Source organism: Choristoneura fumiferana, chromosome 17, assembly GCF_025370935.1.
Source record: "Choristoneura fumiferana chromosome 17, NRCan_CFum_1, whole genome shotgun sequence".
Lineage (NCBI taxonomy): Eukaryota > Metazoa > Arthropoda > Insecta > Lepidoptera > Tortricidae > Choristoneura > Choristoneura fumiferana.
Window position 1 is genome coordinate 13,042,683 of NC_133488.1, and position 72,089 is coordinate 13,114,771.

A 72,089-nucleotide genomic window follows, 5' to 3' on the forward strand; every position below is an offset into this window, starting at 1 on the left:
TGAGGTTATTTCCACGCCCTAAAATTGTCTATAGACAATCACTGAAAATTACGATAATCCTCCGTTATTGGTTTTTCAGGGTTTCTTGATAAATAAAAAAAACTTTAATCCCTAGAGATGAATGAGGAGCTTTAGTCCCAAAATGCAGAGACTAAAGTAACATTTTATGAGCATTAGAAGTTAAAAAGACAAACGAGAAGGGCAATCTAGTTCCTAGTAGAAGAACTAATACTACTGGACTTGCGTTTTCTTAAAAATACCTAGTAATCGTTTAATTATGGCTTAAAGCGGCGTTTAGATTTTTTATTTGACACGTTTACATCGCAGCGAATGATCCATGAAAGAGCGGATCTTTAGTCTCGGTAATTTTATCGCCTATTGTAAGATTTTAACTACTTGATCTAATTTAGATACATTTCGATCTCTAATTTCGATTACTCAATCATTTTTCTTTTCTTTAACGCACACTTAAGTACACGCTACGTTGACTATTGCTGTATTATTCTGAATTTCCTCCAAATTATTGTAATATGGTTTTTACACACTGTTATATAACCGCAGAACGTTTCTCAAATTTAGTACAGACAAATATCAGCAAGGCTAGGTATGTTGTGTTTTATATTGCGCCCTTGAAGTACTTCTTTCTTACTTTTATAACTGCACAAGTTACGCTATCTATTACGTAATATTTGCAACACTTCCAGTCAAGCTAGTACAGTTAATCTAAGAACGCTGCAGTTCGCGTCGTTAACCAGTCTAACTGTCTGACGAGTCCAGAACTGGATAAACTTCTAAATGCGTCCAATCTTTGACAAATATTTATAAGCGCCTAGCCAAGAATGGATTCCGTGGTCAAGTTCAGAGAACAGGAAACTAATGTAGTCAGCACTTCTGCAGTGATACTTTAATTGAAATGTATTACTTACGTTCTTTTGCCTATAAATACCACAAAAAAAAATAGTGCAAGTATAACTAATGGGTCTATATTGACTGGTAGAAAATTGTTACTCATAATGTATTGTTAGTCATAATTTAATGTTTGACATAACTCTTTTTTTCTCTGAAACCATTTATTTTTCTGAATTGTTATAAAACAAACCTAACCTAACTTATAGAGTTCTACAAGATGATCAGTTAAAAATTTTTGAAAAATGTACGGTTTCAGCGGGAAAAAAATTATGACTAACAATAATTATGACAAACATTACATTATGACTTATAAGATTATGGCAGTCGAAAGGATCCCATAACGAATACCTACTTTATTTAAACTTATTGTAATGCCTTTTGGAATCTTGTCTTGTTGAATGCAGGTATGAAAAGAACATAACTAACAATGGTAACTAAAAGCTTTATTAGTCACATTAAATCAGGCATGCATTGTAAGCATTAACAACTCGCTTCTTATGGTTTATGCCCATGCCCATGCCCAGTCTGTCTGTCGAGGATAAAAAGGATCCACATTAAAATCGTTCTTAATAGAACAAGCCGGTTACAAGTACAATGAGATTTGAAATGGCAATGGCAGAGCAAAGCCTTTAAAATAAATTGCCAAGAGCGTGTTAGATCGTCCGATGAAGGGGGCTCATTTCGCCGGGCGGTCTCGAGCCGGGCTTAATTGAAATAAGAGTAAAGTGATTATTACGGCAAGGCCGGATGTGCTTCGTGCAGGCGTCAAATTCTCTGAAGAAAGCACTGGTCTAGTCCGGCTTCTCAAATATTTATTTTAAGAACCAATAAAATAATTTGCATTAGCCCACTTTTTAGACCATACATAGTCCCTGTGACTGTTCTTAACCTTTCGCTTTAAAATATTTAATTGATCATTATAGGCTATTATTATGTAAAACTAATTAGTAATTTTGTAAATAAAGTGCTTATTGTAATTTAGTGTTACTTACATTTACCTACTTTATTCCGGTCGCATTATCAAATATCACTTTGTTACTATAATAGCTATACTTATAAGAAATTAAACTAGAAAACTTTGACTCCATCTTGTTTCAAGATAGAGTCACTACTTTTGACTTGGTAAGAATAGTAATGTCTTGATAATACCTATTAATATTTTGGATACTTACATACTTTTTTATAAAGGGTAAAACTAAGGGCTTTCTTACTGCAGCTGCTTTCTCAGACATTTCTTCTAATGCTTTTTTAGACCATTCATCAGATATCGGGCGGTGTCGGCATTGGTTTGTGATTCAGTAGGTAGAGTCCGGAATTACTGTCATTATACCTAGTTCGGTTCATTATGCCCTTGCATTGTGAAATATCGTAACGGGGCATTATCCATTACCGCATAATGTGGGTTTAAATGTGATGATTCTACTTTAACGTATGTGATAGGGTACATACCTAATGAATAATGTTTGTGAAAGGGTGTAAGTCGGTACTTAGGTACATACGATATAAATAAATAGTTTACTAGTGTACGTACTTACCTGCTGAGAAAAAGACGCTCTACAGAATGCATTCTAAAGCCCACCATTAATAAGTTACTTATCTTTCAGAGATCCGTAGAATTATGGTAAATAAAATATGCAAGCTTGGTAGATAGGTCTATTTGTTCCCATAACGGTAGGTACCGCAAAGGTTACAGTGTACTAATGCAAGTACATTACAACATAATACTCTCCATAATCGCATTTACATTACAATAGAGGACCCAGTTGATGTTTAGCATAATATATCTACCGACGTGGCATCCGGGTTCGAAGGAGCTGTGTGTACTTTTAGCCATAGTGAGCTAGGCTGGGTCTGTCCCGTAGGTCATCGACCGGCACAGCCTGGGAGGCGGCAGATTTGCGGGATACGATAAATTTCAATAGTGCATTGACTGCATGCACTCCAGTCCTGTATCGTTAGACGGCGGGAAGTCCTTCAAAAAGTAAACTGCATTAATTGCAGTGATTTTTCATTACGATTCCTTTCGATTACGGTTGATATCCCTAAAGTGGCTTTAACGCTTTAACTAACATCTTATGCCTTCAAGCAACTGTAGCTGGTTATAAAAGTGTACCTACGCATTGTTGGTAACTAAATACAATTTACTGTACTGCTACTTACATTCATTGTTACTAAAGGAAAATACAACTAAACAAAGACACAGTATCTACATATATACTTACTGTGCAATTAAAATTGTATACAATGAAGATCACTTTATCAACCTTTTTTTTAAACCTGATGTGATAAAATAAAAATAGGAAAGTGAAGTACAGTTTATTGAACATTGTTTTTTTCGGGTTTGATGTAATAGTAGGTAGTAAGAAGTAAGATTAAAAACTCTCTTTGACTTTTACTCTTATTGGATAAAATATAAGTCACTATTTAGCGCGATATTTTACTTAGCAATGACAGCGGGCTCTGTCACAGTATAAGAAGTTGAAAACAAAGCTTCATTTTAGCAAGGCAATATTTTTTATTTTTACTATAACATAAGTATCTAGTTTTTATTTTTGGGTTCGGAATAGTTGAAAAACTTTTATACTTTTGATACATTTGTATGGGAAACAATAATGTACAACTCGTAATGTACGCGCAATAATGTACGCCATGATAATCCGAAGCATTATTGCTTCCGATTATCATGCCGTACATTATCATAGTCGCGCATTATCAGGGCGTACAAAATATTGCGCGCGCTGTAATGTACCTACGTAGTACGTAGTGATAATGTACGACGTGATAATCTGAATCCCATCGATTCGAAAGAATAGACATTTTGCACCGCGGATCGAGCAAGCGCTGCGAGCGAGATCGATATAGTCGGAGCAGAACCGATTCGGCCGGGTTAGGTTGAAGGGCGAGGGCGTGCGAACGAGGCGGCGGCCCTTCGTTAGGTTTTTTTTTATTTCAATCACGGAAATCGTAAGGCATGATAATCGGAAGACAAAATACTTCGGATTATCACGTCGTACATTATTGCGCGTACATTATTGGTTCCCTGCTACTTCGGTACGGGGTGATAATGAACGACATGATAATTCGTGCACGTAAGCACGGATTATCAGGCCGTGCATTATTTAAGCGTGCATTAACAAGTCGTACATTAACCACACCCCATTTGTATCACAAGGATTAAATGACATGAGGATAAGTTCGCCTTTGTACATATATCTCATTGTTTGTCAATTGTGTTTGTTTTCTTATTTTGTACAATAAAGAGTTTACATACATACATACATGAAATTGGCGCCTACACTATTCATGTAGCAATTATTTTCCATATTGTTTTGGACATTGGACGGCATTTCCTGTGGGTGTTTATACCCTCTTATAGCTACACTATATCTACTCAGTAAATACAAAGTAAACGACACTTACGCCATCAGCAGAGCATCCCGGGAGGTCGCGAGATGACTTGGTGCATTCTGAAGTGTCAGGACGCAGCGCACGTACACTAAGCAGGTACGCGAGAATTATTTGAATAAGGACAATGTGGACCTTTCATACATGCCAATTACCTTTATTTATAGAACATGAACTGAATGACTCTTTTAGACATACAATTTTTTGGTTGTCACCTCATCCTGTTTACGTTCCATAGTTGGACGCCGAGTCACCGATCCCGTCTCAGGATGGAATGGATATGTCTAGTATTAATATTAATATCCATTAGATGTTGTGAGATACACGCATAACTTCATCTGCACTTTTCATCATGTGAGAGGGGTCAATCACATGTAAAATCATTATCTAAGAAAACAAAAACTCGAGAATTTCAATGCCTTCAAGTACAAGAATGTACTAGGTGCATTTTAAAGGTTTTTCTAGGTGCTTATTGCTGACTCATGTGTAGTATATGTTTTTCAGAACCGAGGCAGCACTAACCACTAACTTGTAGTGCAGTAGCTCAATCACAATCGGTTATGCAAGATAAGAATTACACAGAGATTTATTTTCACTCTCTACTGCAATCCTACTAATCCTCCTAGGTATTCCCAATTTACCTATTTCCTACTTTTTTACTTTTCCTATCCTACTTCCTACTTTTCATATTTCCTACTATATTATAAATGCAAATGTTTGTAAGTCTGTTTGTTTGTTACTTCATCACGTCTAAACCGTTGAACCGATTTAGATGAAATTCGGTGTGCAGATAGTTTGAGTCCCGACGATGGACATAGGATAGTTTTTATCCCGGATAATTGCATAGGTAGTTCCTGTGGGATAGCGATAACCGAATTCTATGCGGACGGAGTCGCGGGTAACGGCTGCGCGGTTTACAATAAAGGTGTATTACTCGTAACAGAGACAAATCAAACATAGTATTCCACAGTGTTCTAATTTTTATGAAAATTACTTTCTGTTACCTACCAATCACCAAAGAAGTTTTGTAATTGGTAATTATTGTAAATCGGAGTCGACGACGGAAAGTACGAACTTTTTGAAAAATGCTAATGTTAGCATGCTAATGCTAATGTTGAATGGAAAACTCTCAGTACGGTAATTTAAATCGCATACGATAAACGGGATTTATTTTTATTTGCTACAACAATCTTTTTTTTTCTGTGTGTATTCAGACAGACCATTTGAACTGGCGGTGATGTCCGTGGTCACAGGCAGTTTAGAAATAGTTATTTGTGCAACAAGAGAGCAAAGTTGTTTTTTGTTGTGAGTGTTCATATTGAATCCCGAGTAAGCGAAGGATTCTATAATTGAATTACGAGCCTTAGCGAGTGATTCTAGGTTAGAATCCGGAGAGCAGCAAGGGTTTCTAACACATGAGATGCAAAAAAACTTTAGTCTCGTGTGACACATACAATTTTTCACCTCAGCAGAGAGAACATAATTTAAATGTAACATAAGAATAATGAAAGGTAAGTACAATTTTTTAAATAAAATCCGATTATTAAGAAACAAATATAATTGTTAAATATGTCATACTTATTTTTTAATACTTTAAAAAGCCTCATCTTTGGGTCATTAAAAAGGTTGAACAATAAACGTATTATTTATTATAAATGTTATTAAACCTTTAAATAAGTTTTTTTTAAAAGATTTCTATTACATAAACATAAATAGATTTGTTACAAATTCATTCAGTTTGACAAATATTTATAAAAAAAACAAGAGAAGCGGCTTTCGTGCAACGAGGTTGCATACTTTATTAAAAGAGCGGGAAAATTTACATGTTGGAAATATTTCGTTGTCATGTAATTTATGAGGTATCGATATATTTTTAATACCATAAATTTAATTTAAATAAGATTGTAATCAACACATTTGATTCTATCTCTCGCTTTTTTCGTGTTGAAGTGAAAGTGACAGTTAAAGTGAAGTTGAATATTTGGAATTCAGTGAGTAGACCCTCTGTCACTGTCTTCAGCATTTAAAAAAAAAAAGATACTTTGTCTCACGGAGTGAGCAAAATGCGATTTTGCTTACTGATTTCTCATAGCAAAACCTGCCTGTTTGAGGTGCTGAGGTGAAAAATAAATTAGGGAAAGTTTTACGGGTATAGCGTACAGCTGTGGATTTATGGTGTGCTGTTCGCGGGCCAGCGCGAGCTTTACCATCCCATTAGTATCATTACCTACCATTGATTGTTACTGGCCGGTTATAAATGGATTACTTTATTCTACCTTTCAACTGTTTCCTAACGACAGTATACAACTCAGTCGGTACGCCGTAAAACCAGGCTTAACGCGTGTTCATGTATTTATAGCTTAATAGCACCTTATTGCGAAATTTACACATTGACTACAAGATTTTTTTTTACGAATCCGGTTATTTTTATCAACATAAGTATCATAGTAAGTATCGGTCGTTTTGTTCTTCGTCATACTGAGATGTTGGTTCGGTGAAATCCCTACTTCCCTACTATCCCTACTTCCCTACTAATATTATAAATGCGAAAGTAACTCTGTCTGTCTGTCTGTCTGTCTGTCTGTTACGCTTTCACGTCGAAACCACTGAACCGATTTTGATGAAATTTGGTATATAGATATTTTGAACCCCAAGGATCAACATAGGATACCTTTTATTCCGGTAGAGGGCGCCACCGCGCGATAACCTAGATCCGCGCAGACGAAGTCGCGGGCTTAAGCTAGTCCTTTTTATATTATTGTACTCACCAGTTTTTTAGGTACGTTTTAGATACATTTGCATAAACCTTATTTTTATGCCTATCAATCAGATTATCTAAATTATTCTGTTATTTATTCAAAGCCGAAGTTTGGTTTACGGTGGGACACGCTACAGCCACCACAAACGAATGTTTATACCTTACGTTGACAACCAGACCACCAAAAAAAATTAAAATGTTGACGATCAGATGGCCTAGTGGTTATAGAACCTGACTACGAAGCTTGAGGTCCCGGGTTCGATTCCCGGTCGGGTAGATATTTGTATGAATAATACGAATGTTTGTTCTCGGGTTTTGAATGTATCTATCGTATTATCTATAAAAGTATGTTTATCCGTTGCCTAGTATCCATTTGCTTACTTTGGGACTAGGTCAATTGGTGTCAAGTGTCCCATGATATATATTTTTTTTATTAATGAATACATCTACCTAAATATCTTTTTAGGTACAAGTACTCGTATATTGAAATTTGTCTGAGCTAGACTAAAAAAAAGAAGGTACTCATATAAAAAAGCGGCTTAACCAGAATTTCAAATTAATGCCTAAAATACTTTCAATTTTTTGTTCGCAACGCAACACATTTGAAGACAGACTACGGTACAGTTTACACACACACACACACACACACACACATTTTTTTATTATATAATTTATTCGTGAAGAGTAACAGACAGTAGGTATCTACTTTTAAATTAAAATTTTAAATATTAATTAACAACGCAATATCCGCAACAGGCTTCGTCAACAAAACAAATTGTAGATCCACAACATGCTTCGTTACTAGTCTAAGTAACCTAACTTAACCTAAACTCCAAAGCAATCCCCGCGATTATTAAATTACTAGCTTTTGCCTCTCCCTATATTAAAATAAGAAACTGACTGACTGACTGACTGACTTATAGATCAACGCACAGCCCAAACCACTGGGCCTAGAAACTTGAAATTTGGAATATATGTTCCTTATTAGGTGTAGACGCGCACTAAGAAAGGATTTTTCGGAATTCCCACGGGATAGGGAATAAATGGGATTTATATTTTCACTTCAAAGTGGCCCTATTTCCGTAACTATAATTATTAGAAACTTCAAATTTGGCATGCATGTAGGTAATACTAACAGCTAAAAATAATTTTCAGGATTTTCCGAAATTCCCACGGGATAATAAATAAATAGAATTTATATTTTCGCTTCAAAGTGCCCCTAACTCAGATTTTTAGAACACTCAACTTTGTTTGTTTCTTTGTCTTTTGGGTTCTCTGAAACTACTAAGCTGATTTAAATAATTACTTTACCAATAAAAAGCTACACTATCCCTGATTGACATACTCTTTTTTTTTAATAAGTGAATTCAATTCGGGCAGATTTTAAAAATTCTTTCAGTAATAGAATACAATGTGTCTCTCATCCACAAAAAAAAACGCGTAGTACTTTAACGTTTTCTAAAATTCCACCCCTGGATCAGCGAGACAGGGTTTTAAAGTTGGTACGAATTATGATTAATTACGTAGGTATGTAGGCTGATTTTTGAATTCCAAAATTTTGCACCATCTGTCTAAAACAACGTCTGTATGTATTTGTATTTCCATATAATCCTCCGAAAAATCAATCAAAACACGAAAAAAGGATCGCAGAAAACAAATGTATGTTACCCCAAATTTAACGCGAGCGACGCCGCGGGCAAAAGCTAGTTTATAATATTAGTATGGATTATATTTCTTCAAACATCCATCAAACAGATAATAAATCTAGGCAATTATTGTTCATGACATTCACCCTGCTCTAAATTGAATTGCGTACTCTTCAAAAGTATGTAAATTATGTGAAATTGCAGAAAATTATGGCATTATTACGAACGAACGCTTAACTAATTGACTGCAGAATTAGTGAATATCTGAATAATGCCACCGGCGCGGGCGCAGCGTGGGCTGTCAACCGCGCGGCCGCCCTGCGCCAATCACGCGTGTTTTTGCAGTTTCTTATAAATGCTCGTGTAGTACTTTGACCTTAAAGTGTTTTATCAGTGCAATCTGCATAACACTCTGACGTAATTTGCACAGGCATTAAGTTTACGCCGCTAAAATGTTGTATTTATTTTACTTTGCATATTCAAAAGGCTACGTGCACTACGATATTTTTTTGTAATTGAAAAAGATGCTTATTTTGCGAAATATTACTTGATAAAGAAATTAAAATTTATATTGCTTTGTTCGGTAAAATACTTCAAAGAAAAATTGCTTGTGTTATAACTTAAATTGTACGTAACCAAGGTCAAGCATATTCTTACACTTTAGTACCTGTCGCCTGGTACTTATATGACGACGTGAACACTTTATCGTATGAATTTTTTGGAGTACTCCTTATTATTTCCTGCCTAAATAAATAGATACTTCTACCTAATATTATCTGGTATATGTAGATACTTTAGTTGAGGTAATTTAAAAAAATATATTGCGGCCCTATTTTTCGTCCTGTTTGTTTTTCACTCATAGTTATAGATACTGCCAAAACATGCGTAAGTACAAATGACAGTCGCGGATTTATGCATCTTACATTACAGGTACTTACAAATAATTTTACTAAAAAAATATTGTTGCTAAATTAATGCTAGAATAAGGATTATTTTATAGAAATCAAATAAAAATTGGTTGTATGTTTTGAATTCAACATGAAGAACGCTCTCAACGATTTAAATTTTATATTTATAAAAGAGAACGTTGTAAGTTCAGAAGACTGATTGTCCCATTGTGCTCCTGAGTATGATTTATGGCTGACGTGACTTGGACTAGCTTAGACCGATACAAAATGTTCCTTTTATCATACATTTATCTTTGCGCGGGATTACGCGAAGTCGGCCCGTGCCGCGTTTTGTCTCGCAGATGTCTTTTACTTATAATTTACATCTTGACTACTTGAAATGACTCATGCCGTACAGGTCTGCACGCAGCTTCGCAACAAATCTCAGCGAGTTAAATTATAATCGGGAAGTCGTAGTCGTTTTGAAAATAGAGTAATGCATTGTGTTATTTTCAAACACTACGAATGCGTTAACAATGCAAGATGAATTTAAATTAATCTGGAATATGTCAGCTTAAGTTGGATTAGGTTGATTCACTTCTGTGAAGATTTATCATCTGAATCGTTTGATTCAAAATGTAAAGTCGAACAAATTGAATCAATGCCCAGGGTGGAACCTTTGTGCTACTAATATCATGTTGACATCGTATACTTTTGTCAAGGAAATCGTAGTGAAATTGAGTATTAAAAGGTTCCATCATTCAATTTGTTCGACTGTACTCTATACTTTATGAACAGCGAGCAATGTAGGTAGGAATGGGAATTATTTAACAAGAATAAAAATTAAAAATAAGTCATTTATTTATTTATTATAGCCCATTCAGGATAACATTGGACTCTAGAAGGTTACAGAAGAAGGGGTTCTAAACATTTTTTATTAAGTCTTAATAATGATGATGATGAATAAAAGAAGTAATAAGATGAAGTCGTCATTTTGTTTAGTTTGTAAGTAGATTAATTAATACGTAATGTACTTACAAAATAACAGTATTAATACGTAATTTGCTACATAATATTAATTCGATTTATATTTATACCTACATAATTTGAATAACTGTGTTTCGCGGACTCATCCGGTCTTCCCTGTTTAAAACTATTCTACTCGTAGTTACTGCTATGAAGTTCAGGCTTTTTTCAATTCTAAATTTCATCCAATTTGGTGCAGTGCTTTTTAACTATTCGTATATGATTAAAGGTCATCACATTTTGATCCAAACTGGCGATTAAAAGCTATAAATAATTTAAAAACTTTTATTTCATGAGGAAACAATATGATAAGCGTTCCGTTTCTTGCAGAATGTTCTTTTCCTCTGCCTCTTTAGGTATTTTATAGGAAGACTTTTCTGTTTTTAACGAAATAGGAAAAGCTTTTTTTATTGATTTTAAATTATGATATGAAAAATAAATAGCAAAGTTAATCTCACTAATATTAATTATAATTGCGAAAGTTTGTAAGTCTGTATGTTTTTTTGCAACCTGCTTCACGTCTTAAGCGCTGAACCAATTTAGGTCATATTGGGTAGGTATACAGATAGTACAAGTCCTGGGGAAGGACATAGAATAGTTTTTATCCCGAAAAATTGCATAGTTCCCACGGGATAGCAATAAACGGATTCTACGTGAACGAAGTCGCGGGCAACAGTTAGTTAATGAATAATTGAAAGTAATATTGACGTCTTCGATATTTTAATTAGAATTAAGCTTAGACCGTATACTAAAAAAACATTTTTTTAAATGACTTCCTAAAGCGTGCATTATAAAGAACCTATTTTCCTATATAATAACCTATTCTATTTTTGTAGTTGGATACAATGAGGGCTATCGTTTTTTGTCTCACTAGATGGCGCACTGTTGCGTGAGGTTTTTAAGTATGGCTTTCAAAGTCTGTTATTACGGGCGTGAAAACAAAGTTTAGATTAAAATCATATTTAATACACCTTAAAACCGTACAATAAAAATATCGAGCATGCCACAGTGTTGCATAGTCCCCGTTTTGTTCGGAAAAAAGGGAGGACAAAGGTTTCCGAAAGACAAAACTTTCTCAAAACACAGACATTCATTGCCCCGGAACGCATATTTCCCATAATTAATTTCAGATATTGCAAAAATATTCACAAAATGATTCTAATTATAAATAAACCCGCGTAGCTCACCCAAAAACTATGAGATTTGACATTTCGGAGACCTCACGCTACACTAGCGCCTCTAGCGGCGAATTCATACGCGATAGCCCTCATTCCATATTGTAAACAACAGCACAACTTAAATCTTACAAGAATAACAATGACACTGCGTTGTAGATATTATTTAGAAATTGTCATGTATATTTAAAAATGGGAGTAAATACCGTATACAATATATATTGTGATTGAGGTTGTTTACTTAATTTTACTAAAAATATCGTGTATATTATTTTGGTGAGTTTTTGGGTACATAATTTTGAACGTTATTCATGTGTAAAAAAAAAGTGTAAATATATACTTTTGCAAATGGAGAATCGTTTACATACTAATGCACGTGACTGTACAAAACAGGCATGACTTTGCGTTTCGTTGAAGCAGGCGTAGGCTGACGTGCTTCACAAAAATTAATTATTATTTTGCTGGAATCTCGCCGAGTTGGCCCTTGTTGCGAATGCAGAATGAAGATAAAAATGAATGATAATGAAAATTGTGAAGATTAGACCATTCACTGTCAAACAAACATTTTAGATTTATCTACATAATTCTACATACTCTAATATGGTTTGTAATTCAAGAGCTTGAAATACTAGTTTTTTCAATAGACTTTCAGATAAGTTATGGAAAGGATGATTAATTGTGACTTATACATATTTAATTACGCCGAGGCCTGTATACTGCTTTTTTCCAAATATGCGAGGAAAGAAAACAAAAACGTTATATTAATTCGACACATCTACCTACAACCTAACAAAATTAACACTTTAATAGTAGGTAATTAAAAAAACCATACTGATAAAAGATGCTGCGCTACGAGTTAGAAGTTTGTGGTGTGCCAATTAGGATATTTTCATCACTACTTGTAGAACTTATTTTATTTTCGTAAATATAATACGGCAGAAAATATTTGACATAAAGAAAATTTTTAACGAAAAAGTAAAACCAACTCCAAAAAAATAAAAAAAAAACAAAAAATGGAACCGACTACAAAACCCTTGAAAATATTTTTCTACGTACGAAGTCGGTGACTCAGCACGACCCAGCAGGAGTGGAACAATAGTCGACAGTCGTCTACCTCACCTACATACTATGGGTTTCAATCCCTCCTGCTGGGTCGTGCTGAGTCACCGACTTCGAGCTAGTACGTACCTAGAAATATTTTCAAGGGTTTTGTAGTCGGTTCCATTTTTTGTTATTTTTTGGAGTCGGTTTTACTTTTTGTTAATTTTTTTCTTTATTTCTCACTTTTTAGTGATTCGTAGCCAAAGTACATCTTACAACGATTTCATTAAGCCCAAACACGACTTAGTTACGTTGTTTTATAACAGAGATCCGTTGCCTACCTTCTGGCTTCAGCATCAGATCAGTTCGAAAGAATCATTAACTTAAAGCTTCTTCTTAGTCGCTTATCCAGGTATATTTATTAATAATGACCGTTTATAGACGAGCGAGCATTACTTAGCTTTGATGAGTTCCATTGGTCATCTACGATCTTCTTCATCAGGTCCAGGTTACCAAATGATACTTTCTGAATGTAAATGCTCATCTTAATGTTAAAAATGCCGAAATCGCCATAGGTGTGCCTATACAATTTGAGGTTTGCCCTTGATTTCCCTAGGATCCCATCATCTGATCTTGACTTAGTGACAATGGGACCACCTCAGAAGAATACTCTTTCGAATAAAAAAATAATTTTGAAAATCGTTCCACAATGAGGGCTATCGTTTTTTTGTCTCACTAGATGGCGCACTGTTGCGTGAGGTTTTTAAGTATGGCTTTCAAAGTCTGTTATTACGGGCGTGAAAACAAAGTTAAGATTGAAATCATATTTAATACACCTTAAAACCCTAGCATAAAAATATCGAGCATGCCACAGTGTTGCAAAGTCCCCGTTTTGTTCGGAAAAAAGGGAGGACAAAGGTTTCCGAAAGACAAAACTGTCTCAAAACACAGACATTCATTGCCCCGGAACGCATATTTGCCATAATTAATTTCAGATATTGCAAAATATTCACAAAATTATTCTAATTATAAATAAACCCGCGTAGCTCACCCAAAAACTATGAGATTTGACATTTCGGAGACCTCACGCTACACTAGCGCCTCTAGCGGCGAATTCATTCGCGATAGCCCTCATTGACTGAGTAATCGGTGAACATACATAAAAAAATAATAATAATACAAACATTGGAACATAGCACCTCCTCCTTTTTTGATGTCGATTAAAAATGAAATTATGTTCCCGGGTCAATTTCGATATTAAAGATTTGGGTCCGAATCGTATATTTGGTTCCACATAAAATATAGTAGGTAATCAAAATAAATAAAAAGAACACTTATAGGATTAGTAAATATAAATATTATACATTTTTACTTTTTGTTACAGCGGCAATTCCTAACGCACAACATTAAAAAAACATACCTTTGTTACAAAATATTTAGCAGTCCGAGAAGATAATTACGAGTACGTCTAAATACACCTTATTAAGATTTGGACACAATCATTATTGGCATTAACTAAACGCAGAAAATAAAGTTTTTTTTAACCTCGGTTTTTGTACGTATTATTGGACCTGTTTGGTGAATTTTCGGTCTTGGATGAAAATTAAAAGTAAAAAACGTGCACAATAATGAACAGTTCCCGGACATGTCCGGGAAGTAATGCCACTTTAGTTTTTATTATCGCATCAACGCATATAACGATGGACTTCCCGGTCGAATTTTCCAGCATTAATGACAACATTTCCGAGCAAGTTGGAGAAAAACTATTTTTTAACTAAATAAAATTAATTAATTAAAACTAATAAGCCCATAGGGCTTAGTTAAATAATTAATTAATGAACATTACGGAATTATGAAGCATCGTTACCTGATGATCTAGCGAAACAAATCAACGACACTGAACGAATAAGAAACGCAACTGACTAATTAGAAAAAGTGTTAGGTCTTGCGGACAAATCGGTTCAACTTTTTATAATATGTGCGTCTAATTACCGTACCTAGAGTATTGTACCTTAATTATTTATTTAAAAAAAAACAAGCCGGCATCTATCTAAGTAATACCCCGTTCCCGAGCCTAATCATGCGTAGCGAACTAAATCGGCGCCTAATCTCGCCGTCATGAGCCATCCTCACGTCTACCCACACTTGGATTGGAACTGCCCGTAATACTTACTGAACATGTGTATACATAAGTAGTATGAAATTATACTCCCACACATTAGAACTCGACAGTCTCGCGAACTGCAAGTCCAATTCTGAATGGTTATGAACAGCTTCAAATTACGATAAACGATACAAAATGACAAAGTCGGTTTGATTGGCTTATTAGACGAGCATAGGCCAGTTCAGCGTAGTTTATTACGACGTTGTAGCTCACTATATCAACTGAATTACTTTTACGTAAATTGTTTTATTTTTTTGTTCTATCGTATGCGTGCTTATTCTTCATTTAGTTCTTGTTTTTTATGTTTACAAGGTACATTTACCAACGCAGACGTGGAAGTCATTTGACAGATTTGCGATCACAGAAATAATTTTATTTTACTTGCAAAGTTGATATATTTGTTTGTAGGTAAGTCGTGGTTTCAGAATTTGCAAACCATTTTTCGACCACGTCTTGGTATTCGATTGAGCTGTGCCATACTTATGTAAATCAATTTTTTCACACCACATCTAAATCGATACCTCCGTTTGAACGCTACGATCACAGACACAGAGTACATTGAATATGCCACAGACAGACAGAAATTAGCGTCAAACAATATATTGACCCTATTCATTGGCCTCATCTGCACTTTTACATTAATCAGGGGGGATAGGGGTCAACAAAGGTCAGTTTTATGTGCAAAAAAACTTATAACACCTCTTTTTTGCGTTGGGGGTTAAAAACATTGTTGTTTGTTCTTCTTGTTACTAGTTCTGTGGTCGCGATCATTTCTGACCGTTACTCCTTGCAATCCTGGACATCCACGTCGCTAACGACAAATAATGCGTCCATATCTGTCTCGCGGAGTACTTTTTACGTACCCCCGAGGACGTTACCGCCACTTGCTCGGCAAATTGCCCACTACGACGTTAATACTTGTAGGTACCATGTTTATTCCGTCCAGCAACTCTCTGACTGTCGTACATTGAGAAGAAAGCGGTCGTTGTTTAATAAGTTGTGTATAGGAAATAATATTTTATTTGAAGTTGTAACATTGTCTTGAGTAATGTTGTCATTGTAGTTCCTAATAAGTCAGTAGGTAGCTTTAAAAAACTGGTCCCTGAGGGTTCCGTACAAATTGGAGGTACCTATCTGTGAATATTCAGTGTTGCCCTGCATGTACGCAGTGTAGGGTAATTTTAGATTAGTGACTGACGTACCTAGACGGAAAGACAAAAAAAAAATAGGATTTCGAGACTTCTTATTAGTTGTGCGTGCTAAAAGAGCTACTTTCATATCAATTTCAAGTTTTCATGTCAACTGATACCTAGTACCCTACAGGTTTTGATTCAGCAATTTTTATAAAGACACCTTTTTGATGTGATGATTGTAGGTATCTTTCGATTGTATTGGCTGGATTGTTTTTCATATTAATTTCAGCTTTGGATTGATTTGATATTATATTAATTTCAGCTTGATAACTCCACGCCTTCCTGAGAAAAAGGGTATGTGCGCTTTTGCCTACTGAGGTACGGAACAATAATAACAGGCCTTATGTGCTTTATTACTGAAAAAAAAAACAATCTTTAATTTCTCATCTCAATCACAGTTATTACCTAATGGACAAATATCTTATGGTTAAATTTAAATTGATGAAATGAAATCAGATGTTTTTCTTATGTTATGTTCTTAAATTTATGTTATGACATGACACTATTAAGTATATGGGCATCGTAATGGAGTCTAAGTAGATACCCATTTATGCAAATGCAGGGATTATATAAATATCGAGATATCTTAAATGGTCCAGAGATCCGGGTCATCCGTGTCCTTGTTGTCACTCAAGCTTCGTTAACGAACATTTACGCACAAATTTGTTAAGCGATGCAAATATTAACCTCCAATCTGTGCATTAGAAGTTTACAACCGTAGTTAAGTGAAAATATAACTATTTTGACTTAGATAGGGTACATCCATCCATATCCATGTCCACACACAAACACAACGCAGGCGGCATATACCCCAGAAGTTTAAGTAATAATTATAATGTCACATTCTCGCTCTAGCAGTGAAAATTTCACCTAAATATGTATAATTAAAGCCGTGGTGGCCCAGTGGTTTGACTTATCGCCTCTCAAGCAGAGGGTCGTGGGTTCAAACCCCGGCGCGCACCTCTGAGTTTTTCGAAATTCAAGTGCGGAATTACATTTGAAATTTACCACTAGTTTTGCGGTGAAGGAAAACATCGTGAGGAAACCTGTACAAACCTGCGAAGCAATTCAATGGTGGGTGTAAAGTTCCCAATCCGCACGGGGCCCTCGTGGGAACTATGGCCCAAGGCCTCTTGCTCTGAGAGGAGGCCTGTGCCCAGCAGTGGGACGTACATAGGCTGGGATGGGGATGTATAATAGAGTGAGGTCCTCTTCAGTTGTTGCCGAGTTTAATTTCTCCAAATGCTCAATGCATTACATTCAATTAAGTGTTTCGTTACCAAGATCAATCCCATATGGTTCTAAGTATTGGGTAAATTCCCTTGATGTTAAGATGTTGTTTTAAGGCAAAGTACCTCGGCGACCGAGCTTTGCTCGCCCTAAAACTCGTTAATAAAGAAAGAAAGAAAGAAAGATTTTTTTTTATTAACGGTCCCAAAAGTACCTACCACCACCAAACACAAAAACAATAATATATTACTATACAAGCATAATTTATAATAAATTGTATGGTGATGACACCAATTGTCACCGAAAAAGGGTCTCCACTCAGCATGTGTTGCTACACAGTGGGTGCAGCAACGCTGATTTTTTGCAGAGCCCAAATTTGAGCTAAACGACAGCTCCACTTGTTACATTATAATATTATAATATAATTAAACAAATTGAAATATTCCCTACACAATAAGCATTTTTCCAGAAATAAGACCAAGCTAGATCGTTTTGTCATCCCCGAAAACCCCTACATACCAAATTTCATCGAAATCGTTGGAGCCGTTTCCGAGATCCCCGAAATATATATACAAGAATTGCTCGTTTAAAGGCATTAGATTTTACTAATTATTAAGTTTGTAGGTAACTTTCTTATCATACATCCTACCTGCCTAGTACCCAATTATACCCAAAAACATTTATAAATGTCTCGAGTTTTAATCCAGTTCTGTCAAGAAAATTTTGCAGCTGAAATAAATTTGTGTAAAACTTTTATGAAAAAAATGTACGTTTTGTTATTATTATTAATAATAATTCATTTATTTTCAAGAACAACATAGGTCCAAATTTAAATACATACAATTCTAAAATTCTAAGTTAATAAGCAAAATGCAAAATTATATTAATGTCACAAATTAGGTAATTAATTAAATTTAGGCTATTAATAAAAAGAAAATATGATATCGGTGCACTTTAAACACCATTTCTTTTTACGTGAACCAACATGCAACATGGTAAGGACAGTCAAATCTATCAGCAATCATGGACAAAATAGTGTTGTGGGTTATTGTAGCTTGTTCGCATTTTTCTCATTCAAGCTAGGAAATATAAAATAAATTCCGGCCTCTAGCTAAACCGAACAGGACATATAATAACGAACGTAGGTAAGTATATGTTTGTTTGCATATAAAATGGATTCGAGAACTGTATCTCGCGTGTAGGGTTTCGTTTGGACGCAGCCTGCTCTGATTCATTTACAAGGACAGATAACATCGCCTAGTTTATTGGACATTGTGCGTACGTTCCGATCGAAGATAACCCTTATCGATGTTCGCAACAGCAATCAATTATTGCTACCTACCCGCAGCCTCCCCGGCTCATTCAATGCCACTATTTTATTGCACTTAACAAGATTTATTACTTTGAAAGTGTTGAGACAGAGCAACAATTAATCTGATATTGACATTGTTTACTTTAATTTTATCAATTGATTTCATTCAATTTATAATTACCGACACAGCCAAGCGAATTAGCTCGCTGAAGTGGCAATGGCAGGCCATATAGCACGGAGAACAGATGGTCGCTGGGGTAGAAAGATTCTCGAGTGGAGACTGCGGATCGGCAAGCGCAGCGTAGGACGTCCAGGAGTGATTGAAGCCCCATTTTATATTTTATATATGTAGGTGAGGCAGACGACTATTGTTCCACTCCTGCTGGCTCGTGCTGAGGCACCGACTTCAAGCTAGTACGCACCTAGAAAATTATTTTCAAGGTTTTTGTAGTCGGTTTTTGTAGTGCAATAAATAAATTGATTTAGTAAAAAAAAACTTACTTATATTGACTTTATGAAACTCTCCAATAATTAGCTCCATCAGAACTTACGTACATAAGTATAGGTATGCGCCATGTCACCATGATCTATTTAAAAATCAATGAACGATATAGTCTCAATAAAATTATCTTCTAAGCTAACTTTATTCATCAGCGTTTGTAGGAAGAATCTCTGAGTTCAAGACATTTTATAACTAACTACATAATAGTAGAGCAACAACAAACAATAATAATAATGATAATAAATGCATTAATTTTAGGCAACTTGGCCCATACCATAAATACCTTACAAACTAACATACATGTTTATAGTCAAAAATATTTAAAACCCAGCTGTTCTTTCTTTCTGATAAGGAACACGGTTAGCATTTATTTCAATAATAAATAATCGATATGAATCTTCCACGTGAATTTTCAATAGAGCCAATCCATTTATAATGAAAGTAACCGGTAGTCAGGGATAGCTCATTGTCCTAAAGGGCGATAGCATCGGGCACTTTGCGCGATGCGGAGATACGGCGGCGTCAGCGGCGACGGACCCATTACAATTACGATACTTGCATATATAAGTGGCTCATTTCATGCATTAAGTACCTAACAATATTTTTTCATAATGTTAACGCCTGCGCTTTAAGGTTGACTAATGAGTCTGTTCGCCAAAGTTGAGAGCTCAGGCTCAGCTACCCTATTGATTATCTTTTCTTAACATAGCTTCCGTGCTAGTAGCACATTTTATTCTTTAGCCTGCTCGAATGAAAAGAAATGAATGATACATGACTGCATTCACTATACCTATAGTCTAGTATATCAATCAACATGGTTACTTATAAAGAAGTATCTATGGATCTATCACGTACGAATTAACATACGCGTGCGATCTGTGATAGATAATGTAGATAGGCGTGTAGGTATTGGAACAGTTACTTTGCGTTTTATATGAACACATCCCAAAATAGCGTTTAAAAAGACTAGATTAAAAGAAAAGTAATAAGTAGAGCTCGAATATACTAACATGAGTACGTAGGCATACGAGTACCTACTTGATACCTACTAAAAATCCTGTAATTTTCAAACGCAAAACTTTATTGTAACAAATGGAAAACAAAAACTTGTTTCATGTCATAAGATGCGAGACGACTTTACGATTGCGGGGTTTCTATCAGAAGTAAAATTTATAAGGCAATTTATGTATAAGCAAGGTACAAAGTACACTTAATTTTAATTAGAATATGTCAGGAACCCATTACCTTGACGTGGAACATGAAATCCTGTGGCACTTGGCGTGCTGACCGCTGACCCCTTCCATCTTGTTTATGATAAATAATATAAGTCTTTATTGCCATTTTGCACTTCGAAAACTAGGCAGATGAGTGCCTTATTACTGCTTGATGGATGGTTTTTAAGACAAAGCTGTCCTTAACGCAACAGAAACTAGTAGGTAAGTAGGTACACCATAAAGTTGTTTTTAATAAATTGTAGTACGAAACTACGAATATGCCCTTTTAATTTCAGCCACAGGATTACCTAATCGCCGATTTAAATTCATCGCCTAGGTATTTATTAGTAACGTTACCAATAAAAAACTATGCCAGTAATGGCAGGAATGTCATTTCGTGGATCCGTATACTTTTCCCGCCCTCTGCAGTAATATACTATTGCTTACCTGCATGTAGCCAAGTAGTAGATTATATTGCATTTGTTTCGTATGTTTTGCTAGTGTTTTTGGACAAAATATTTTTGTTTTGCTCAATTGAGCAACTCACTGCAGAAATACCGTCTCACCACCCTGCAAACATCTATAAAATCTCGTTTCTGTACTTCTCAAATGCTTCTCTACAGGACCCGGCCATAAAGATTGCACATCGGTCTTTGGAAAGAGATTCGGCTAATTTCGGCTTCGTAGAGCGTTGTGCACACTACTTAGGTATGTGATTTTTGTCAGTCGTTTTACAGGTGCAATAGAGTACGGACGCATTTAGATAAAAATATATGTATAATAAAGAGTTGATGAAACCCTCCAAAACTATAAATTGTACGATGACATCTTTAGGAAAAAGAGGGAACTATCCTTTTTCCAGTAGTTGCAACAGCTCTCTATATAGACATCCGAAGTTTACATGTCATTAATTTGACGTCAACTAATTAAGTCCATAAAGGTGCAGTATTTTTTTGATATAAAACGTCACTTAATAAATGCGATGATTTATGGACGGTCGCCAGTGTTCGGAAATCGTCGTGAACAGCCAAATGTCTTTTTTCGAAGATCGATGTGCAATTTTTATCGCCGGGTACTGTACAAGTTTACTAAAACATGTACTTAACCCATATGCAGGTCCAAGTGTATTACCGAAGTATGTAAACAGGACTCTACTACTTGTACTATTACTTATTCTGTGTCTCTACGTAACCGTTTATAAGGTAGTGGATGATTTCCGATCGCTCTCGTGAATGCTGTGCTCCGTTATTTATTCCATCTTTGAACTTTCAACGAGATTTAAAGCAGCATGCCGGCTAAATGTCAGACCCCGTAACTCTATCAGATCAAATTTTACAAAAAGCACAAAAGACTTCACCACAAAAATTTTGTATACGTACGTATGTTTTGGTTTTATATATTGATAAAATTATTAAAATTATTAGGCATAATGTTCCGAAAAAAAAAAAGTTGTCACAGAAATTGTGAAAAAATAGAGTTACGACGAGGTCTGACACTTTAACGACGATATCGAATAGTGTGGTACATAATTTAACGAGATTGGTTTGTGTTAGGACCTAGTCTAGACAATAATTTACCCGACCGTAAAATTTTGTCTTTGTTTTGGCTTTGACCATCGCCATATCAGTATCTACTTATTCAACACATACGGCTTGGCAACTGGTAGCAAAAACTGTCATTATTATCATTAAATGGGATAGGTACCTACAAACTTATAGATTGCATGGTACAGTAGCCATCAGATAATCTCGGAGCAGCCAAGGTGATCAAAAATATCGGAGCATGAACTCTAATGCCTTGAGAATAGAGGAATGCTCCGATATTTTTGACTTCCTTGGCCAATCCGAAATATCTGATGGCGACTGTACCTACTTCAGAATTAAAAATTGTGTATTTTAAAGATGAACATGTTCCATCTCACGGTGGCAATAAATGTTTGATTATCTTAATATAAGGAACTCAGAAGGCAGGTATTCGATGAGAGATGGTAGGTAACAAGCCTTCTTCTATATGCCGAAATATGGACAGGACATGACCATATTGAGCATGGAGAACAATTAGATGTGTGTGTATATTTCACATGTTTGAGAAGGTTTTGTTTTGGTATGGGTTTGTAAGAATATCGTGTGTATAAGTGTATGCTATACCTTTACTTGCCAGGATTTCATATGCCCGAATTTCATTTGCCATACTCATGTTTACCATATTAATCAAATTACAGAATCTTTGTTTCCGATAATATTAATTTCAATAATTTTATTTTTCATAATCATTGTAATCCAAACTTATCACATAAACTAAATGGTGATTATCGACGCTATATATGTATATTGATTAATCCCATACGTCAAACAAGCCTTTGAATTAGGTAAATTTTCTAATAATTTCTAATATAGGTTAGGTTAGAATTGAGACAAGGCGCGAAGCGCTTCCACTACGCGGAATAATTACAGTCGTTCAGGCCCCTATCAGACTTAGGTTAGGTTTAATACAGGTACATAATTAAGGTATAATATTATTATTCGATGTTCAGAGGAATTCAGAAAGAAACAATATTTATTATGGCGTTTAAATATTCTATTACATATTATTATTGCACTTATTAATATGGAAAACCGATGCGTATGGCATTCGTATCATTATGGCATCTAATTTTCAGGATAACAAGTGGATGTCAAATAACTTTTCTAGTAAACGAAACATTCGGGCATATGAAATTCGGGCAAATGAAATTATAGCATATGAATTTCGGGCAAACAATAGATAACCTCAAACAGTGTATATCTAGCTAACCCTTCATAACTCAAAAAAACGTTAGGTACCATCAGCTAAATATGTGGTCTACCACCCTAAAGTTGATAATCGTTTGCATGTCATAACAAAATAATGCCAATAGACGTATCTGTCAACTTGAAAGTTCGACTTTAGCGACATATTCATCTGATAGGAACTTGTTTAAAAATTGATAGACCACTTATTTGGCTGATGGTACCTATATATAAGTGCTTTCAATCTTCTCTATCATGGTTAAAAATTCCATTGACGTCTTCCCTCGAAATTTAGGCAGGCTTTTTTTGTAAGGTTTACATATACTTAATATAACTTTCTAAACCATTCTAGCCATTTATCTGAACTTACAATGGTTCCTGGATTGCCTTACGTATTAAGTATGCACCTTTATACCTTTCATAATTTTAGAACGCAGCTTACCCCAGCAGTAATTATTATAGTCTTTACTCTGTGCCGCCGCGGCATAGACTTAATTACGTTTTACAGAGGTTAAACTTACCTAATAATTTTGTTTATGATGTGTAGGGACTGTTCTTCTTTTTTATCTCTTTATTTAAAAGTCTCTCACTAGGACGAGCAGCGGTTTTGAATATGTATAGACAAAAGACGTCTCGCCACAGAAAACTTTTTAAATTTTAAATTGCAAAAGGACTGACTTGTTTTTCACGACAGCGCAACGAATAGGGAGAATTTTAAATCCTCTCCATAGTTTTGTTCTTGTTTTCATATTCTCATTTAAGTTGCCGTATAGCCTTTGGTCAGTTTCATCAATCATTATAGGTACTCAATATTGATGGGCGTAGACGTCAGTCTTACTATACGTCATATTAAAATTTAATGCAGTGTACAGGGTAAGCACGAGCCTTCTTATTCATGATATTATGGAAATATGCGAAAAAACACAGGGCTTGATATGTAAGTCAGCAATAAAATAGAGGAATAAGGCAATATACATCAGGGCATATAGTCAGAAAACATTGTGGAAGACGACCGCAGGACAAAAATAATAATTGAAAAAATGTGAATTTAGACTAGTTAACAAAAAAGGAACAAAATGCAAATTCCAAGGACCTAATAATATTTTAAGGGGCGCTAAGTGTTACCTAGGTAACTTATTTCATGTGTGCAGGTAATAAACTCATAAAGTACTTTGTTAGAAAACTGTATTTAGTCTACGTCAATTACGACACGTTTATGACTTAGGCAATTTTTAAAAAGTAGGTCTTTAATTTTCATAGGAGGTCCTTAGTAATTAAGGCTACGACGCAATAAGTACCTACCTATTGGAACGACTCTATTTTACGACCACGATTAGTTTGAGCACCGTGTTAATAATGTTGGTTAGTTTATAGCCCTGTCATGATTACTTAAGTTATTAAAATTGTGGGACTTTCTGAATTCGTTTTATTATAGACTTTATATTTTTGAATTGCATGAAACGATGAGAAACAAGTACGCGACGGCAAAATAAATATTTTTATACGGCTCTTTTTTTTAGTTTAGGTTTAAGTTTCGTTAACTGCAAAGTACAGTCGAGGAAACTGAATCACGTTACCAGGGTGGAACCTTTGTGCTACTAATGTCATGTTGAAACCCATACGAAAACTAATATGTTTTGTTAAATTTAATTTTAAATACCTACAGTTAACGTTGTCATTTAAACACACATACCAAATTCTAAGTAATGTTTGAAAACTTTAAGTACTTAGTACTTTTTTTTTAGCTGAAGTTAAAATATTAATAGGCATTCAAATTGAAAATTGGAAAACGAATCAATGTGAAACAAGTGTTGGTAAAAAAAAAACATTTTGAATGCAAGCGTTTTTGCTGACATCGCTTTTTACTAACTGTACTTGCATTGTCATCTTATCTGCTTAAGACAATACGGAGACTTCAATTAAGCCAAATAAAGACTTGTGACTAGTAAAAAGGTCTGTAATTAAATAAAAGTCATCATTCAGTCAGGTATGGTTTATTCCAGCGCAGGCGGCGACGGCGGCGAGGGCCCGCGTGAGCCGGCGGCGCAGGCGCAGCGCCGCGGTGTCGACCCGCGCGCGGCGCCCGTAGCGCTCGCACTCCCCCATCAGCACCGTCGTGTTGCACGACTCCTGCACAACGTGGTCACGACCGCTTTATTTAAGCTGCGTACAGACATTGCGAGGCATGCGAAGCGAATAGTTCGCTACACAACGCCAAATTCTTAAATGCTACCCGAATCTACTTTCTTTATTTTTGTGCAATCAAATATTTACACATTTGCACACTGCTACAACACCGTGGAAAGATGGTTAATGGAATTGACAGTTATTCCAAATACGTCACAAATCAAAACGTCAACATTACAATAAATGACAGATTTTTAAACCCCATTCCAATCGCAGTCTAATAACAATTGACCGGCCCCAGTGGTGCCCAGGCTTAGAGCGCAGACCCAGGGCAGGCGTAGATATGGCCAAAGCGCGCCAAGTTTTGTGTTTTAGAACCTGGCACTAGATGCTTTAAATGCTAATCTCGGCACTGTTCCGGCCCTGTGGATGAGGATGCCTCTGTGAGCATTCTCTGCACACACAAGCACCTACGTCTAAACAGCCCGAGACATCTCATCCGAAAGCATGCCTGAAGAGACGACCCATTGCCGGTGCATGCCTAGCAATGTCTGTAGGCATAAGTACTTGGTTTTGACTGGACCACAATTAGAGGCAAAGTTAGGTACGCCACATTGTCTTCTGTTAAGTAAGATGTTGTCATTAAATCAGCCATTACAACTCTTTCTGTTAAGCGCACATTTTTAGTGCGACCGCAGCCTTAGAGAAACGTGGGACATAGAATCAATTCAACTAGGATGCTGGTTTTGGTGAGAGTTTTATGATAAAAGTAAGTTAACGGCTTTCAGTTGAATCCTAGTTTGAGATACAAATAGAAGTAACTGTTTGAGGGGTACCCGTATTGTTGTACAAAAGTCGAGTAAAGTAGCGTTTATCGCTCGTGATGATTTTCATTGGACCATCGCTGTTGACTTAATTTTGACGAAAAGTATAACTGCGGGCAACGACTTTAATATCTAAAACGGCCAGTTAAAATTAGTATACCTAGTTAGATGGGAAATTTCACAAGCAGATCATGCTTATCTTTACTCAAATGGAAAACGTCCCCAAACTAGCTTCCTAGGATTTCAAAAAGGCTGGCGAAGTTGCTTTTTGTAGCATAACTTGGACAACACTAATGCAATGGCCGAAAAATATACAAACCTTTGGTAAACATTGAATTTTTAAGATTTAAAAAAAAAAAATGTTTACCTTATAATGATTGAGCTGCACTTCGCTTAATGGTGCTGACCATCCACCGATGCCAGGCGATCCAATGTTGGCCAAGGGGTAGTGGTTAAACGCCGTCAGTACCTTCCTGGTTAGCATAAAACTTTTGCTATATGACCCTATTGGACTGATAATGGCCGACCGTACTATGTGACTCGCTAATTTAGGAACGACTAATTCATTTCCACATCTACTTCTGTACATATCAGAAGATTCCTTATCTATATTTTTAATATCTATGACTTCATCATTTATACTATTAACATCACCTATTAATTTTATTTCATCTAAATATTCTCTCTCCGGAATCCGCACATCGTCACGTTTCATGTAAGTTTTGCTCTTATTAGAATGCAATTTTTTGACTCTTATATTATACTTATCAACTCCTTGCATGAAATCAAAGAAAAATGCATTTTTTATTATAATGGATGACTTTTGCGTTGCATTCCACCCACGCTTGATAAGTCGACTCAGAAGTTCAGACCAAGTATAGGCAACTTTGGGTAATATTATTTCATCAACGTCTAACGGGATAATGTATTCAGATTCTCTCAAATTTCTATACAAACAATCATTATAGGTTATGATGTGATCTCTTCTTCTTTGCCATAATGATCCTTCTAGCTTATGTTTAATAGGAACATGAAATAATCTAACAACGCCCTGGTTCCTGTAAAACATGAGGACGTTCTCGGATTCTTTAGTGATTCGGTCAACGTAAACGTCTATCATGTCGACACCGAGTATCTTGTTAGTTTCTATCCATTCAATAAGATTTTGCGATACGTCTTTCTCAAAGTTCATGTCTTTCACACAAATGGTAAAGGTTCTATTATACTTGTGTGCTCCTTGGGTGGGTTTTAAAGTAAAAGCGTTAGTGGGGTCATCACACGGCTGGGTCACAATTGACACGGTCGATGGTCCATTTAGAACTTCAGTAAGGGGGCAAGACAGGAGCAACGGTGTTTTAACTTCTCGTGATGTTGTATCCCACTCGTGCGCCCAGATTTCTAAAGGCTTGGCTGCTACAACTTCAACCGATTCTTCGTCCGAGTTTAGAAAACGAGTTTGGCAGAACAATGGCACCTCTGCAGAGATATTGCGACCTGCAGACAAATAAACAATATTGTATTAAATATCACAACACAAAATTACTAAGCTGCACTCAAACATAAAATATAAATGTCATATAGATACATACATCTTCAAGTACATTCCTATTTTTCGCACATAATATGTAGGTATCTGCGCCGACCGGGGATCGAACCTTTGGACTCAGGTTCTCTAACTACTCGGCTATCCAGACGTCTATGTCTAAAGCTAAGGAATGTACACGACAAACCGTAAAGCATTAATAAAATGGAAGCGGAAATGTTTACCGTAATAGTGTAACAGATACAAGGCAAGCCTGTTATTTATTTCTTATAGCGAAAACTATTACTAATATAATAGTGATTTAGTCGAGCTGAGTCATTTCCTAAGGCAAACTGCACAGCGGTGCTTTCAAGGAACTGTCATTACAACGGTGCTTCAATTGCGGCCTTTACTGAACAGGATGGGGCGACTTCCCACTAGGAACGAGTAGAATTACAAATCAATTTAGCCTATAGAAATGTCTTTTTGCTTCACCGTTTCCAGTGGCTGCGCTGCGCACTGGCACATCTATGTGTTGCTGCGCTGCGTGTTAAAGGTTTATAATTTAGAAGTGGTATGTTATCTCTAAACCTAAACTTAACGATTGCATGAGAAATTACCCTCGCAGCAACGAGTCTCATTTATGCTGGAGCAATGTAGTAAAACGGCAGGTTTAGTTATACTGATTGACAGATCGTGAAGGGTAAAGCGAACATAAGTAAGGTTAAATTATGTAAGCCAACAAAGTTAAACGGAGATTCTAAAAGGCTACTTCATAAAAACTTGTTGATAGAATATTTTAATTCTTATTTATAAATTTATTTGACGTTGTTTTTATTTTGATCATAATTGTAATTTTATTTTCATTGATGATCATTTGTGAATTCCTTATATTTTTGATACGTCTGTGTAATGTGTGATTTTCATTAATAATAAATCTATCTTTCTATGTATTAATAATAACTATTCAGATTTCTGATGTTAATGATCTCTGATGAAATAAATGCTTTTTTTTGCAGGTAGCATGGTTTGAAAATTACTCATGTATGTCGTAGTTAACGAAGACAGCCGCCCCGTTTAGACACTCTCGCATTTACAACGCCTTCAATGGATCCAATGTCCGGCTGATTCGCTTAAAACGGTCATCAGAGGGAGTATTTTAACCCGTCTGCTTTCAATATATACGAGTGGCGTTTATCTCGGCCGGGAAGGAATTTACACGACGTTCTCGGCCGTCTCGTGTGACAAATGAGTGTGGGCTTATCGGCCCTCGCGCCGCGTGCTGCGCCGTGTACTCGCACCTTTTCCCGACACTTTGTTCCCATAAAGATGCTCTACACCAACTAAAAAACATCTCTGTGTTTACTGAGGGAAAGGAATGGATTTACGCAAATAACGTAACTGCGCGTCTGTAGCTCAATTATCTTAAATCTAGTGGACCATTTAAAATGTAGATAAAGTTAAAGGGCGTTTATTGAGATTTAAATGTGTACTTAGCGTAAAGATTTCAAATTAAGAAGAGCAGACACTGATGTGATAGGGTGAACTCCTAATAATTTTTATATACATAAGTCATAAATATAAACTAGGTATGTTTATATGACATGCATAAAAATTATCTCCGCACCTCATGTATGTATCAACAAAATTTAGGATTGGCTTTGCTAACAAATTAATTTGCTACCTGATCATTTTATAGGTTGACAACAGTGTTTAAGCTGTGTTACTGGTAACATTCTGATAATCTAATATTCGACTAACCCTATAGCATGGGGTATCGTTGCGTTGGATAGGTCTTCTAAAACCATTGGGGGTCGCCAAGACTATTTTTCAATTCAGTGATCTGTTTGCGAAATATTCAAGTTTAAAGTGCAAATTTTCATTAAAATCGAGCTTCCCCCCTCCCTCTAAAATCTCAACTTTGAGTGAAAAAATTTGAAAAAAATCAGGATGGTAGTACCTAAGTAAATCAAATTTACAAGGAAAATTATAACGGCTAAGATTGCTTGAGAATTAACAGTAAGTAGCAGCCTAAGTTATAAAATATACCTAAACTTGGAAGATTCTGTACCCTATCTTGGGCGTGTCCGTTACGCTCTTGGCCGGTTTTTTTTAATAAATCCACTGGCAATTGGACCAGCCTCAAATCATGATTATTAGTATTATTACTTTACAACTCACAATGAGCCAGCCGATCGTAAAATCTTTTATCACTGCTATTTATTTATACCACGAGGATAATCTGAAGTCCGTTTAGGTAAAAAAGACAATACTTAGATTGAGCTCTATGGCGTAGGGTTACCTACCAGACGACCGGACAGCATTTATATTATTTTACGTTTTCAAAATATTGTTTAGTAAGTATAGGTTACACTTTTAATAATTACTAGATACCATCAATAAGGAGCTGAGGCGCAACTGATGGATATTATTCAGAAAACAACAACTCCTGTTAGGAATCCATATTATATGTTTGGGCGGTAATTAATAGCGACCTAGAGCCTATGAGCATCATTATTTCATTAATAACTATTAAATAATTAAACAATCGAGTTTCATAATACTCTTGTTTATTTTCAAATTGAAAAAAAAAAAATTTATTTGTCAAACATGAGTTCCTATATATAGGTAGAGTCATTCACGATGACGCGTGCCGTGGTTCTTAATACAATGTCATTAATGTCTAATTTTGACAACATCACGCGTCTTCGTGGATGGCACTAGGTATACAATTATTATTATTAAATTGAATATATAGATGTTCAATAATTGTATGTCCTGTCCTTCATGTCTTGCCTTTCAGAATACATTTTTTTTACTTATGAATTTTACTTATTATACAATAAAAAACAATAGGAATTAATTAAATTATAATAGGTACCTGGGAACTACTTCAACAATTATTTTGCTCTTGTTCATTAAGCGCGCAAATATCACGAGCAAAATTAAAACAAAACATTTTACTGAATAGTGTAAGATATTGCCAGGATTTTTTTTATCTGGTAACCCTAGGCTGTAGATAATTACAGCATTGCCTTATCACCTTTTGAGATTCGCTCGATGTCTTTATTAGCGCAGATTGTGTACTTGTTGAAGAAACACATTATTTAAAGACCTTATCTTTAAGTCGCTTGTTTACACACTTTATTTCGCCTTGTTATGGGTAGGCTTGTGGTAAAATTTTCGACCATAAATTTTTATAGGTATCTTATTATGGTTTTACAGTGAAATGTTCCTCGGAAGTTTAGAGAGGAGGTTATTTTTAGCAAATAAGAATTCAATTTATATTATTCATGCGAAAACTTGTGAGTGAGTGTGTGTGTGTCTGTAAGTATTTGTTACTCTTCCACGCTAAAATGGCTCCACAGATTTAAATTTAATTTGATGCGAAGATAGTTAGACGTTTGGAATAACACATAGGCACTTACTTTTTACAACGCGTACTTTTATCCCGATATTTCCGCAGGCTCCGTGTAAAATATCAAATTTTAAACCGCTAAGCCGGGGGTCATCAAATTTTGCATCACACAACGTAAGTAAAGACGACGATATAATTTTTGTGAATTTAGTAAAATCCTGGAATTTCGGAAAAACATAAACACAATGTTTAGAGGTAGAGGTTGTTTAGAGGTATTATGAGTTGCCTAGTTTGTTGTATTTATTTTAAATTATAGTTACATCGTTATCGTATTGTATACATTCTTCAAATAAATAAATAAGATTTGAGACGTCAGTGAAGCTTCACGGAAAGTAATTGTTATACGAGAGTGCCCCGGGCGGCGCGCGCGCACTGTGCAAACACCGTAATTGCTGAATATGCTTTCAATTATATTATTTCACTTAAACTTGAAACGTTTCATTAAATGTATGTAAAAAACTTGTTTGTTTTGTGTATGATTTCATATACCATATTATGGTCAGAGTTTCTTTTTTACTATTACTTCACCTTATTTCCAAAACCGCCGAGTTTTGTTTGAAAATTAAAAAACTCCATAAAATATTTTTTTACTTACAGATGACAAAGAAAACCTATAAAAAATTTATGGTTTAAACCATTTAAATGTAGGAGCCACAATTGGAGTGCAAAATTGTAAAATTTAAAAACCGTGGGGTCCGAAATCCTACCTACCTACTTCCTGTTTACATAGAATTGTAAAACTTGACGAGAAGTAGGTAGGTAAGTTTTCACAGCATAAATAAAGGACACTACTACAAAAATACCTTGCTTACACCAGAATAGAGATACTATGAAGTACAAAAACTTTTTTCATGACTTTCAGATTTGTACGGAACCCGCAGTGCGCGGACTTTACCCGCACTTGGCCGATTTTTTAATCTTTGTGTTCACGTAGGTACATAACAATGTTTACAACGTTTAATTTTTACCCAAGGATTTTTTATACAAAGTCATAGGCATTATGAAATTCTAATAAGGTTCCTATACTCACTCATTATTGTTAAAAAAAGCAGCACTGCAAAAAGACATGCAGGTGGAAGATTACGTAATTACGTAGTTTTTTTTGTTCGTAAAAGCAGGCTCATTAAAGGACTGCAACAAAGGTGGAAAACAGCCAGTATGCAGATGTTTAAAGTTTTGAATAATTCATGATTAGGCAATTCAATTCAATTAACTTCTAGACAAGTGTAGGGAGTGTTGTGTGTGATAATATTGTCTTGTCGTTTATGGCTCCAAGGCATGTTAACGACGCGGCGACGACAAAAAATGATAATCATGTGGTTAATTATTCTAAATAGATTATTCGCAACAAGCTTACAACTTTATGGACCTGTTTGGATGGTTTATTGTTGAAGACGAATGACCATAGATATTTATTTTCATGTTAAATTCCTCATCCATACCCCATACCTACAAAAAAAAAATGTTTTGGTGCCGTTAGTTAATATGCTAATGTTAAGTTATAAAAGTTTGTGTAGTATTCCGATTCAGGTGTTATGTTTTGACGACCGGATACCGATAGCAAAGTGGTTAGAGAACATGACTATGAAGCTAGAGGTCCCGTGTTCGATCCCCGGTTGGGGTAGATATTTGTATGAATAATACGAATATTTGTTCTCGGGCTTTGGACGTTTAATATGTATTGAAGTATGTTTATCCGTTACCCATAGTAGGTACAAGCTTTGATTACATTTGGGACTGGGTCAGTTGGCGAATGAAATTTGTTGTCACCCTACTAATGGTTTAGTCTTTGAGCTTCCAACCTCTATAAAGCTTTATAATTCGTTAATGAATAATAAGGTTTTTAAGTGTGGCTTTCGAAGTCTGTTATTACGGGCATGAAAACAAAGTTAAGATTAAAATCATATTAAATACACCTCAAAACTGTACCATAAAAATATCGAGCAACCACAGTATTGCGTAGTCCCGTTTCGTTCGGAAAAAAAGGGAGGACAAAAGTTTCCGAAAGACAAAACTGTCTCAAAACACAGACATTCATTGCCCCGTAACGCATAATTGCCATAATTAATTTCAGGTATTGCAAAATATTCACAAAATTATTCTAATTATAAATTAACCCGCGTAGCTCACCCGAAAAGTATGAGATTTGACATTTCGGAGACCTCACGCTACACTAGCGCCTCTAGCGGCGAATTCATACGCGATAGCCTCATTGCATAATATGTAGTGGTATTGTGTGCTTATAGGCATTCTATATTTGAATTCCCTTTTCCCGTACTATCAGCATAATACTACATGCATAATAATTATATTCAAGAAGAAAATTCCAAAATAATGTCAGTGTCAAATTCTAAATCCCTAGTATTATTATTAATATTATAAATGCGAAAGTAACTCTGTCTGTCTGTCTGTTAAGCTTTCCCGTCGAAACCACTGAACCGATTTTGATGAAATTTGGTATTGAGATAGTTTAAGCCCCATGGATCAACATAGGATACTTTTTATTCCGGTATAGGGCGCCACCGCGCGATAAGCTAGGTCCGCGCAGACGAAGTCGCGGGCATAAGCTAGTATTATATACGTAGTGCGTAAGTAAACCTATATTTTAAAGAAAGTGAAGAAAATAAATATACATGGTTTTATGGTGGTTGGTATACAAGTAGATATGGTTTGGTTTAATGGTGTATGTGTGTATTTTTTTCTAATTTTCTATAAGTATATTTTATTAATTATTTTCATTGAGTTTTAACGTAATAGATTTGTTATAATGGATTAAATGAAATATAGATGCCAAGAAGGGAAAATGGATCAAATCACAGATCATAATATTATTTTCAACACTTGTGACATCTCAGACGAAGAATTAAATGATCGCGAATGAAAGCAAAAAAGGACTGAGTATTATTTTACTTGTTAAGAAGAGAAGGGTATGTAATTTCATTTTATTAAGAAAAATAGGTACTTAAGTTATTCTTCTTTTCATGCTAACCGTACCACCACTACAAATGCAATTCCAAGCTCTCGCTAATTCATCTGTATCTCTTTCACTTCAATAATTATTAATTAATGTATTATTATCACATGGTCCCACATGGCCCGTGGACCACGCGGTACCCAGTGGTTATTGGTTGTAACAATATCGTTAATTGTAATTAATAATAACATGTTATTGTAATTGTTGGTATTTGCGTGAAATCTCACATATTGAATTCTACTTAGGCTGGTAATTCACATTTTTAAACTCCTACCTGATCGCCAATTAAAAAGGACTGTGTATGACTAGTAAAACATCCAGTTAAAGTAAAAGTCCGAGTGTCCGACACGCTAAAGCCCCATAGAGGACATGCAGCCGGCTGTCATCTCTAATGCTAATGGCAGAAGATTAAAGATGCCAAATATTGGGACAGTGACAAGCACTCGTACGTTTACCGTACATATTGCGATTTATTTTTCAAGGATACTGACCGTGGAAAGCGGCTAAGATCCTCACGTAGTGCTGCGTCGACCGTTGGTCGTAGTAAGCGGCATACAGAGACACGCTCGTGCCGTCCACGCGTTGCCACGTCTCCTCCCTCGGCTCGTTCGGAGACCACGTACGATTCTAAAACAATATACTTAACATTTTTATCTCTTAACGTCATCATCATCTTAAATATCATAATATTAGCCCTAGGACGTCCGTTGTGGGACAAAGGTCCCCCTCAGCTCTCTTCTCTCCTTCATCTCTTAAGTAACGTAGGATAATAAAGTCACTTCCCGCCGTTTGTCTGTATGTATGTACGCTTAAATTTTTAAACCCCGCAACGGAGTTTAATGTTATATTTCCATCAGTTAGATAATTTTTCACGGAAGGTTTTATATACATATAACATGTGTATACTACAGCGTGCTACAGCGAACTAAGAAGGGATTTTTATAAATTATCGCGGGAAATGGAATAAGAGTGACATCAATTTTTGTCTCAAAGTGGCACTGGCCTGACCCGCACTTTGCCGGTTTGTTTTTATAGGAGTATTATTGGCCATATGGTATTGACTACTTTACTATAATCGCTAAACTATACTACCTACGCGATCGAAGTCGCGAGCAAAAGGTTAGTAACATAATAAAGTTGTAAAGTTATTGTTTAATTTTAATACAACTGCTGAATCGATTCTTAAGAAAAATCATCAATAGAGAGTTAGGTACACTATTCTAGATTGATATAGGCTAATAAAAAAATGAACTTATCTACGTATCACGAAACTACGAGAAACAGAAATTTTGTTTAACTGAGTTTAGCCTGTTACTATTTGTTTCATATGTAGGTATAGAGCTTTGCAAGTAATTGACGCTTACGCTTAGAAACTAAGTCTGTGCACATTAATATTAAACGACCGACACAAAAACTCGATTAACGTAAACTAGCTGCTAAAGTAATCGTAATTTAAAGGAACTGCTTGCAAGGTTTTGTACCTATAAAAATATTTTTTAGGGCATGTTACAAATTCACAAAGATTAGAACTAGTATTAAGTCACTAATTTTGAGTGTGATATATAATTAGTAAAATAAATTTTGCATAAGGGCCGGTACAGACTGATAGCATTTGAACTGCAACCTAGCTGCAAACTGGCAGTTCGAGTGGAGTTTTGCCGTAGTTGGTGTATTAACTGCATCAAAACTGCGGACCGTGCAGCCAGCTTGCAGTCGGTGTGCGGTTGACAGGATTGCACGGTAACTGTAAGCGGACTGCACAGAACTGCCACTTTGTACTGCCATTTTGTAAATAGGTTGCAGTTCAAAATGCTGTTCATCTGTACCGGTCCTAAGCAAGCAGACGCTTTGTAGTTCACTTTCAGCCTATAATTTTATGGGAAAATTGTTTCAATATGATTCAGGCTTGTATATTGTTAAAACAAACATAATAAAACATAATTAAACTATAGATAGAAATTTGGCCTAAATCGCCGTCAATGGGTAAGGTGCCCAGAAGGCTGGCCGTATTTCCTCGTTGTATAGCGATACTTATACGCTGTGCGAAATAGTGGCCAGCCCTCTGGTCGCCCGAGGCCTCTATTAGGCGCGTCGACATATCTTTATACAGCCGACGCGCACTTGGCCCCAAGGCCCCAAGGTTTCAACACCAAATGCCGCAAACATGTAGCTGGTTCCCAGGGCGGCATATTTGCGGCGTTTGAGGCTTTCAGCGAAGATGCCGCAGCGCCAGCGGTGACGCTGGTGCTTGGAACATGGGACGGTGCTAGGGTATCAACGCAAGTGGCATCCCAAACTAGCGGCCGACCCATGCTCCAAGGCACCAGCGACATTCCGTCAGGCCTCTTGCCGTCGTCCCTGGCCAGCCCGCTGGGCTCGAGGACTGCCGGAACTCTCGCACTGACAAGGGCCCGACGGATGATGTCGTTAATACTGGCGTGGCGGGAGATCCTACCAGCGCTCCGGACACATGAGAGGCCATGGTGACCCAGTATGTCCACCATGGCGCCGCATTGACAACGATGTGGCTGATTTATTGATGCCCCAAACGTAAGCTAGCTGCCAGGCGAAAGGTGGTGTTGTCTAAAAAAGTACCTATGTTTGGAGAAGGTAGCGCCTGCAGCCACAGACCCGATTCCCACTCCGCAGTCGCAAGGAGACGAGCACGGTCTGCCGAACTAGTTGACGTATCTAAAAGGTTTTTCCGTACTAGTTGACAGAGCGGCTCGTCCCATTGCCTCTGCGAGCAGGGATTGGCAGGCTGGTCCGTGTCGGGACAGGTTATGGACCAAACGTTCATGGCCTCGGAGCAGTGTGCAGCCTCCACAGATCCAATGGATGGATCTAATATTTTCGCTATAAGGCTTTGTGCACCATGCACCGAGGACAAGAACGCAGGTAGAGCAACACAAGAATTTTACGGATTCCAAGGCCGCCGAACCTAATGGGTAGGGTAGCCTGGGTCCAAGATCTATTGTCAAAAGGAATATTGAAGACTGAAGTGAGTGTTTCTACGACTAATTTATCTAATTTTGAAGTCAAAGCGGGATATTTCCAAAAAATTGATTCATCATCGTCATCATCATATATAGGTCCCACCGCTGGGCACAGGCCTCCCCTTAGAATGAGAGGGCTTGGGCCGTAGTTCCTACGCGGGCCCATAGTGCGGATATGATTAGGAAAACAAAAAAAATGTTATGTTCCGAGTAAGTGCGTTATTAGTTAGAACAAAAAAAAGGTGGTTAACAACGATGATAATAATAAGTTTAACTGTAAATATTGTAGTTGTTATTACTTTATAATCGCCGCCGCTAATTGGGATAAACATAACTGCCAATTATTTACGGTACCTCCTCGTCGCCGCAAAAGCAGCAAGATCTCTTAAATGACGATGTTTCGGATAAATTACAATATGTTCGGTTCAAGAATGCAGGCGCAAGAGTTCTTTTTATGTTGGTCGCTGGTTCCGTGGAGAGCGTAATTGCGTGACATCACGCAGATTTCGGAGTATCGAGCCAGTGCTTGTTTTATTTTCGTTTCGCCTCACTGTACATTAACATTTTTTGCTGCTATTATAATTGACGAACAATTTGTTCACACGACGTAAATTGTCTCTACATGTACCGTTCAAAACCTGGGTTCATTTTGCTTCAAACAACCTTAACTAAAGTACCTACAACAAAATTCTGCGTGTCTTCAAATGTTTCCTTCTTAGCATGCCACAAATGAACGACAACTTGCCAACTGTATTCATTGCTACTATAGCGATGTCGTCGGCCACCTAGTGGGAGGCTTGCCAACGCTGCATTTTCGGTTCGTCGTCGCAACAAGAGAACCTTGTCAATAGTTATCTGTTCTTCGAGCGATGTGTGCCCATTGCCACATTCGCATAAATATTCTTCGAGCTATGACGGTGATTATAGTTAATCTTCGATGAATTACCGTATTCCGGATTCTAACAGGTAAATAACTAGAGAGCAATGCTTGGCTCTCTCTATAAGCTCGTTGAGTGACTCTGAACCTATCATATACAAATAGTCAAGCAGAGCTCTAAATCATCTTCGGCAACAGTGGGTTGAAGACTCGTTACTTCAGGCAAGGCAGAATTTTGGACCCTACGTTGGGTTATGTTACTAATAATATAACAGTAATAATTATACCTATATTTTACTTTAGTTAAAAATAATAGGTACTTACTTAAGCAATATGATGACATCACATAGCACTACTTCTATTCGTAAAAATGCTAATTGTAATTTACAGCACATCCGTATGATACTTTATAATGTAAGAGTCAAATGCCACTAAGCTGATACTGCTTGCTATAAAAAATCTAAACATCTATAAACTTTTTATATTTTCCGATTCATAAAGTAATCTAATCGAGTAAAACCGCGATTGTATAAGGAAGTACAGAACAAAATGAAGCAAATGAAGTGCATTTCAACTAACCACCTAGCGTACAATTGATTGCCTCTCTCGACGATACGATCTGTTTGAGTAACGAAGTATACAGAGTTATAGCAGTTGGCCTAAGTTGGTATCTAGACTGCACCACGCAGCCCACTCACGCTATTGATAGGTACACCCACCTTCTAAGCTGTAATTGATTTAAGGCATTGGTACGCGACCTGTGGGCTGCGACTGCGAGATAGCGATAGTTCCTGTTTACTTCGCTAATTTATTTACATTTAGCTTAAACAACGACTCAGAATTCCAGTTGGTAATATCTGTCAACTCTGAATTTATGTTAATATGTTATATGTTATTTTATTAAAAGTTTTAAAATAAAAAATACAGTTTAAGTTGTTTGCATACTGTTCATGCAAGCATGCATTCAAAACGCCTTTCGTAATTTTGTTAATCAGAAAAGTTTTTAATGACCATGTGTTTATTGCCCAGTGCGGATTGGGAACTTCACACACACCAATAAATTGTTTCGCAGGTTTGGGAACTACGGCCCAAGCCCTCTTATTCCAAGAGGAGGCCTGTGCCCAGCAGTGAGGCTGGGATTATGGGATGATGATGATGATAATGTGTTTATTGGCTATTAAATTTTGAACATGAAACTACCGTGAGACTCACTCATATTAAATGATATTGTAACGGATAACTTAAGTCTTAAACCGAGTTTAGCTCGACATGTTTCGGGCTATTTCGTAGCCCTTTTTCTCAGGAGCAAGCGACTCGGCGGCTGCCGCAACACGCACACTACGCGCCACCGCTCTGCTCGCGCGACTAGCTCTGATAGCCCGAAACATGTCGAGCTAAACTCGGTTTAAGACGTAAGTTGTCCGTTACAATATCATTTAATATGGCTATTAAATTATTAAAATGATCTTCCAATTCGAAGCTTATTGCAACCAACATAATACCTAACCGTTAATTTAAAGGTTGAAAGATTTATCGTCGTTAGAAACTAAACAGATGGTTATTGATATAGACTAGGAAGAGACCAAAGGTTGTAAAACTCTGATTTAAAGCACAGTCCGTGTTCAAAGCATCCCGGCATCTCGCGCTTGCAATTTGCATACGTCCGAGGCGCGCAAGCCGCATTCCCACGAATTCAAGTTAGCGCACTTTACGCGGAAACTTGATTTATAACCCCACATCAAACTACGCGTTCAAATCACGGGAAATGCTACTAGCTATTAATAATAAGTGCTGAGATGGAAATTGCTTAGCAGATATTATCTTCGCTCTATTAAACTTTTTTAGGGTTCCGTAGCCAAAATGGCAAAAACGGAACCCTTATAGTTTCGCCATGTCTGTCTGTCTGTCTGTCCGTCCGCGGCTTTGCTCAGGGACTATCAATGATAGAAAACTGTAATTTTGCACGAATATAAACTATGCCGATAAAATGGTATAATAAAAAATTCAAAAATATTTTTTTTTAGAGTACCTCCCATAGACGTAATGTAGTGTGGGGTATCGTTGGATAGGTATTTTAAAACCATTAGGGGGTTGCTAAAACGATTCAGTGATGTGTATGCAAAATACTCAACTTTAAAGTGCAAATTTTCATTAAAATCTAAACCGGTGGGTGGAAAAATTTGAAAAAAATCAGGATTCAGTATATCAAACTTACAAGAAAAACTATAACGGTTAAGTTTTCTTGAGAATTATTAGTAGTTTAAGAGTAAATAGCAGCCTAAGGTATAAAATATATATATATAAAAAAATATATACCTAAACTTGGAATATTCCGTACAAAATACGAAATCCTTAGAAAAATGTTACTTATTTTTTTCGTAATGGCTACGGAACCCTATTTCGGGCGTGTCCGACACGCTCTTGGTCGGTTTTTATTCATAAGACACGTCGTCTGCACGTATGGTACGAAATACCTACAATCATTGCATACAATAGGGAATGATTGCGGCCTTTACACCGAATTCAACACAAAATTACTCACGTGCGGAGTCAAAATGTACGTGATACGAGTATGTTGTTGTGGCTTTAACACTTGAAGGTGCGGCGAAGTTTCTGTGGCGTCAGTCACAGACACATAGTGCGTTAGCGATTAAATGACGAGAAATAATTCAATACTTACAAAGTTTTATAAATGTATAGGTACGTAACGTTTTAAAACATTTTTGTGCAATAATCATAATTGTTCGTTATACAGGCGTTTCAACCACCTTTACTTTCGTGGTCACACTTTTTACGAATTGGCTGTAGATTTTGACGTTTTTAATTAATTGTTATTCTACCAGATGACGGGAAACTGTTTATGTACAAATAGTTTATGGCCCGTAAATATTATCCCTCGTAGTATTCGTTTCGTGACGTTCTGCTTGTTACCTACAGTAATTGTTGGAATTGCCAAACGAATTTGTCTTGTCACTTTTTTATTAGTGTAACTTTTTTATGGACAGTTGACAAGTTGACAATAAATGCTAATAGGAAGCCTTTATTGCTGAGGCATAAAGTACATAATTAACATGTAATGTTGTGTCTGTGTTAATGCTTCTGAGGAATAAATAAAACTATAAAAATCTCAGCTGCTCTTCGATTCGCGTATAAACATACATTTCATTATGAATATTATGATTTAAATACGTCTATTTAATATAGGTACGTATGAAAGTTACAAGAACGAAATCGTTAAACTGTGTGCAGGTGCGTAAATCTTGCGAACATAAAATTTACTCACTTATTTACTATTTTAGTACGGGATCATTAACCATCTCTATAATTAACAAGGGTAATATACATTGCAAGGATTAATGAGATTCTAATTAACTATAACCCGGGTCAATACTTATATTGCAAGTTTTAAAGCGTGTGCGAAAGTAATTTTATTTTTATGATGTAGGTAGCTTCCCATTGCTAAAATAAAGCATTACTTAACTCCGATGAAGGATTTAAATATGTTGATTTGCTTTAAAAAGTTCATAGGGCAATGTAAAGGAACTGTTATTAAACAGCAACAGCAGCCACAGGTAGTTAAGTAATACAGAAAACGGTACAATAGTGGCAGGTTGCTTTTCATTTTACCAACACCTTTTAATAATAATTTAATTAACTTAAAATCACTACACAGTATTTACTACGAAAGAATGCTTCAGAATTAAGGAGTTCACGACTTAGGAGTACCTACCTAATACTTAACTACTTATTACTTACTTACTTAGTAATACGGACTGCACACTTAATAGGTTAGCTTGATCGTGGTCATGTTAATCATGTTCCTAACGCTAAACATTACTTATTCAGGGAACGTACCTCAAGTTAGTGTCGGTAGTTAAGGCCGGTATTCCAAACCATCTAAGTGATACACTGGCTTAGTAGCGAAGCCAAAATTATATCCGTATCTCACTCTTAGTTACGCGTAATGTCTAAGTCTAAGCACAGATATAGTGAAAATGTATTTCCATCGGGAAAAATCGGATTTCAATCGAAATACGACTTCACCCGAAGTGTCAATCAATTATTTTATTAAATAAGCGATATTTTGATGTCCATTAATATGGAAGTTTACTGAAGGTACTGGAGCTAATTGAGAGAGCACGGCAAATACGAACCTTTCCGATAAAATACTCTGGAAAACATACACCACATCTGTAATAGGTACCAATTTGTGTATTAGCTCCCACTTCGCTTCTATATGTACATATAGCTTAGATGATATCGAATAACCCTGTTAGGAAAGCCGAGCGGAAATGATAGCAATCGCAGAAATATGTGGTCTTATTAACGGAAGCTGATGCAGCGCAGGACCCACGATGCAACTATGTGCCTTTAATAAACGTCGTTTATAATGATTTATCGCAATTACGCGTCGTTACGTGATAAAGTACTTTTATATTTTACCTAATAGTGTTGAGAATTTCCTGTTTGGAATAGTAATTTTAGATTAATCTCATAAAATTAGAATAGCAAATTTTCCAACCTCTGGCAATTCTATTGTGAATGAGTAAATTAATTTGAGAGAACAAAAGAAAAACGCTTGAATGAAAAATCACTGAAAAAAAAACTAGTGAAAATTACATGTGATTGAAATTGAAATTTCACAATCAAATACAATTGAATTTATATTGCATACAAGGTGTCTCAAAATTAATTCGCGATATTCCATCAGGTAGTTGGGTCATTTTGACCGAAATACCCTGCAAACGTTGTTCAGGGTTTTTTTATTAATTTTTGTTGACAGTATTGTTGTATACTCAGCGGCAAAAAATTTGGCCCACCCTTCATACAAAATTACCGATTCTACATACATTTGAGGATCAGATTTTTTGCCGCTCAGTATATTATTGTTCATTGTTGATACACTGGTCGATGTGCACCCCGGGGGAATTGTACCCCGTCAAGGGCGTGACTCCATTCTGAAATAAAAACTCGGATGCAAATTTTGACTCTGATTTTTACAGGGATATTGAGTAAAACTAACGTAACGAAATGAACCTATGAAATATTCTGGATTGCTCACACAGTTAAGTTTTACTCACCCAAACAGTTAGTTCTTTATTTTTCGAAATCATGTCACTAAAGTTTCAAGTCACATACCCACCGAGCCTCACGCGCGACCCGGGACATCCCGTGACGAATAAAAACTGACGTTGGTTGTTGTCATCAAAATAATTACAGCTACAGTTAGCCAACATACTGACATAATTCGTGCCTGACCGTTAATTGGTGGATAATGTGCAATGTTAAGTAAGTATATATAGGTAGAGTCATTCACGATGACGCGTGCCGTGGTTCTTATTACAATGTCATTAATGTCTAATTTTGACAAAATCATGCGTCTTCGTGGATGGCACTAGGTATATACAGTATATACTTTAGGCGTGGAGTTGAAAAGCTAAAATTGATCTACCTACCTATTCTTCTTTTACGGTTATATACCTTGATATTCGTACGTACAAGTAAGTAAAGAAAAGACTAACAAATATGGCGCATGTAGAGTCTTCTGGGACGATTTACTTTGTGGTTCTGAGATTTTGACTTGACTTTTTGTCTGGCAGAAATATTCTGAAAATAATTAAAAGTTTTGCGATTTATATTTATAATTTAATTACTACAGTAGGTAGTGAAAAGAGTATTAATCACATGAAAATATACCTATCCTTAACATGGTCTTTAAATTTCGGCCACATCACAGTGGCTGTGGCCACGTGTAAGTGTCAGGGTAGTTTGAAAAACGCACCCGAACACCCCGGTGGAGTAAAGTACGTATTTAAAAGTGATTAGAATATCCAAGTTATAGTAATTTCAATTATAAAATCATTCGTATTCGTATATACCTCGAGGTAGTTATGCTCGTAAAGAAGTCAAGTATAGTCACAACATGAGATTGAAAGTCAATTACCACTGTACGTAATTTAGCCGAGGAATATTTACTACGAGTATGCATTAACTTGGCTAAACTATGAACAGTAGTGGCTTAACATTTCCGTGTTGTGACTCTCCATTTCTGCGTTGAGTCTCGTTTATTCAAAACATAATACTCTCAGGTGCGACAGCCTAAAGCTACACGCCACTTCTCGTAATGCTCAATTTTTTCGTATTCGCTCAAACTGTAAGTGAGCGCGTGAGCGATGTTACCGACATTCACGTAGGCGCAATTGAGTAAGACTTTTCATATAGCTTACTATATTATTGCCATAATATTTTCAATTGGAACTCTGTCCATAAACCCTTTAGGTTTCAGTTAGGATGTAGCTGCATTGGAATTACCTCATTTTGAAGGGAAACTTCACGTTAGCGAACACACTCACGTGCGTTGGGCGCATAAGGAATCGAATGCTCCTATTAGAATAACGTATTTATTTCCAAATTTTGTGACTTTGAGTATGTAGAAACGGTGGAAAGTATACAACAACGTGTGTTCATTCACTATTTTGCGTGATAAAAGGAACCCCTCCTTTCTAAGTTTGCGACCTCACTTCCGTGGTTGGACGCTTAAGGAATCGAAAGGACTGCCTTTGTTTGGATTACAACAACTTAATTTAGATTTGTGTGATTTTGAGTATGCAGAAAATATTAAACTATTCAACGACTTGCGTTTAATAATACAAGTTTTTGGAAGGTAGCGTGATTTACTGATGTTAGTTATATATTGAAAGAAAAACAATAATTATTATTTGGATAATTTTATGCTTATTGCTGCTTAGATGACTTTCAATCTCTTTACGCTAGTAAATAGCCCTTATTTAAATGTGGCGTATGGGATAAAATTTTTGCCTTTCAGTAAATTATTGGCCGCCAGTGTGAAATAAGGCACGTATCGCGCCTACGACTGTTATTGCTCTGCATTCCAGTTATTATGGTTTTACAAGTTCCATCCGCAAATTATATCATGAAAATGGTAATGTTGGTACAATAAAAACATTTCCTTTTTTTATCCTCCTTTTATACCAATTAAACACGTTCGTGTACTACGTAAAATTTATTGCAGACTTGAATCATCTTAGGCTATTTTTAATGCTCATCATAATAATTTAATTGTGGGAAAAATATCTGCGTAGTCAAGTGTTAAGCAAGTTATACCATTATTCCGTTAAAATAATACACATCACGAACGTGGGTAATATTTAGGTACTGTAATTAGAGGCAGACTACCAAAAACGACGAAACGTTCAGCAAGATAAGTTAACCTTAATAACCTTGAAACCAAACTAACGCACTGGCTCCATTGCTCTATGATCTCAAAGCAAATTTACCGAAATTATCAGCTATTAGGTTGTTTTTTGCGATATCAAGCTATAAATCTCGGTCCAAACATGATTTTAATAGACGAAATGATTAGATGCCGTAAATGTTTTATGAAAATAATGACTAATCCGGCCGTAAAGCCTGCGTGCTCGTCCGGTAATGCCGATTTGTAAACCTAATGACGGAGTGTTTCCTGCGAATGTAATTACGCGAGTTCCTGACATTCAGATAAGATTATTTTAGAATCGGTTTTTAAAACTGCCTAAATTAGAAAAATCTTTATAACTGAAAGTTTGGATGTTTGGATCTTTGTTACTCTATCACACAAAAACGGCTAAATAAACTTGAATGAAACTTAGCATGCTGATAGTTTATATAACCCGGATTAATACATAGTTCTCGCGGGATATCAGTAAATTCTTTGTAGACGAAGTTGGGGGAAAAGCTAGTTTCTGAATAAGTAAGGAGTCAAATAGACTTGCAAACTTGTGAAACTAGCCATATTAACAATGCTCGCTTAAAATTAAATGCTTCAAGTGTAGTAAATAAAAGAGCAATAAAGACACGCTGAGCGACCACAACTTTGGGTACTAGCCCAAAAACATGTTTTTTTACAGATTCGATAAAATCTAATGTGTTTTAAGTAAAGAATTGTTTAACCTAGTTGGATGGCCCGACGTTGCACGAATTGCACGATTTCTTTTGACGAGGAGAGATGCGAAGTGTACCTACTCCGTAATCGCAAATACGATAACCCGGTGGCTATATTCTATTACGAATCAATATCTCTGTAGAAGATATTGATTTCGATTTATTCTGCGTTCGTGACTAGCATTACATAGATTATCGCGTTACAAAAATTGGTTAAGTACGAAATGGACAAGTGCAAGTAGTATTGCCGATTTAGCGATTTAGTCGCTAAATCTAGTGACTTTTGGGACTATGTCAGCGAGCTTACTTCAAGCGTTTCATGCATTTTAACAACTCTTTTTAGGCTATTTTTTATGGAAAACTACCGTTTACGTATCGAAATTTACCTGATGATGATGTTCAGTGTGATCGTGGGAGATTATATAGTCTAATCGGTGTAGTTTTTTTGTGTTTTACCTGGAACATCGCATGTGGTCACGGAGTAGCTAACAAGATGTACGTAGGCTTAAACTCATTGAACGAACTTGAGTCTTCTATCGCTGAGCAAAACACAATGTTTGGAAGATACTCGAAACAGTTTAGTTACTTAACTCTATAGGTATATTTTTTTTAATATTTAACTTTAGGTTACGGAATATATAACTGCAATAAAATCAATCCAAAAAGCTTTTAGTACCTACTATTCAGGAACGCTTTTAAAAGCAACATACCTCCGTCCTTATTCATGAACGTTATAAAGGTGTTATAGTAACACATTTTTCACACAAAAACTTATGTTAAAGTGACAGATGTTGAGTTAATACAAGCGTTGTTACGCGTGTCTGAATAAGTTAGCTTATATCATCAAACTGTGTAAAGGTAGGTTTTATACACCTGATTATGTATTTCATTTATTTCAACTTAGGTATCATAAACTGTGGAACCCTAAATGATGCCACGCGAAGCTCAGAACGGTCGCGTTCGCCGGTGCCGTACCGACTGATGCTTATCTGTGCCAATTTGTTATACTTTGGCTTTAATAAACTTGTGCCCGTGCCAGAGGAGATCTGATTCTGAAATCAAGCTTCATAAATGTGAGCTAAGCATAAGATAACGGTTTTAAGATGTATATCCAATAGATTATATTCATAGTGACTGCGCATTATGAATAATGAATGACGCTATACCGGGTTAAGTGATGAATTATTCCTAAATTTCATTATTTATCATATTATTGTCTGGTCATTATGAATATTACTATGTGATCGCTGGACAATTTGATTACAAATGATGTTTTGCCAACCGAAGTATGATGACGAGCGCAACGAGGAGGAGCGTGTTATGTTCAATTGTGCCCAAAACAAGCACGAGTCGAGCGAGCGAAGCGAGTGTGCCGCGGCAGCAACCGGCAAGTGCCAGATTAGAACTTTACTTACCTATTGTATTTTTCACCTATTATGAGTTCTGTGACACTTGAAAATTTTCCGAATTACGCATACCTACTATGCTCGCAAAATAGTTTTTTAAAATAATTTATATTTTGAAGCAAACTAATAAAAAAAATGTAAAACTGTACTTTTTAAAAATGTATAGCAATATCAGTGTCCATTAAATAGACTCCATCGAATACGATAGAAAAATATTTATTTTGTTAAATGACGCAATGTGTAAAACGAAACAGAGTAGTGACGTCACACAACATTATCAGCAATAGCCGCGGTTCATTATTCGATAACAGGGAACACTAAGATATTTTAAATGTTTAAACAGAACTTGCAAGATTTTGTAAACGCGCCTATTTGGAACGCGGCCGCAGTCATCTTGTGGCCAAGTGCATGTCAGTGTCACTGTCCAGTACGAGTGCGTCTGCCTTGTATATATACTAATTGTTTTCGTTGCGTTTTCTTTGCATTGTGGGTATTTTGTTATTGTTCATTTCTGTTATTATTGTTGTTGACTTTTGTTACTGTTTCTTGTTAAGTTTGTAGTTATTTTTTTGGCAAAATGCCGAAACAGTCTAAAAAGACTGTTTTGAACTCCCAGAGTCGGGAGTTTGTAATTCTTTTGAAGGATTATTTCGAGCGAGAACTAGAAAACGGTGGCGCAGTGATGGCGATTGAAAACGTTGCTGACCGAGTTGCAGAAGCGCTGGATATCGGGAAAGCTACCGTTTCCCGAATCACAAAAGAAAAATTTGGCGAAACTGGCAGCGAAGAATAGTAGATTGTTTAACAAGGGACTAAACAAGCCATAATGACACGAGTTGTTTAGCCACCCGAGCAGAGCGAGGATGGCTTTAGTTCGAGTGGCATTAAGGTAGTTTAGTCTCGCGTTAAACACTCTACTTTCAATGCGAGGAAAAAAACAATGTTCTATTCAAAATTACAATATAACTTTTTAAAAACGTACGCTCGACTAATGGACAGGACATCTGCTCAAAATTCAAATAGCAAAAAAAATTTGTTGCGCAGTATTTTTATTTCTTGAAAAAAAAATTGGAAAAATATTATTTATTAAAATATAATAGCAACTTCTCCGAAAAATAGGTACACTCAAAAAACGTAACTCATCATAGGTGAAAAATTCTATGATTGGTTATTTGGAGTCTTTTGAAAAATTTGTTACCTACTTTTACGGGTATCCGTGAAACCATATCGAAAATACAAACTGAGACATGGATGCACAGAAACCAGAAAAAGAGACCAGCGCTGGAATCGAACCAGGTCCTCAGCAATGCGTGAGGACCTGGGTTCGATTCCCAATCCATGTCTCAGTTTGTATTTTCGATAAGTATTCTACTTTTGATAGATATTTAATTGCATAAATCTATAAAACTAATAAATTTTTAAACGTAAACTCATACTAATTACTTAATGAAACATATTTTTTTAGTACTCTGCCCAATTAGGGGATAGACATTACGTATAATGCCCGGGAAAATTAATTAAATGAATAGTTTTTATCAAATTGCTATCTCTTATTTTATTGACCGATTTATCACTTGGCCCATATCAGGTCGACTGAAATGTGTCAAACGAATGTTTTTTTTGATAAATCCGCCATTGGCACAAGCCTTGTGGCCGCTTCTCCAGAAGAATGAATAAAAATTTATTCAGTCAGATACTCGTAATAATCTATATATACTAATATTATAATTGTGAAAGTGAGTTTGTGTGTTTGTCCGTCTTTCACGCCGTAACGGGCGTAAATTTTTGGCATAGAGATATTTTATGGGCCCGAGAGTGACAAACTACTTTTTATCCCGGAAAAATGCACAGTTCCCGAGGGAACAGCGCGCGATAACCGAATACCACGCGGGTGGAGCCGCGGGCAAAAGCTAGTAATTAATAATAACTTAAAACTAGGTATCGACGAACAAGCGTTGAATATTAATTGATACGTAATATAGACCAATTTATTTAGTAGCAAAAAATCGTGGACTAGTTTAATTAAGAAGCCGCCTATCAACAGTTTATTGTACAGAAGAACACGTGAGCCATATATCATTGTACAACAAGGACTGGGCCAATTAAAAATTACCCTAAGGCCTATAGGAAGCCAACTGTCTTGTAGCAATTTTTCGGATTTTAATTGGCAAAAAATTACTGCTAATTTATGTTTTTTTTTTGCAGCACATATATAAACACGTTTCACATATAAGATCCCAGTAGAGAGGATTTTCATCCATCTGTTTAATGGATAAAAAATATTTTATACAAGTATGTCAAAGTATACTGTGCGAGTAGGTTGGCTGAAAAATTCCTGGCCAAACTATGTTTTTTGTTAAAAAAGTTAAAATAGTTTTTTTTAACATCGCAAGAATAAGTTAAATTACTGGCACTTGAGGTATCCCAAAAAAAAGTTACACTAACCGAAAGTAGGAACATACAAGCGTTGGGATGTATATTTTTCCTAGCGTAACTAGGTACTAGATTGGCAGGTATAAGTATATAGGTACCTCCTCTCCTGGTTTACTAATGTTTCGGCGAATAACATTAGGCAACCTGTTTCATTTCGCAACTTTTCATTTCCCAACTGTTTAATATTTCTGAAACTGTAAATATTTCAGGATTTTTATAAAACTAACCTAACCTAACCTAAAGGGTTCTACACGATGGCCCTGAAATAAATCCTGAAATATTTACAGTTTTAGAGTTTGCGAAAAGGCAGTACTCGCCTAGTTAGTTTTTCCCATTTGTTTAATAAATTAATCTTTAATTAAAATAAGTGTTTTCATTTTCATTGAACGATATACGACCGATATGAATGATAGTGTTGCCTACAAAAAAAGTGACTCGAGTGGTGGTTGTCGAGTTATTTTAATTTTATTATTTATTTTTATTTATTTATTCTCAAAAAAGGCACATAATTTTAGTTACCACTAATTTCAGCAAACTATGACGTTTATTGGCGAATTTTAATTTTCATAGATTGGCCTTGAATTTTTTAGCTGACACACAAGCGATATATTTTGTTGTTTGACAAAGCAGATTATTGCAGGTTTTTGTTAATCGTATCCTCAATTATAATAATAGCGTATAGAAATCACGCGAGCTTTAAGCGCCAGGCGCTTAAGAAAAGTTTCCCTGCCGGCCGTGCGGCCGCGTTAGGTATTTGTTTGGGATATTGCTGTCTTTATCGCTCGTGACATAAGAGCTCGCAGCCGTCCCCCCATGCCTTTCGCAACGACGTCTGTAATTTATAAAGGGATTTTCAAGATTTGGGCGGTTGAATTTTGGGTTTCGTTGTCCTCATATTATACGAAAAGTATAGCACAGAAATCAATGATATTTTACAATCAAGATATTCATTATATTTTCTATGCCTGTGGTTTTTTCGATTTTTGTAAAAATGCTTTATTAGTCTGTAATTCTCGTGCAATAATTCTTGTTCTGAGAGGAGGCCTGTGCCCAGCAGTGGGACGTATATAGGCTGGGATGATGATGATGATGATGAATTCTCGTGCAAAGTTGTCATCTTTTTTTTTGTCGAGTTTTGAGCTCCTGTAATTCTGATATTATACATTTATAAGAAAATCTGAAAAACCACAGGCATATAATTACGTCTAATCCATATTTACAAAATTTCATCTATTTCTGTTGCCTAGTTTTCAAATGAGACCAAGAGTACGTTTGTAAGGAGAATGGAACGAAGAGACTTCTCTTAAATTGGATGGCTAAAAAGTAATTTTATGTTTTTCAATTAAATCTGTATCGAACTTATTGCTAAAAAAAATTGTTATGACGAAGATTATGGTTCAAAAACAATTAAATTTTATTGGTGAGTGAAACACAAAAAACGGATGCGAGTTATAAGCGGAACGGGCGAAAAAGTGGCGACATCGATTCTGTAAGGAAATACACTCGATAATATTTATATTCTTCTAATTTTCAGGAAGTCCTGTATGTTTTACATTACAATGCTGTATTCAAACACTTGCTTATTTAAATTGCCTTGCTTCCCAAGATTCTCAGATTACTTATGTTGAAGTAACCGTTAATGAGTATGACAATGGACCATATTTCCTACTGACAAACCAGACTGGAAAGTTTTCTCATCAGATTTAGGTACATTAATTTACGCAATATTTGCATAAGATCCATGTGAAAATAGTAGATTTAATGCTCACCAGTTCTAGATTATAAATAAACAGGTTGCATAACCTAAGCACAATTTTCTCGATAGAACTTGTTTTCCCGAGAACGGCGGCGACTATGCAAAGCCATCAATAAGTGAGCATTTAATTAGAAAAGTCATTGCACTTTAATACATCCTGTACCATTACACGCATCTCTAGAGTAAGTAGTAGGTGCACATAAAAAATAAATAAAAAATATTATTGTACCTACTCTTAAATAGGTATCTCTTGCTAAGTCTAATGACCAAGGAAAAAGTTTGTCACCACAGAATCAATGATAACTGGCATGGAAATGATATCCCTTGTATTTCGATTCAGAGCCGATGTCTTCACTATACTATTTATTCTCTCCTTATTTTGAATAAGTTTTTGTATATTATACGTAGTACTTATAACTGTTTATGTTCATAATGGAGTTTTGAAGCAATTTGTATTTTGCAAAAAAAAAATATATCTTCGCAGGCATTTAGTTAAGTTAAATGGTGTTACCATGAAATCTGTAAAAAAACCTTCAACAAACTTTTACAACTAAAATTTATTGTCCATTTGATGGTGCTACCGGTTTCGGGCACAAGTTTGATTGAAATTTATTGTTGTTCGTTTCTATTTTGATTAATTGATTACAAATTATCCGATTAGTATCATATGCATAAAAATGTATAACAAAGCCTTTATTAATTTTATAAATAAAGCCAATTTTCGGACGAGGTTTTGATTTTTGCTCTTTTTTCGCATTTACCGGTAGTGGCCGTAGTGTTGTGAAAAATGCTCATTTCGAGGCTTAAAGACTCGAACCCTAAAGACTCTCCGAGGTTTAACGACTCAAAGAACGCTAAGACGGTTTCTTGCATCCATGCGCATAAAATAAGACAATTTAATCCTCAAATATAGTCGAGCCTCGAAATGAGCGTTATCCACAACTCTATTTACCGGACTGATTGATAGGTTAATTCAACTTCGTTCCTACCAAAAACCTAATCACAAGTACACATAACTAATTCAGTAGTAATCATAACTAATTCGAACTCATTCTCATTCTCATTTTTCGAGTTCAAAGAGTTAGTTTAAAAACTGAAAACGAAATAACAAAAGGCGGGTAGACGGCCATGGGTTTAAATAAAATGTCTGTAGTAATCGGCATTACGTCATTTGCATTGATGACGGCAAAGTTCTTAAAATTAGTAAAAAAAAGAAAAGTAACTAACAATGTAAGGTATGCTGGGGAAGGCGGGAAGACGGTCGCAGGTCACGGGCGAGGGCCGGTCCAGTTCGGCGCGCTTGCCCTCTGAGTACCCCACGATGGTGCGCATGGTGGACGCTGCTCGCGCGGTTCGCCGCCCGCCCCAGGTCACGTTGTGCCATTCATTCACACACACGATCCAGCTGAAAAAGAATACAGTCAATCCCGCCAGCAAAAACTTAGTCACTCGCACCGGGTTCAACAACATTGTCAATTCAAAAACATTTTTTTTATCTAATGCTCATAGGGATGCGACGCTATCTCGCGAGCTGCGACGCGCGCGCATGCGCTCCGGGCGCGGTGCCATGGCGGACTGCGCCGGATCAGCTGATAGCGTATCAACAATGCGTCGCTCGCGGCTAATCGTTCTAAACGCTCGAGGACGTGGAAATCTAGTTTTCTATACCAGTTTTTGCTCGTGATTCTCTTTTGCGACGCGATGAGGCAACGTGAACGCACTTCTGACTTAAATGCGACTAGTTCGCCATAAAGAGCAAAGATTGTGGTAGTCTCACACGGAATAAGGTATTTCATAACAAACTTACTGAACTTCACCTTGCATCGACTTGACTAGTAGAAAGAAAAGTGGAACTCGTTTGCCATTAAGTACCCCTTATTGCAATCTTTGATCTTTAAACAAGTCAATAAAATTTGTCTTCTGCAGTGTCTTCATTTATGCAGATGGCTTAGTGGGCTTCACTCATGCTAGTCCCGGCGGGGGGGCGCAGCGGGAACACTATTGACATGAATTTGCATTGAATTTATAGCAAAGATCAAGTTCAACTGCTAGATTTCATATGTAGCTCGTTGAGTTCTTTACCTTATATCTTGCTATGTGGCCCTGAAAATGAAAACTGCGTGAGGTAGGGAGGGACTATTGTAACTATCCTTAATAATATTCAAGTAACTTAGGTTAGTTCAAATTGCCCGACGGTTGTAATAGCAGGGGCTACCTTACACAGTACTCTACTTAAAACAACAATTAATAATATAGAGGCGAATTAAGTTAATCATCAATTCTAGTTAATTGTAGTTTTATTTGAAACAAGAAGTTAATCACCCAATAACCAGCAACATAAAATTAAGCCAAATGTGTTACATTAAGCTGAGAACTAAATGATGCCCGACAACGTGGGGCGATTGACAGCTATCTGCACCTACTGCAACGTTGAAACGCGTCTTTATGAAATGGAAAGGGCAAAGTCACCATGGAGGATAACATGTTGAGGAGGTGATCGCAAGATTTTGGAAGAGCACTTAACAGTTTTGACACTCAAAATACTTAATCATAATCTGAATTGTTTATGTTTTGATCTTTAACTATGCAACTAATTTCAATGCGGTTTTTTAAAAGATGGAGTAGGTACTTAATTCAAGTGGGAGGTACCTACCGTAATAATATACATACCTACTACCAGTGACACGCCCTGGGCACCACGCCGGTGTAGTTTTGAGAGAGAGAGAGAGAGAAACATTTATTTACACATATTCGATACACATAAAAATACATTAGAAAAAAAATTGGGGAAAATAAGTTGAAAAATGTGAAGTTACCGCCTTTGATTATAGACTTGCTTTATTTTTTAAGTCTTTTTTTCAAATTCGCAAATGTACAAAACCGGGGCAAGTCGCTAGTTAATAAAAAGTTCATGTTGTTAAACTCACAGTCTTGAGTTATGTACGATCACATCCCCGAAATTATCTAGGAGATACAATTTCTTCAGAAGCAACAATGGTCTTTAGAAGTAACGTCCTACCTCTGTCAGTTAGAGCCATTGTTATGGAAACTACCTACTAGTTAATTTTGTTGCATAAGCTATATATCCTTCTAAAATAAGCAGAGAATAGTTGCAATTGTTTTTTATGTCAAACTTATTTTCAGTAATAATGATATTATTTCACTGTACTTTAAAACTGATGACAACTCCGTAACTGTAACCACTCCATGATGTTCATGAAATAAAACAAATGGAACCATACCGATAATAAAGGTCGCGCGATGCTCCCCGATCGTAAATTACTTACGACAATTTAATAAACACATCAAGCTTTAAACGTTTTTTCAATAGCTAGAGATTACGTCTCCGGGCATTAATTTGATCTCGCGTGTAGCTACTGTTCAATGTAATTACAGGGGGCGATATCCAGCCAGTGTTTTCATTGGGGCTTTAAACTGGAATGTTGGTTTAAGAATGGACGTAAACTTCTATTGAAAAGGATCGTTCTGCGTCGACCTAGTGACTTACGAGTTCATTTTCTCAGGACACGATGACATTGCTGTACTGGGGGCGATTTTTCAAATCATGTCGATAAGTTTGTCTTGAGCAGTACCTACAGTGGCTAATATATCTTTAAGACGGTCAGTATTTTATTACGGCTTACTTTGGAAGTAATCGCAGTGGCGTGCTACCGGAGGGCTAGACGGGGCAGTGCCCCGGGGCCCCCAATCTCAGGGGGGCCCTCGTAGAGATGTGCATTGTGCAAGTTGCAGATAGTTTCCAAAAAGTTGGAAAAGTTCGCGGAAAATTCTGGAAATTTTCACATGAAATTTAGGAAATTTAAATTTAAGAAATGGAAAGTTTCAATCACCACACAAAATTGCCCCTCGGACTCTGACTTACAAACCATAAATGACGAATCAGGAGTACGTCGAATTCGGAACAAGACGATTTTAGTTTAGCTGGGGCCCTAGTTTATTTTTTGCCCCAGGGCCTTTGGTTACGGCTACGCCACTAAGTAATCGTTTTGATTTTGATGTTGAAAATACCTACGTTGTAAATGTCGGCAAATATTATCTGTGACTGTGTATTACTGCTAAGCTACCACTTGAATTAAGTTTAATAAGATTTTTATGCTAGTTATAAAGTGAAGTGGAACGGTACTTTTCTTTTACTTCACGCGCATTTTAAATTGAACTTAGGTAGTTTTTTTTCACTTTCTAATGGTGTTTTCACCTAAATTGAAATTGACTGACAGGCGGGCCAAAAGTAATTGAGAAAACTAGAAATTTGGAGTTAAAGCAGCAAGTAATCTGTAAGTAAGTAATTATGTTTATGTTGCTAAATATCAACGAAATCAGTTTATGGTTTTCATTGCTAAAAGCGGTACCCTGAATATTGACACACTGAAACTTAAGCCTTGGTAATTACTTCCCCGTAATTGTATATTATCTGCTTTAAGCCTACACTTAGATAAGTAGGCTACTTAAGATAAGTATAGTTTGAACATAAAGCGAATTAGTTATAGTTATTATTGGATGCGTAGTGAAGCGTAAAATTGTTTCCTGTGGGATTGAATCAGATCGGCCTTCCCACAACGAGCCGCCAATTGAACAAGTTTGAAAAGATCATTTTGCATTTTGTGGTTTCCGTTGAGATTCAGCCAGCGGATCAATATAATTGGCGGCGATAAAAACTTAAACATCGTCTAAAACACCTGCTTTTAATTTTTTGTTGAGGTTGGTAAATAAATAAATGCGTAATGTCTTAGGTAGGACGCCTCCTTTCTGCGCACTTCTCTCGTAGTGGCTAGGGCTGGGTCATGGCACCCACGCCTGCTGTTATATTATAAATTGTAATACTTATTGCTGCTCAAATAATGCGCACGTAAATAACCTCAAAATGAATTTTGCTTTTTATTTTTTTTCGGCACGTAATACAAGAGCACGAGTTTTGATTTCACTAAAGAAAAAAAAGAAAAAAAACTTTTGTAAATAGGTACATGACAATACTGTTTATTTATTTCTGTTTTTTTTTCAAACGATGAAACCATTAATAACAGTTTCTATATCTAATAACAACCAGAGATCGTGTGAGGTGTCACGTAATGCAGAATTTATTTTCAATTGTGTTTTTCTCGGGCGTTTTATTTTAGTAGATGCGTTTCAACGTAGGTAGTACCTAGGGGTCTGGTGTCGGAGGCACGACATGCACTATTGAAATGCAGGCTTTATCGTAATGTGCGCATCTCGTTCGTTAGCCGGCGCACGCGCCGACTATTGAACCCACTATCGGCGTTAGAGAGGCAATAGCCCGCCGCTCCATAGGTTTGTTTTATTTTCGTTTTCTGCGAAATGCTTTACTCAGTTTTTAGATTAAGCGAGTATCATGGTCGTCAGTCGAAGGATATTGTGTACAGTGGGATGGAAAGAGGTCTAAGGAATGATATAATAATATATGCTAAGTTATAAAAAGTGTATCATCACAAAAAGACCGGTTAACAACTGTACTCGTAATTTAGGCAAAGGTAAATTGTATACCTACTGAACTTATTCTTAAATTACTTCTCATATTTTTGGGAAAGATGAGAAATTCTAATAAAAAAAAACGGCCAAGAGCGTGTCGGACACGCCCGAAATAGGGTTCCGTAGCCATTAAGAAAAAATAAGTAATATTTAAAATAAATAAAATAAATAAATATCATGGGACACTTGACACCAATTGACCTAGTCCCAAACTAAGCAAAGCTTGTACGAGTACTATGGACACTAGGCAACGGATAAACATAGTTATATAGATAAATACATACTTCAATGCATATTAAACATCTAAGACCCGAGAACAAACATTCGTATTATTCATACAAATATCTGCCTCGGCCGGGTTTCAAACCCTTGGCCATGCCGTCTGTCTGGTTGGTCGGTCGGTCGGTCGGTGGTTTTCTAAGTATTTCGTATTTTGTACGGAATATTCCAAGTTTAGGTATATTTTATACCTTAGGCTGCTATTTACTCTTAAACTACTAATAATTCTCAAGAAAACTTAACCGTTATAGTTTTTCTTTTAAGTTTGATATACTTACTACCATCTTGAATTTTTTTCAAAATTTTCTATTCACCGGTTTGGATTTTAGGGGGGATTTTTTAGGAGGGGCTCGATTTTAATGAAAATTTGCACTTTAAGGTTGAATATTTGCAAATAAATCACTGAATCGAAAAATAGTTTTAGCAACCCCGTAATGGTTTTATAAGACCTATCCAACGATACCCCACACTACAAGGTTGGATGAGAAAAAAAATTACCCCCTCTTTACGTCTATGGGAGGTACTCTAAAAAATTTTTATAAAATTTTTGATTGTACCATTTTGTCGGCATAGTTAACATACATATTCTTGCAAAAAATCAGCTTTCTAGCATTGACAGTCCCTGAGCTAAGCCGCAGACGGACAGACAGACGGACAGACAGACAGACAGACATGGTGAATCGATAAGGGTTCCGTTTTTGCCATTTTGGCTACGGAACCCTAAAAAGATAGTCTAGCAAGTACTAAGATCGTGGTATCCTAGTAGTTTGATCTGTAGACTCTCTACTAGGCAGAGGGTGGTGGGTAAAAACTTGGGCTCGTGCCTCAGATTTTTTAGAATTTATTTAATGTATACATTGTATGTATACATACATATATGCATATTAAAGCCGAGATGATGATTTTGATAGTAGGTACTAATCCTGCCTACGTATGTGCAAGCAAGAAAAAAAATGTTCCAGTAGAGTCGTTGAGTTTGTTTTATACTTATATCAATTCTTGTATTGTGAGCAAATAAAATTGTGGTGAATTTTTACTGCGCCTGAACGTACTGCTTCCTTTGTACTCTTGACTTACTCGAGGTTTATATTCACTTGCAAGGAGCTTAGCAAACGAGACGGACATTTGTTAAAGCAGTGACAGTAACATATACGTAATCTGCGGTAATGGGGGTTGCAACGATAAAAATATGTAATTTAAAACGTGCAACAAAACATGAATAAAAGTTCAAAGTTTGCTGTATGTTAGTGCGCAGTTATGTTTCTACAAATAAGTAGAATAACCGGCGGGCTGCGGGCTGTTTTCCGCGACTCGATGACGTTTAGCGTCTTTTTTGCGTGTACAAACGTAACTTTAAACTTGCTCCAGGTCCTAAGACACTGGCCAAGCAGGAACTAGTGGGCTGGAGTGTTATAATGCGGTTTAATTGGTTGGTCGTGTCTAGCAAATCGTTTGCGCGTGGCTCGGGAACTATGTATACAGCCCGCATAGTAAGTCTCCATGTACTGATTATACGGGCGAGAATATTCATCTTAGATGTTAGTAGTTAGCGCTAGGAGCAGTTATTTAACATAGCGTCGAAGGACATTGACACTGTCTGCATCTTAGTGCAACCATGTGTCATCACATCATCTACATACACGTATTTAACTAGGTATAGGCACGATCTATGAGGCAGTTCAACTCCTCGGAAATCAATATTTAGTTTGACATTCACACAGTTTTTTCTCAAAATGAAATGCAATAGTTTATTTAGCTTTGCTTTATAGAAAATATGTTAGCCCACTTATTTGCTGAGGGCTAGAGCTACATGTTATATTATGAGTACGGTCATACTTTATATTTACTAATTCTTAGTATTTTTTTCATCTTAATGTAAAAAATTCCGAGTATCCATTTGCTCAAGTTATATCTGCGTACTTTATCAGAGATTTTAATAATGAACGCGAATATGCCATTTCACGTTAAGTTTTATAGAAAAGAATAAAAACTTGCCGCGTTCGCAGTAAATCCGCATCGGGTATTTTATTTTTATATACAAATTCAGTAATAAATGGCTGTAAATAGTATCACAGCCATATTATCTGCTTTGGATGCTGGGCGTTAAGAGAAAATGCCCTGTGGTCAATATAAATTGAATCCACAATGCGGCATTGAGCGGTCGTTACCGTGATATGTGAGGGCATGTTCCACTTGCATAGGATTTTAAGTATTACTCACGCGGCACTAACGCATTACGCTTACAATAATAATTTGCGTACCTATTTACTTTCTAAAATAAGGAAAAAAATCGCCTTCGGCCTTTTAACTTCTTGGTATTCATAGAACAGACACGATCATAGAAATAGTAAGCGCGCCTCAACCGTTTTTAGGCAACATAAAACAATACTCAGATTCTTTCCCTGTTGTAAAATCTGGATGCAGAATGTTGTAGCTGATTTTTATTTATTTAAAGAAAGGAGTGGAGAACAAAGATACAATTTCAAAAAAATATTCAAACTATTATTGCTTTGATACTGTGTTTTTTCTGTTGTGTGTAGGTTGTGTGCGTAATAAAAAAATGACGCACGAGGCACGTAGTGAAAAGCGGGACGATTTGTTCTTATCCAGTATCCACATAGCGGCTGCAATCTCAATAAACCAATTTGCGACCGCTTACGATGCCTAGCGATACGGTGATGCTGCTTTACGATCCTTTGTTTCGGTGTTTGTGCGACAACTGACAAGGACCCTAATAAGTTTTCACTAATAGACGAGTATTTTACATAGTGAACGTTCGAAGAGATCGGTTTATCGCGGTCTTGTTCTGCAGCTTTTAATGTTGGAATGCAACTTGCTTGTATATGACAACAGTTTTGCCCTATATTATATTTAAGGCGGAAATAGGTTCCAGAAAGCTTCTGCATACAAACGCTCCCAGCGTGCTCCTTTTTAGCGTTCCGTAGCCATAATGGCAAAAACGGAACCCTTATAGTCTGTCCGTCTGCCGCTTTTCTCAGGGACTATCAATGCTAGAAAGCTATAATTTTGCATGAATAACTATGATGACAAAATGGTACAATAAAAAAAAAAAAATTGTTTTTTGAGTACCTATTTCCCATAGACGTAAAGTGGGGGTGTTTTTTTTTCTCATCCAACCTTGTAGTGTGGGGTATCGTTGAATAGGTAATTTAAAACTATTAGGGGGTTGCTGAAATTATTTTTCGATTCAGTGATTTGTTTGCAAAATATTCAACTTTAAAGTGCACCCCTCTAAAATCTAAACCGGTGGGTGGACAAATTTGAAAAAAATCAGGATGGTAGTAATTATATCAAACTTACAAGGAAAACTGTAATGGTTAAGTTTTCTTGAGAATTATTAGTAGTTTAAGAGTAAATAGCAGCCTAAGGTACAAAATATCCTTGTGGTGTCGGGTAAGAATTACACCCCTCCATTTCTTCCGTGGATGTCGTAAGAGGTGACTGAGGATATAGGTTAAGGTATAACGTAGGCGACAGGCTAGCAACCTGTCACTATTGTACCGTTTTTGTCAAACTTAAAACCTAAAATTACTAAAAGTGGCTCCGAAGCGGTAACGTTTCGTGTGCTCTGCCTACCCCATTTGGGAATTCAGGCGTGATGTTTGTGTGTGTGTGTGTGTGTGTGTAAGGTATAAAATATACATAAACTTGGAATATTCCGTACAAAATACGAAACCCTTATAAAATATAAAAATAGCGTTGGTTTCAACAAGGTGTATAAAAACATAATTGTTCCTATTAGTTATTAAAAAGAAAAAGTAGAAATACAAAGTCGTGTTATGCAGTTAACAGTTATGCAGTTAGAGTCGTGCCCATGCAAAACTTAAGTAAATATTGAGAAAGGCCTATTTGAAAAGAGGTGCGTGGGAGCTTAACTGCGTTGCTTTGTTATTGCACTAGTCTATTACTAGTGAAGTACTGTTAGTTTCGTCTTTATGTGCCATTTTACAGTTTTTAGTAAGCCATTTGACTACAATGTGGCTGGTCATGGGGCATTGTCAACGTACACAACTATTTTATGGTTGGTAGTTACAATGAATTATCTTACTGTGCTATATAAAGTTAATGCGAAGGAAATAAACTGTTCTTGTATTTTGATTAAAGCGATAAAGTACGGTGATAAAATCTTTGCAATTGCCAAGAATTAAGATGCTGAAACAAGGGTATAATGATATATTTACAGTCTATTCCAAAGTTGATAAAATGAGCGATACTCGGACTTCGTCTCTGTATACACTTTAACTTATTTGACTTGTATACTATATTACTTAAGGCCAGTACAAACGGTCTGCATTCTTACTGCAGCGTAACTACAACTGCCGATTGCCCATACATTTCACTCACAGCCAGCATGCAGTTTGTGCCGACTGCAATGGAACTGCAATGAAAAAGGTATGGTCAATCGGCAATTACGGTTAATTTTCTTTTTGTTTCAGTTTCTTTTTTTTTTATTTTTTTTTTTAGTGTTTTTTTGGAGTAGTTTCAATTTTATTTTAAAACTACTCTTCTACAAATAGAAATTGAACCAGGGCACATTGCGAGTATGGTAATAGTAAGTTACGTTAGTTCTAGTTGATAGTGTGAGTCTTAAGAAACATATTTTAGGTGTAATGGTTAGCCATTTCCATTTCCTGTTTTTCATTTAGTACGTCGAGAGTTTTTGTGTTACGAGAGCTTCGAAGGCTGTTTTTGTCTTTTCTGTGTCGTTGCTTAATTTATTAATATTTTGTCTTGAACTTAATAATAGCTCTTAAGGCTACTGCAGGGATTAACATGTGAAACCGTTTGTCCAATTAAAAATATAAAAAAAAAGAATTGTAATAACTCTATTCTACTAACCCCTATGCCTCAGTGATTTACAAAACAGCGTTCCCTGTTAGTGGCTAGTGCTAATTAAATAAGAGATAGGAAATCGTAGTCCAAAATAAACAGTGTGTGAAACATAATAGTGTGTGAAAGTAATCGTGCCAAAACTCGTATCCCGCTTTATATTTCAAGTTGGTAAGCTATTGCGCAAATCAGGGTTGTCGAACCGCGCATGCTAAGCACCTGTCGAAACAAATTACTTCCAGTAACAATTTCATTCTAAGCCATAATCTTAATCATGGATCAAAATAATATAGTACCTTTTTTGTGTTGAAACTGGATTGTACATTTTTTGCGGCGTGAAGCAAGTGCGAATATGTATGTACTTAAGATAATTCCGTTGAGTGCTTAATGTATTTTGTCCATTAATGTAAAGCAGATTGGCATTTGTTTTTTCATAATATTAATGCTCTATAGTTATTCTACTAATATTATAAATGCGAAAGTTTGTGAGCGTGCGTGTATGTGTTTGTTACTCTTTCACGCTAAAACAGATGGACGAATTTAAATGAAATTTTGTGTCCAAATAAATAGCTGGATCTCGGGAATAACACATGGGTGCAGACCAAAAAGTTGCACACCTTCACGCATATAGTTAAAATTACTATTTTTTTTCCATTGTGGCACGAAATTTATCTATACAAATTCTTAAATGACCTAAGATAAAAATGTATGATTAATTTTCGTGTCATAATGGAAAAAGTTAATAGTAATTCTAACTTACTGCCTGGTTTGGGTGTGCAACTTTTTGGTCTTCGCCCACATACGCTACTTTTGGTTTTGATAACAGAATCAGGATGTACGCAAGTCTTCATCTTCAAGTGCCCCTGCTCCAACTAGTGAAGGTCAGCTATCAGCTGCTGGACCTTAACCGTGCAGAGCGGAACAGCTCGGACGCGCTCGCGATTCCTGTCCACTGTGTCCACTCCCGGATGTTGTGGAGCCACTACTCCTTTCTCTACCCGACTCGTCTTCTGGCTGCAACCTTGCTCATGATAATTAACTGGATAAATAATCTATCATGTCTATTAGAAAATTTCCATAAATTTACTTCCAGACTTAATAATATTATGATGGTTCACGCAAGCCAAGCAGCAGGTAAATAATAATAATAAATCCATTTATTTCGGGCAACTTGGCCCATACAATAAATAAATACCTTACAGACTAACATACATATAATCCATGAACCTAATAGTGTAAGTTAGTAAATAATTAGTATTCAAATACTTTTAAACATCGCAGGTAAGTTAATATAGTGTTATTTAATACCTACCTATGCAATATATACGATAAAGTGAAGTCACATTTATTAAATTTCTAATTGAAGAAGGTGTTCAAGCCGCCGGGTAGCAATGCCATTACCTACACGCATGCATCACTTTAGCTGTCGATGCCGGTGTCTTGTCTATAAATAACGAAACCTTCTAAAAGCACCATCCCTTACAAAAATGATTTAGATGACACCAAAAGTCAATTACTTATCCATTGACTCTGCTCTGTTGCCGACTGTATTAAAAACTTAATTGATTTCAATGGTAATAATTTTGCCGATGCGAAAGAGTACTTTGGGTTTTCTTGTTTTCGTACGTGTGATGATTTATTTTATGCCGGCGTATTACGTGATGCGGGATCTGGTTACGGCTAGAATCATTTTGGTATAAGTAATAAAAATCTTAATCACTATCAGTATTCTTTTATTATTAATGATAATATGTGTGTAAGAATAATTAGCCCTCTTGTTCTGAGAGGCCTGTGCCCAGCAGTGGGACGTATATAGGCTGGGATGATGATGAAGAATAATTTGAGCATCCTGAAGTTGGACAACTTTTAAATGATAAATAAGCTTCACCAAATTAAAGAGGTTTGTATTATTTTTAGTGACATAAAAAAGTGTTGGCCTATTCAATCAGTCAGAAAGGATGAATTACCTATTTACTCGTAGTACCTATCGTCGGTTTTAGTGCCCTCGCGCATCAAAGAGCGTCAATGCGAATGATTGGCGCAGGCCTCTGTTTTGTTCTCGATGCAGTATGGAAAATGCTTGCCCATTCAACCGTCTCACATTGATAAATTGCCTCGGATTTGCATAGGCATAAAGGCAAGCGAAAAAGACTTACCTTTTCCTAACTTTGTTTTTATTGAGCCCCTTTATGGAACATTGAATATGTACATCGAGGTCGTAAAAAGCATTGAATGCGCCGACATATCAAGGTGTGGCCGGTAACTCTCGGAAGGCTTTGGTATTCGCTTTTATGGATTTACTTGTTTTGACAGCACGTCAGCGTGCATGGCAGGGTACGGCGGGCCCCGTAACTACGCCAAATGATTTTTTAGGTAGTGCGGATACGTCAACTTTTTTTTATTCACACAGGCTATCAATAATTATTTCAAGTATTGCAATTACTTTTTGAAAATTGAAACATCTATATAATGCGGTGTATCCAGCCAATTAGCAATCTCGTGGGGTTGTACTTGTACTTATAATACGAGTTGTAACATTTTTTCTGGTTTGAAGACGAGGTAATGAACTTCCTAACGCTCGAAAGCGAAACCACTTCTTATTCAGCCCCAGTCTTGCGTAACTCGGTGCCCGATAGTCCAAGTTTTTGTCTCAATACCAGCATAAACTAGTTTCTAGTTACCCTAACTATGTTTTTTTTACATCTCGCCGTAGTCTTTGTTGCGTTGTTATAAGGACTAGCAGCCGTAGATACTTAGAATAGAAGAGGTAAACTTTGCGTGCGTTTTGCAATTATCTGCCCTACAGTAGGTATGGCCCCTACCATAGGATAAAAAAATTGGATTAACATAGACGTCATACGTATGTTCTATGTCTATCTCGGTAGCAAAACTACGATGGCAAGAACTTCATGAAGTAAGTAGTGAGAGTATAAACGGTTGAGGAACAAAGTATAAACAGGACATGGTGGTGATTGATTAAAGAAAGAAAGAAAGAAAGAAAAGAAAGAAAATACATTTATTCACAACACAAGACACAACAATAGTATTAAGTACAAATAGACAACACGTAGGAAAGTATGTGTCACTGCGGTTGTGAATAGGACACTGGCTCAGCATAATGCTGAAGCGTTAATAATAAACACCCCAGCGCTGATTTTCAGCCAGCACCGTTGGTGACCCTCGGACCGCTACAAAGATATACTACACAGTTTTATTACTATACATAATTCATTCTGTTGCTACTTTGCGGAGATCCATTTCAACGAACCACAATATTTTGCCTTACTTCTCCGCTATCACAGCGTACAGGGTTTTAGCGGAATAGCAGATAAAAAGTTGCAGTTCATTCATGGTATAGTGTAAATACCTACTTCACGGTAAAAAATAATCTGATATCACTTTCCTAAAAACCATCGAGCTAAGAAAATAGGTATGAAAAATCCTGTTCTGGACCGCATGATTGCGATTTTGACTGATTATGTTATGAAATATAAGGTTTAGTTGGTTGATTTACTCGTCAGCAATACCTACCGGAAATTGCACCTTGTGGGATAATGACTCAGCCTGATACGAATTCAGTTTGATCAGTTGCGAAGGAACAAGTATACTATGAATGTTAAAAAGCAAACAGATAACCGTGTAGGCTCTGAATAGCAATAACTCTTTCTATTGTGTGGTATTGAATACTAGGTATTAGCTGAGATTGAATCGGTGATTTTAATAGTTTCGCTTCGGGGCTCGACGTACGTTCATACGGAAAAATAGTAATTGCATAGCATAGCTTTTATTATACCTTCGGATACGTTATTACTAAAACTCATTTTGAAATCTTAATTTACTTAATGCTACTTATTCGTTTGTTGTAAGGTACCTACGGTTGATATTAATAAACAGTTTAAAAAAGGAGGAGGATATTATTTCGATTTCAATGGAATGAGGGCTATCGCGTATGAATTCGCCACTAGAGGCGCTAGTGTAGCGTGAGGTCTGCGAAATGTCAAATCTCATAGGTTTTGGGTGAGCTACGCGGGCTTATTTATAATTAGAATAATTTTGTGAATATTTTGCAATATCTGGAATTAATTATGGCAAATATGCGTTCCGGGGCAATGAATGTCTGTGTTTTGAGACAGTTTTGTCTTTCGGAAACCTTTGTCCTCCCTTTTTTCCGTACAACACGGGGACTATGCAACACTGTGGCATGCTCGATATTTTTATGGTACGGTTTTAAGGTGTATTAAATATGATTTTAATCTAAACTTTGTTTTCACGCCCGTAATAACAGACTTTGAAAGCCATACTTAAAAACCTCACGCAACAGTGCGCCATCTAGTGAGACAAAAAACGATAGCCCTCATTGGACCACATTATATGAACTAAATATATACTTTTTTATTGCTCTTTAATATCGTTTTTTAATGTCATTAGCATGTATGTATATTTTTTAAATGCGCGATTGAATAAACCAAATAAAACCATTCTGCTGCATAACACAGAAATAATTAAAAATATTCATTTCTCTTAAAAAAACTACAGGTATTTTATAAATCGTCTTATCCCCATCAATTCTTAATATTAATTTCAGAATTAATCAAAACCAAAATCTCTGCGCCATTAAATATTTTTTATGAAGCTTACGTATTTTTATTGCACATTTTGTACCTAAATACCTTCGGTGGGCGCCCGCGCAGCCCCCGGCGATGTGGCGCGTCATTGAAATACGTTGCCATTGTGAAGATCCGACTGAATAAATATTTTAGTTAGCGCGCCACCCAGGGCGGTCGCTTGATTGATCCTTGAAGGACTGAGTGCCCACTGCCCTCAGCAGACTTCGGCTACAAAAAACAGAAACCGATGTTATTCGATGCAGAAAATATTCAAAAGCAATCTTTACTCACGCGTGGAAATTTTAAAAGAAAATTTGCATAAACATATTTAAAGGCAATTTTTTGAGGTAACATTACTTAGAGCATCATCTATTAAAGTACTTAACTTTATATAAAAACTGTATGAATGTTAATTTTTCCCAGACAACCATTGCCGCGTTTTAGAAATCATGCAAAATTTGACGGTGCGAAGCTTTGCGTTTATAATTAGGTACAGTTTTTACAAAAGTATTCAGATATATTTAAGTAATTTTAGTTAATGATCAAATAAGTGTCCATTGCAGACTCACGTATATCCCATTGTACGCATATTAATATGGGTATTGTCTACTTTTTGGTCGGCAGAGGAGGTCGTCTTTCTGAGTAGCCGCCCGCCTCTGTGATGTCAATCAACTGTTTTTACCGACCACGGCAATGGGTATAATTGCTCGTCATAAATCTCTTTGACTTGACTTGATGAATGTCTAAAAACGTTCTGCATAGATGGAGGTTACTAGTGTAATAAGATGGAATATTTATATTAACTACTTTGCGAGCTATACGATGTCAATCAAATAAGTAATAGAAGCTACACTACGCAGAGAGCTGCGTACTTATTAAGAGGATAAGTATCTTGTGATTTTATTTCGACACATAATAGAAGGTTGAGATAATATCTATGCTTTGTTAACAAGCTTCTCATTTTCACTTTCTTAAAGCCAATAAAACGTAAAAACAAGCAAAACACTTTGTTCGATATTATGTAGGTAAATGCAAATTTAGCTTTCTATGGAATGCAAAAGGCTTTTGTTTAACTTAATTCCAGGAAAAATTGTATATATTTTTTAATATACTTTATTTAAATGATACATTCAACATTTATGTTGTACTAGCTTTTCCTGCAGCTTCGCTCGCGTGAACCAAAAACAGTTTAAAGAAGCAAGCAATGAGCTATCGCGTATGAATTCGCCGCTAGAGGCGCTAGTGTAGCGTGACATAGTTTTTGGGTGAGCTACGCGGGCTTATTTATAATTAGAATAATTTTGTGAATGTTTTGCAATACCTGAAATTAATTATGGTAATTATGCGTTACGGGGCAATGAATGTCTGTCCACAGTTTTGTCTTTCGGAAACCTTTGTCCTCCCTTTTTTCCCGAACAAAACGGGATAACGCAACACTGTGGTTGCTCGATATTTTTATGGTACCTACGGTTTTAAGGTGTATTAAATACGTATGATTTTAATCTAAACTTTGTTTTCACGCCCGTAATAACAGACTTGGAAAGCTACACTTAAAACCTCAGGCAACAGTGGCGCCATCTAGACAGCCAAAAAAACGATAGGATAGCCCTCATTAAGCAAGCACGCAAGCAAACATGCAAGCAGGCATGTAATGTAAGCAAGCATGCAAAAAACAAATCAAGCAAGCATAGTCTCAAATGTGCAAAAAGTAATGCAAGTAAGCATGCAAGCCAGAATGCAAGCAAGCATGCAAGCAAGCAAGCATGCAAGCCACAATGCAAGCAAGCATGCAAACAAAAGATCAAGCAAGCATACTCTTAAAGGTGCAAGCAATAATGCAAGCAAAGCATGTATGAAATAGTGCAAGCAAGCATGCATTCAAGGCTGCATTCAAGCATGCAAGCAAGCATGCAAGCAAGCATGCTAGCAAGCATGCAAGCAAGCATGCAAGCATACAAGCAAGCATGCAAGCATACAAGCAAGCATGCAAGCAACCATGTAAGCAAGCATGTGCTTATGCAAGAAATGGTGCATGCAAGCAAGCAAGAAAGCAAGCAAGCATGCTTTTTAACACATTATTTAAAAAACGTTTGTGTAATGTGCATTCATAGATCTATGTAGAGAGTCAGCTCAGCGGTTAGAATACAAAACAAACATTTGGTCATCCCTTGGGAATGGCAATTTTTTTGGGTAAAAAAATATCCTATTATTTATTCTGGACTTCTAATGTGAAGTTTGCAAAATTTCATAGGAATCGGTGCAGTAGTTATTACGGCGCGAAAGCGTAGCAAACAAACGAACTCACTTTCCCCTTAGTTTATAATACTAAGGATAAGGATGACAAAGCCCTTCTTTCTATACTTTAAAAAAGTTCAGAACTATACGTATGTCAATTAAGTAATAAACTTTTGAACAATTTATTAAAGGACATTCAATTTATTTTATTACTTCGTTAATGTGGTCACCCAAAAATACGATATTCTTATACTCAATTACGCCTTTCTAATACCGAATCTCTGAACTGAGCCGTGGAGAGACCGAAAGATAAGCTGTCTACGGAACATTAAAAGAGTCCAACGTTCCTCTATGGAGACTGACACCGTTTTCACGCGCTCTGGGTTGTCGTTTCATCCACTTTTTTTGTGTCGCACGTGTCGCACGTTCTATTTTCTGGCGATTATAAAAAAAATAAGAAGAAATAGCTAAATCTGGCACGCAGAAAATTGCATCGATCAATAAAGTAAACGGACCATTTTGATGTGAATCCAACCATAAGTGAACGTTTCTACATTTCATTTTGCTACAAAGTAGGCCAAAATTTTATTTGGATTTTGTGCTAATTTCGGAGGCAGAACGCGAAATGATTAGAGTTAAAAAGTTTAGCAGAAAAACTTAGAGAGCCTTCCTGTATTAGCTTGAGTTTGTTGCATGAGCCCATTTAATCGAACTGGCGATCACTTTAACGATAAGATTAAGCAAGAACCCCTGAAATAATACGAATATCTGCAACAATAACGATATATCAGAACATCGTGTAAACCAGAATGATTTAAGGTCCCGTCAATGTAACTTCGGCTTAACTTTTCGAGCCGACTTAACCTTAAATCTTAAAATAAATAACGCTACTTACTTGCGACTTTACGATAAATCTAGGTACAGTCGAGTGGAAAGATATAAACTTATTCAACACTTCAAAAATATGTACCACATAATCTTATTCTTACACACCTAATAAGGCCGGAGTAATTTATTTTTGAGCGGATCGAATAGATATAGGTTAGGTATATATGTTTGCACTTGACTATATTAGAACGTGAGTTTTGATATGACTCGAATTATGAGGATATGGCAACTGTTAGATATCACATAAAAATTAGATAAAACATAAAAAGTTTTCCTTATCTATTTAAAGTTAATTGTTTTGATGTATGATAACTGCTTAAAGTGGTACCTAATTATTTGTTAACATCCTTTATACTGTGTCAGGGAGCGTCATAAACTGACTCTACCATATGATATATTTCATTTCCTCTTACAACACAACGTAACCATGTACAACGTTCGACCACGTGGTGTCCTCCTATAAGTCCTAAAGCTGTTGACAAAGTGGCCAAAGAATGGTTAAAACTCCATGACGATTTTCTTGAGAAAATGGTGTAGTGGATTCCCCTTGCCTCAGAGTGCAGTTTTAGAATCTGCAGTTAGTATAGTAGGCAATAGACAGCGCTGGTGCCCACTCTAACTTCGGGTCTCTTAGTCTGCTTAAGCCATTTACGACATCCACGGGAAAAGATGGGTTCATCACAATCTTAAACCGGGAAAAGCACGGCAAACAGCACGGCAGGTGGAGTTAAGAAACACAGTATTTATATTATTTTTCAACGTTCCTCTTTATTTAAGTGTAATTAAATATTTATTGTATGTACCTATATAAAAAATAAATTTGATTTCAAGTCGTAATAGGTAATAGCCACACTAGAATATGTAAAAAACTGGATCATAAAAACAGCAGGTTGGCGTTAAAAGCCAAAACAAAGCCGTTTGTTTACCATACTTGCTTGACCGCTTACCAAATAGTAATACAAAAAGGCTCTCACGTAATAATGCGGCGGAATTAGTGGCAGGCAGAGATTCGCGGTATCGCTTGGGTGCACACCAACTGAACGTAAATTAGCCGTAATGGGCCTTGATCTGAATTTTTCCTTTAACTTGCCATCGCTGTGTGCTTAAGCCCGTTCGGTTGGTGTGACCCGTAACTAACCGGCCGTAGCATTAATCTAAGATGACAGCTCAATTACCTTGGCCCTTGCAATGCGCTGCAAAATGTGATTTGTGCTTTATTCCACTGCATTACAATAATTTCAGCCTGTCATTTAAGGGTTATGTCATTCTGTCTTTTAATTTAACACGCTCTAAAGAGACAGGTAGGATCTAAATGTATGAGCTGAAGCGAATCGACTCAGACTTGTTTATTTGTTAAAACTCTCTACATGGTATTGCAACGTGAAACGGTCACTTAAACGAAAGTATATGTATCTGAATCTGATGGCATTATATTTTTAGCTTTTAACTTTACTACATGATATTAGGTAAATATTGACCTAATGCTTCACAAATAACTTACCTACTACGAATTACGTTTGTTTTGTACTTACCGCTTCTGTAATATAGAAGCGGTACTAAGTACATGTGTAAGTAACACTTTTCGGAGAACCTTAAAATATTACCTTGACATTACCTTGTTTCTTCGCTAAAACTTAAATTCCAATTTTAAATTATTAGTTCATTAAAGACCTCTGCAAAGTAAAGCCCGAATCAATCAATTATACTTCTCGATATACTCGTAATGAGGGCTATCGTTTTTTGTCTCACTAGACGGAGCACTGTTGCGTGAGGTTTTTAAGTATGGCTTTCAAAGTCTGTTATTACGGGCGTGAAAACAAAGTTTAGATTAAAATCATATTTAATACACCTTAAAACCGTACCATAAAAATATCGAGCATGCCACGGTGTTGCATAGTCCCCGTTTTGTTCGAAAAAAAGGGAGGACAAAGGTTTCCGAAAGACAAAACTGTCTCAAAACACAGACATTCATTGCACCGGAACGCATTTTTGCCATAATTAATTTCAGATATTGCAAAATATTCACAAAATTATTCTAATTATAAATAAACCCGCGTAGCTCACCCAAAAACTATGAGATTTGACATTTCGGAGACCTCACGCTACACTAGCGCCTTTAGTGGCGAATTCATACGCGATAGCCCTCATTGTAAACATGTTGTAAACTCATTTAGCTTAGTGACATCTAGCGGAACTTCACTAAGCTAAAGCTGCTAATGC

The 72,089-nt window shown here is 36.3% G+C and overlaps 1 protein-coding gene across 1 annotated transcript; it reads right to left on the reverse strand.

The window, feature by feature from the left end:
- Positions 1–25,213: 25,213 nt before the first annotated feature.
- On the reverse strand, positions 25,214–53,071 carry LOC141437199 (uncharacterized). The gene is made up of 4 exons (XM_074100455.1): positions 52,732–53,071; positions 34,587–34,722; positions 26,549–27,675; positions 25,214–25,360 (listed from the first exon to the last, which is right to left on the reverse strand). Exons 1-4 carry the CDS (start codon positions 52,972–52,974, stop codon positions 25,214–25,216), a joined length of 1,653 nt encoding a protein of 550 aa, XP_073956556.1. The 5' UTR covers positions 52,975–53,071.
- Between the last annotated feature and the right edge of the window lie 19,018 nt (positions 53,072–72,089).

Excerpts from the sequence above, each read along its gene's own strand:
- LOC141437199 (XM_074100455.1), bottom strand. The coding sequence starts at position 52,974 with ATGTTGTTGAACCCGGTGCGAGTGACTAAGTTTTTGCTGGCGGGATTG. Across the intron at positions 27,676-34,586 it reads GATCTTAGCCGCTTTCCACG|GTCGCAATATCTCTGCAGAG; the intron begins GTCAGTATCCTT and ends ATTTGTCTGCAG. Across the intron at positions 25,361-26,548 it reads TGCAGCTCAATCATTATAAG|GAGTCGTGCAACACGACGGT; the intron begins GTAAACATTTTT and ends CACGTTGTGCAG.